Source organism: Notamacropus eugenii, chromosome 6, assembly GCF_028372415.1.
Source record: "Notamacropus eugenii isolate mMacEug1 chromosome 6, mMacEug1.pri_v2, whole genome shotgun sequence".
Taxonomy (NCBI): domain Eukaryota; kingdom Metazoa; phylum Chordata; class Mammalia; order Diprotodontia; family Macropodidae; genus Notamacropus; species Notamacropus eugenii.
The window spans coordinates 246964723-247036811 of NC_092877.1; the positions used below are offsets into that span (position 1 = coordinate 246964723).

General features: G+C 34.3%; 1 protein-coding gene and 1 pseudogene across 3 annotated transcripts; both read left to right on the forward strand.

Annotated features, from left to right (window-relative positions):
• Nucleotides 1-21948: 21948 nt before the first annotated feature.
• On the forward strand, nucleotides 21949-31673 carry SLITRK6 (SLIT and NTRK like family member 6). 3 transcript variants are annotated; one of them, XM_072622137.1, is made up of 2 exons: nucleotides 21949-22407; nucleotides 25166-31673. In XM_072622137.1, the coding sequence occupies exons 1-2, from the start codon at nucleotides 22402-22404 to the stop codon at nucleotides 27713-27715; spliced, it is 2556 nt and encodes an 851-aa protein (XP_072478238.1). In that variant the 5' UTR covers nucleotides 21949-22401; the 3' UTR covers nucleotides 27716-31673. The 3 variants fall into 3 exon arrangements, with proteins under 3 accessions (XP_072478238.1, XP_072478239.1, XP_072478237.1); XM_072622138.1 differs by having other exon boundaries at nucleotides 21949-22386; XM_072622136.1 differs by having other exon boundaries at nucleotides 21950-22531.
• Nucleotides 31674-65860: 34187 nt separating this feature from the next.
• LOC140511302 (programmed cell death protein 5 pseudogene) lies at nucleotides 65861-66240 on the forward strand (annotated as a pseudogene).
• The last annotated feature ends 5849 nt before the right edge of the window (nucleotides 66241-72089 follow it).

The following is a 72089-nucleotide window of genomic DNA, read 5'->3' on the forward strand; positions in this document are numbered from 1 at the left end:
ACTGCTTTTTTGAACATTGCAAATCTGACAATCCTTAGTCTCAATTTAAAAATGGCAAAACGGGATTCATTATGTTTATTCTAAAGTCCTATCCTCTTCCTAAATTCACTATTACTATTGAAGGCACCAACATCTACACAGTCACTCAATCTCAAAATATTAAGGGTGTCGTTTACATTCCTACATCACATTCACCCATTATATGTAATCCATTGCCAAGTCTTGTGTTTCCCTCATAACATTTCTTATATGTTTTGTCTTTTCTGCATACAGTCAAGTACAGACCCTCATCACACCTTTTTTCCTGGATTATTGCATAAGTCCTCTAATCAATCTGTCTATTTCAAATTTCTGTTTCCACCAAAATTCATCAATACTCACTCTCAATATGACTTCCTTAAGGTAAGCATCCACCCATGCCATACCACCTACTCTATTAAATTCAGTGATTTCCTGTTGCCTCTGGGATCAAATAGAAACACTTGTATTCAGTATTTATATTCCTGTATAAGCTGGTCCTTTTCTTGTTTCTCAGTTTTATTACTTTCTAATCCCATCTAGACAACTGATAATACAATTTAATTTACCTTATTACTATGGAATCAAGATAGGTGGGGAGAAAACAAAAACAATCTATGAAGAGGAAGGTCAAATGAAATAATGAAAATACAATATATTTCCAAAAACATTTAAAAGGATAGTTGACTGTGTGTGTGTTTGTCCTTCATTGCTCAAGAAGACCATGCCCCCAGAGAAATCATGAAATGACTTACACTTGACTTTGTTTTGAGTGAGAGAGGGCTGTGTAGGTCACCGGCTTCACTTCTCCTTCAGAGCCACCTTAATCCAGTGACCAGATATTTATCAGAATGACTGGAGATGACCCAGGATGAGGCAGTTGGGGTTAAGTGACTTGCCCAAGGTCACACAGCTAGCAAGTGACAAGTGTCTGAGGTGAGATTTGAACTCAGGTCCTCCTGACTCCTGCACTGGTGCCCTATACTCTGGACCACCTAGCTGACCTGGGTAGTTAACTAAAAAAATGGCAGAAAGGAGAATTGTGAAGGCCAGTTGTCTACTAATTTTAATATCCCTGTTTGAAAAAAATCACATTTAAACACATAAGCACATGTTTAAATCAAACAGCAACTTTTAGAAATATATATCTAATTCAAACAAATAGAGCATTATAAAATGGAATACCACCCTCACCTCTTATGCCTAGTTTGTGCATATAAATAACACTTTCAATTTTGAGATTAAAAATGGTAATAAAATGTGACAGAAAAAAAATATGCTCTGATCTTCTAGCTCCATTAATGGAGAAATGGTATAAAAGACTAGAGAAGTGATATACCTGTTTTTGTACTCTGCCCTAGTTACCACCAAACACACGAAACATTTTTAGGTGTCACTTTTTAGGAATGTAATAAGTAGTTGGGGAGTATCCAGAGGAGTGTAAACAAGACGAGGAATAGCTCAGCATTATTATATGAAGCTCTGATTAAAGATTTAACCTGAATTAGAAAAAAGTCTCAAGTGACAGATGTTTACTATCTTCAAACATTTGAAGGCCTTAGCACACAGGAAATGAATGAGATCGGCCACTTTGGTAGAAGTAAGAGCAATGAAATAAGTTTTAGAGAAGTGAAATTAGATTTGATTTAATCAGGATGATGAGGTTTAAGAATTAGAGCTGTCTTAAAAGGGAGTACGACCCATGTGCATAGTAAGATAACTCTCAAAGATTTTTAATCAAACATTGCTTTGGTCAAATCTCAGGAATTGTGTAGATTATTTTTTGTACAAGTATGGGTTAGAGTACTGAAGTCACCTCTGAGCTTTCTTCCAACCCTGACATTCTTTCTCTGAAATTAGTGACAACAGATTGAATTTAATTCATAATAACTTGCAATCTGTTGGCCTCTGGGGGCCCTTTGAAGTTTAAGCAACCCCTCTATGAAAATGACAAAGTCTTGCACAGGATTGTTGTGAAGAAAGCCTTTTGAATCCTTTAAAGTAATATGTGGGCCATGGTGTAGAGTGCATAAAGACTTACAGTTAAGAAGACTTGGGTCTTACTTCTAATATATATTCACTTGGTAACCTTAGGGAAGTCATGTAAACTCTAAGGCACACACACACATCCCCCCCCCCCCCAGCCACCTGTCCACATCTATTAGTGGTAAACAAAATTGCTAGGCTTCTGTGAGGATTAAAATTCTTCAACCTACAATAAAAGAGACTGAGGCAGAGCTCTGAGCCAGTGGCACTTTATTAAAGTGCCCTCTAACGAAGTAGTCCTTAGATTTTTGTCAATATCTGAGATTCCACCCTTCTTCTGGGACCTTGTAGTTATAAAGTTTGATGCCCAAATATACAAAAGAGGCATAGTAAAACACAAAATTCCACTCTTTGACATGATACATAAGCTAAAATAAGCAAAAATGATGTCAGCAGGGTCATGAGTCCAGTGAGACAAGCAATATCTCCTCTGACCAGGTGGTCACAAGATGGATGGATTTCTCCTTAGGTTAGATAAGATGAGACAGTACAAGCTATACATATGCTCCAAGAATATATCAGGGGGTGACTTTCTGTACCATGCCACCATCCATGCTTAATTTGGTCATGGAGTTTGAAAAAAACCGGATGGAGATATCTTTATCAGCATTCTTGGGGTTGTGCAAGTGAGTTTCATAGCTATTAAGCAAGTAATGAACATAACATTAATGTTTGAGGCTGAATATAGGACCCTTCTAATATAATCTATATCCTTATGTGACTTATACAAAGTATGGATTAATGCATTGCTTATTCTTTTTCTTTTTGAAATGTATTTATTTTTAGTTTTCAATAGACACACATACACAGGATTTTGAGTTCCAAATTTTCTCTCCATCTCTCACCTCCACCACCACTCCCAACACAGTGCTCATTCTGATTACTACTTCCCCCAATCTGCCCTCCCTTCCATCACACACACCACCTTCTCTTGTCAAATCTATTTTCTTGTTAGGCAAGATAGATTTCTGTGCCACATTGCTTGTATATCTTATTACCCAGTTGAATGTAAAAACAATTTGGAACATTCATTTTTAAAACTTTGGGTTCCAACTACTCTCCCTTCCTCACTCCCTACCCATGCTACTGAGAAGTTAGTTATACAAACACTTTCGTATCCTTATAGCTATTATTAGGTAATCGACTAGGTATGTATCACTAAATGAATATATTAAAATAATAACTCTCATTACCCCTTATAAAAGCATTAAGAACTGACTAAAAATGATTAGTGTTTGAGTCTGATTCCTCAAGTAATCATTTCTCTTCCTTCACTAGTAGAGAAGGATCCTCACATGGAGTTCCCTATCCCATTGAAATGACAGACCCAACAGAGAGAGAGAGAGAGAGAGAGAGAGAGAGAGAGAGAGAGAGAGAGAGAGAGAGAGAGAGAGAGAGAGAGAAGAGAGAGAGAGAGAGAGAGAGAAGTAACTGATATGAACTATTATTAATAAAGATAAAAATCAATTTCAAAAACATCCAAGAAACTCAGGAAAAATTTTAGTGAATTAATTATAATTAATCCATTGCTTTCCTCAAATTTAGAAAAGTGACTCAGAGTATAGTGTTCAGTGATTCAATTACAAGATGTTGAGATTATGCCCATAGAGAAAAAAAAATGTCCTTAGCAAAGTCAGTGGATATTAAGAACACCAAAATAATGACTTCCTTTCCCTTTCACCAATGAACAGCAACATCACTGAACGAAATTGAGGCAGGTCTTAAGTATTATTGACAACTAATTAAATTCTGTTTCAAGAATTAAATGAAATTAATTACTCCAGTAGGATTTTAACACAGAATCTGCAGTTCATTTAGTCTACTGCCCTTGCACATACCAACTAAATTAATGCCCCAAAGACATTCTGCAGCAGTGCTTTACTCCCTATCTTCTAATCTCAAACCTCCAGTGACAGAATTCAGTACATTCCAAGGTTGCTCATTTTGCTTTTGGACAATTCTAATTGTTAAGCAGTATTTTCATTACATCAACCTGAAATCTGATTTTCTCCAACTTTCATCCATTGATTCTATGTTTACACTCTGGCAAAATACAAAAACAGCCTACTCTGAGGCAGGTGGTCCTGAAATCACACACAAAAAAAACCCCTGAATTGACTACTAACCTCATACCTTTATAGTGTGTAATCCTAGGCAAGTAACTTAAACTCCATCTTCCTCAGAGTCCTAAACTGTAAAATGAGAATAACAACGGTATTGTTGTGCCAATCAAATGGGGTAATATCTGCAAAGTTCTTGCCATAGTGCATGGCACATCAGAGGGAATTAATTTCTTTTCCCCCTTGCAATCCGTGTTTCACAAAGCAATGATTCAACCTATGAAAGACAGCAATCATGAATCTCCCTCCCCTTTTTTTTTATTATCCTTGGGCTAAGAAACAAAATGTTTTCTGTAATCTTCATATGTCATGGTTTCCTGTTCATTCACAATTATGCTTTATCTAGCCGTGCATTAGTTTATTGATTCTATCTCAAAAGTCAGCATGTAGAAAAGACAAAAACCATATTCCATTTAATCTTTCTGAGCCCCCTTTTGCTTTTTAGGAAAATAAAGGGGTAGACCAATGAATTCTGAAATCCCTTGCCATCTGTCGCAATTGTAATGAGGGATCCTTTAATCTGAATTTATATATTTATGTGAAGACACTAATTAGTAGATAAATGCATACATATGTATACATAAGACATAAGTATATATAAAACACAGACATTAGTATATATGTATATAGACATATTACATATACGCACATATGTATATGCAACATATACACATAAGTTTACATGTATGTATACATATACCATATATATATATACAAATTAATATTAATTCATCTATATCTCTTTATATAAATATATTTGGAGATAGATGAATGGATGGATCTGGGGCAACTCAGTGGCACAGTAGAAAGAGTGCTGAACTTCTCATCAGGAAGACTTACCTTTTTGAGTTCAAATGTAGCTCCTGTTACTTAATAGGATATGACCCTGGGCAAGTCACTTAAGCCGGTATGTTTCAGTTTCCTCATTTGTAGAATGATCTGGAGAAGAAAATAACAAATACCAGTATCTTTGCTAGGAAAACCCCAAATCCGGTCACAAAGAGTCAGACATGACTAAAAACAACTGAACACCATATATATGTGTATATATATATATATATATATATATATATATATATATATATACACACACATATCATTTCTCCTATTTTATTTCCTTCATTTGGCAGCAAAGTCTTTTCCAAATGAGTAATCATATAGTTCATTAGTAACCCTATATCCACAATATAAAAGAGAAAAAGTAGAACATACATAATATATGACTTGTGTGTCAAAAGGAGAGGGATTAAGAAATATTCTTTATTATTTGTTGAAAAGAAGATTGAGATTTTTCAACCTCCAAATCTGCATTCGCTTTAGCATGATAATGGCTCCCTGTTTCTCAAAATTGACTTGTTAGAGTAGCCTCGAAGGTAACATTCCTGCTTTTCCTTTTTTGTTTAAGAAAAGCTATATCGGTGACGTGTTAGAGATGCTCTCTTCTTTTACAGGGACACTAAGGCAGATACAAGAACGTATTAAGCACTTAAATAACATGCATAATGTTATAGGGTAAGTAAAAATAAAAGTAAAAATAGTTAGTTACAGCCCTTAATTAGCTTATATTTTAATAGCCAAAAGCAACACATAAAAGGGTAACTGAAAAGGAGGAATAGGCAAAGGAGAATAAAATACTTATATGAGGGTTACTGTAGCTAAGTCCCAAGAATCAAGTATTGCTGTTTTAGACCCTTTCCCAAAATAAAGATTTGGAGAACTTGCCAATGGCAGAAAATGGAATGAAGAGGCAGTTGAAGCAGGGTGGCATGGGGATGCCTGGTGGGGGGAAAGTTGTTAACTGATTGATATCTTTGTTTCTAAATCTATGTATTGGGATCTTTGAGGGCAGAAATTACTCAGAAGGATACCCACCAAACAATCAGAAAGCATTTAATAAGCCCCTACTGTGTACCAAGTACTGAATAAAAATATAATACGTGAAACACTCTTTACTCTGAAGGAGTTAACCTTCTAGGGGAAGATGGAGTGGGAAGGAGGAAGGCAAAGAAAGAAAAGCAATAATAAAGCTCTTCAAATAGTCAAGGGAACAGGGTCTAAGCCAGAGAAGTTAACTTAGGTGGAAAGAAAAAGAGAATAAATGAAGCCATAGAATTGGACAGGATCATCAAAGAAAAGAGTATAAGAAGAAATAATGGAGATAAGGGGTGGGGCACAGTGGTTATCCTGTAGAGTTCAAGGAGCTAACAGATGTTGAGGAGATAGCAATAGGAATAACTGCTCAGAGAGATGGGAGAATACACAGAGTATAGTGACAGAAAGATATAGGGAAAAAGCATATCAAAAAATAAAATGGTGAGTGAAAAATTTCCTGATTTATTTAACTATTAGCTAATAAGGAGGAAAGCTTGATCTCCAAGGTGATCAATTCTTCAATTTGAATTATATGACTATAGAGATGTTGTGATGTGCATTAGAGAAATGGTATACTAGTAACAATGTCAAATCGCATAGCCTCAAAGTATGGATGCTCACGTTTGTAGTTATACTTTGAATCATAATAAACATATTTCAAGCTGTGTACCAAAAAAGCATTTCAATATAGAATTGAAATTGAATTATTAACAAAATTTACCTATAACAGACTATCATGAGTTTGTCTAATTACAATAAACATGATTTTAACACATATGAAAACAATGTATTTCTAAGTATATATCTACTAATTTTTGTCCAATCTTCATCAGTAATATAATTGTTCAGCTGATTCTCCTATATATACAAAAGGCATGAATTGTCTTTAAAATAACTTGTTTTTTTTATAGTAAAATTATCAGATATAAAATCCTTGAGGAAAGGGAGGAAATAAAATTTTAAAAATTGTATTTTTAGCATTTAAATATAACCTAAGATTAAGAAAGTAGTATTTTGTTAAATTCTCAATAAAGTTTTGCTACCAGCAGAGGGTGATATTGAACTACAAAATGAATATTGTCTCAGTCTACATTCTTTGGACATTGGATTATTTATGCTTTAAAGCAAAGGGTTTTGGTTTTTAATCTTTTTAAAATATTTTTGTCTTTAAAATTGAAATTTTATTATCTAAAATTGTGTGTTCTTTGCAGAAAATGAAATCTGCCACCTCTACTTTTTTTTTAATTTGATGACTTACCCAATGATATGTGTATATATTTATTTTTAATTTCTTATAAGATAATGTAATATAACAAACCTTTTAATTTTATATCTATTTGAATTCATGTTCATGAATAAGGTAAATTCAAATTGTTTACATTATTACATTTGTTATTACTGATCTTAAAATTGAATATTTTGTCATTTTTTTCTGTGTTTTTCCATACTGTTTGTGTTTATGTTCCATTATGTTAAATGGTAGCAATTATTTTTCAACAAGTTATATGACTGAACAAATAGGAGGTTACCTACATTGCACAAAACAAAACAAAACCTTGAAATTAAGAAACATTGAAATTAAACTTGAAGGCATATTCAGTGATCAGTTAAATTATGACTTGATTCACATAAAAACTAGCATAAGTTTCAAGTTTTGGTTTAGGACTTTGGAGGCACTGAAAGAAACTGAATTTAGATAAAAATCATTCCCTATATATGTAAATTTTATTCAGTTCAATCATCACATTAAAAAAAAAAAGTCCCTCATTCTCCTTTGTAGAACTAAGGCAGTTACTTTTAGAAAGTGACTTGAGTTATTATGTTAAAACATTACACCAGAAATACATCTCTATTCCATCCCGATCTAGTACTGTATCTGAAATTCCCACTATTACTCATTCTTTTAAATACCATTCAATACTTTGAAGGAGCTAACAATTTTATTTTTTTTTCAAGCGATGTTAATCACATCTCCTCCAATCCTTAATAGATAATTTTTCGTAAGAGTTGTAGAGTCTAAAACAAACATGAAAATTATTCATTTCAACTTCATAAATTTTGATTGAGACTCTATGGTTGAATCACACGTTCCCAGCCAAGACTGAAAGACCAAGAATGAAGCAACTATCATTTGACTGAAAAAAAAAATTAGTATTTCACCTCAACATTTTCTCAGAGACTTATTTTGATGGACTCAGTGCAGGAAACTGCTGTCTAATATGTCCAATGTCAATATACTTAGAATCTCCAGATATTCAGGTAGGTGTAAAAAAAAAGAAATCTGTGGAAGTGAGAATTGTTTTGCTCTATGATCACCACTATTATTTAGAGAAACCCTAACCTCAGCGTTCTGCCACTTGTTGTTGAGTCGTTTCAGTCATGTCCAACTCTTTGTGACCCCATTGGGGGTTTTCTTGGCAAAGATACTAGGATTGTTTGACATTTCCTTCTCTAGTTCACTTTTTTACAGATGAGAAAACTGAGGCAATTAGGGTTAACTGACTTCTCCAGAATCACACAGCTACTAAACACCTGAGCCAAGATTCAAGGTCATGAAAACCAGTCTTCCTGATTCCAAGCACAGAACTCTATCCACTGTGCCACCCAGCTACCTAAGTGCCCAAAACAGCAGAAATTGTCTCTGACATTAAAACTCCTGCCTTGTTACTCATTTCTCCCTGCATTATTGGATGAAAGAGGATACATCTCTTGTACTCTTCCCTCTCACATCAAATGGATTTGAATTTAAGTCCTTTTACCCAACCATGGCTTTATGTGGAGGTACTACCAGGTCAGGTTTATTTCACAGGAGTGCCTGACAAAAACACCAGCATCTTAGATCTCCATAATTATTAAATTATGTAAACAAGACTGAGTTATTCAGTTAAGCCTGACAACAACCCTCGTACTTCCAATATTAAAGTTTCAGACACCTGAACTCTAGAAAGACCCCCGCATTTCAGTACCCCCATCCTCATTGAGATGATCCCTCTGGGAAGTTAGAAAGAATGTTATTTTCAGTTTCCAAGTCCCTCCCTAACTCAGGACTAATCTTCCAGAGGAGATTGATTATATCTGTGCCCATGCTGTTAGCTGTAGATTTCCGATTGACATAGGGCAAGAAACTGAGAGTGTTACAATGTCTGTCCCACAGGCCAGTAAAAACTACTGATAGTTTCCATTTGAGGTAATCTCACCATCTCACCTGTCTCAACTCAGTAATTTGAAAACAAATATGTAGGTAGATAAAAATCTCTGTTCATTCAATGTCAAGGAGGTCTGAAGAGCTTCTCTTTCAGGGACAGAGTATCACCTGCTTATCAAAGATTCATCAATGGCACGTTGCTGAAGGGAAGACAATCTCATTGGATAGCCTTTTCTCCAACAATTTCCTTTATTTTCCTTGTAACACAACCTGTGAGTAGACAGAGTTGTCCGAATAGGGACCCAGGTAGCTAGCCGAGTAATTTAGTTTGTCTTCTACCTCTCCCTCTCCCTCTAATTTTCCTTCTCTTCTCCAAAGGAATGTAAAATTTGGTGGCCAGAAGGTCCCTAGTTAACTTTGGGTTTACTGACAAGATTTCTTCCTTCCTTCCTTCCTTCCTTCCTTCCTTTCTTCCTTCCTTCCTTCCTTCCTTCCTTCCTTCCTTCCTTCCTTCCTTCCTTCCTTCCTTCCTTTCTTTCTGAAGTACATAGACTGGACCACAATAGGTCCTGCCCAAGCTCCACTTAATGGCTATTTTTGGACTCTCCTGACTTTGAATGAATGTCATTGGCAAATGTTTCTCTTTGAAACATCAAGTCATCCTGACCGTCTTGACCTCCTACCTTTTTTTCTTTTTCTAATAAAAAGAGTCATTGCTTGACTACTTCTTTAAGATGCCTATTCACTGAATGGGCATTACCCCACTCTAAGTGAGTCCCTGAAAAGACCTTAACCTAAAAGGGTCAGGGTCTTCCATTGCACTCTGGGCCATCCCTAGTCATCCTGATGAATACCTGGCCACTGGATCCAGATACCTCCGGAGGAGAAAGTGAGGCTGGTCGTGACTTTGCTCAGCCCTCATTCACGGAAATCGAAGTCACCTGCAAGTCATACCACCATTTCCCTGATGTCATAGTCCTCTTCACAAACAAAGCACAAACACAACAACAACAATTCATTTTAAATCCCCTCCTATGTCCTTATCACTTATCCATCCTATCTATTCAAGGTTTGACCCATCAAATTACTCATAGCTTGTCACAAATTTATTAAAAGTTGTTCAGTTCTTCACTTAGTCACTCAGTCAACAAGAATTTAATAAGGGTTTACATTATACCAATATACCATGATAAGCACTAGAATTATAAAGACAATAACATTTGATCCTCAAAAGAGCCCTACCAGATAAGTATTATTGTTGTCTTCATTTATGAAATATCTAAGTCCAAATGCGAATTCAGATTTTTCTGATTCCAGGGTCACTGTATCATGTACCTGTCACATATGCTCCAGAGCTCTAAATCTGTATCCCGATTAAAGTGATCATGTGGGAGTTCCTCAAGTGGGGTGGTACAGCAGTTCCAAAGATGACTTCTTAGTTTTTTCTTTTAGGAAGGAAAAATTGCATCTCTGATCTTTGTTAGAGATGCCCCTACTTATGATTGCTAGTAGAAAGCAAGTTGTTATTTGCTTCCTCTGTTTTATGATATGCAATTTATGATCTTTGAAAGAACAGTAATTGCTACCTACCTATAGGTACCAGAAGTATTTCCACTACAAAATACTGCTTCTCAAATTCCTAGTTTTCTTCAGTTAAATTCACATTTCTGAACTTTCCTTCTGTCACTTCCTTGAATTAGTTATCTTGTATTTTCTTATAGTTTATTCCTCCCTTAGACTGCAAATTTCTTGAGGGAATAGATTTTTTTTTTTATTTTTTTCTTTGTATCAACAGTATCTAGCTTTATTCCACAGCCTCATCACCAATGCCATGAAAACTGTAGGGACTTAATAAATATGCAATTTTTGAATTGAGTTAAATGTTAATAGAAGACTTTTTAAATACATGGATAATTTCTTAAAAGCTTTCTTGAGAGAAAAATGTTGTTTATAGCTTTTTCTTAAGAAAAATTAATGCCTTGAAAAATGAATTAAATTGTTTATTTGGTTGAGCAAGTTTTTTTTTCCTTTATATCAGAGAACTTTTTAACATGATTTTATTTATAAATTAAAGGACATTTTAAAAAAACTCATATCATGACTTACAGAATACCATGAGAATTGCCAGCACCATGATTTCAGAGGATAATGAAAAAGCATGCCATACATATCATTACAAAAATTAAAGGGACTAGTATGCAGAATGAGAAACATATTCATTGGATATGTCCAAAATTAGATTTTATTTTACATGACCATGATAAAAGCGTTCTTCCATTCTCTTCCTTCCTCCCATATATAGTATGTAAGTGTATATAAGCATATGTGTATATAAGCATATGCATACACATATATACATATGCATGTGCACACATATACATACTCACTTATGTGTGTATGTGTGTGTGTAATTTGTTCATCAGGCAATCCAGTCGTATCTGACTCTTTGTGACCCCATTTGGTATTTTCTTGGCAAAGATATGGGAATGATTTTCAGTTTCATTTTGCAGCTCATTTTACAGAGGAGGAAACTGAGGCAAACAGAGTTAGATTGCTTGCCCAGAGTCACACAGCTAGTAAGTATCTAAGGCCAGATTTGAACTTTGGAAGATGTCGTCCTGACTCTAGGCCAGACACTCTATCTATTGCTTCTCCTAACTGATACACGCACTCACACACACACACTCACCCCTACATATACATAGATGTATGTGTGTGCTAATTATGAAGAAATTTTTAAAATTAAATCAAACTATTTTTTTTTTCAAAAAGTAAGACAGATCAATACATCGACCATGTCAGGAAATAATGGGGGGGAGAGAGGAAGAGGCCAGAACAGACATATGGTATGCTGTAGGAAATAACCTACAAATACCTTCCATCTTTTGTTTTTACTCTGGATCCTCTTAACGCTCATATAAATAATTCTCGTAAAATTTCATTGACATGTTAAAGCAGGAATACTAGTCAGTAGTCACAGATATCTTATTTTTATCAGAGGCTTAAGGAAGGAAATCAGAAAATGACTCACAATTTCAGTGATCTAATATAAACAAATATATTAGACATGTACATGAATAAGTGATTGCATCACGTTAAAAAATTAACTATGTAACAACTTTCATTGTATAGCAGGAACAAATAATAACTGCTGAATATCTCTGTGTAAGATTTAACTAGAGAGATCTTATAAGTGTCAATGTAATTTTCTAGTGGAAAATAATGAATTCAAAAGTGAACACAATTGGATATTTGTCATATTTCTATTTTTAAATTTATTAACTGTTTTGAATTATTGTCAATTCCTTATATAGCTCCTACCAACTTACTTATAAATTCAATTAAGGATAATTGCCATGACACTTCAAAATCTTATAATTATGGTTAAATCAAATATTAACATTTTAAACACTGTTATTAAATTTTGACAATCTTTTCAAATAAAGAAAACAAATGCTTCCTGGGATCCACTAGAGGGTGTTAAATGAACAGGAAAAGGGGGATTCAGCAGTAAGCAGTATAACCAGAATTTCAGAATGCTCTGCAATTTCGTTGCAGGCAACCAGAGTTGGTTTTAGATTATAAACATTTTACCCCATTATCTTTCCCAAAAATCTGTGGTAACTAATATGATACTTGCTACTAAGAAGTGCTCCAATGAAGCCAACTTTTGTTTATGTTGTTTCAGTTCTGATTTCACAAACTGATTCCACTAAATAATTGTTTTGACCTATCACTTGCCTGTTAGAAAATGTTGTTTATTTTTATTTTTATTCATCATTTGACACGTTTATATGCAATCAAGATCTTTTGACACTTTCTTAATTATTCCTAGCCATGATATGTGAAGAGATAGATAATCCATGACTGATTCTGTCACTTCAAATCGGTGCTAAAAGACAGATTATAGACGGTGAATGAAAGAAGATAAGCATTTATATATAGCACCTACTATGTGACAGGCACCGTGCTAAGAGATCTTACAAATATTATCTCATTTGATTCTTATAACAACCTAATAAGATACAATCTATTATTATCCCCAATTTATATCTGAGAAAACTGAGGAAACAGAGGTTAAGTAAATTTTCATGAGTCACATAGCTAGTAACTGTCTGAAGCAGTATTTGCACTCATTTCTTGCTAACTCCAATACCAATGTTCTATAAACTGAATCACCAAATGCCCTTAAAGGGTAGTAGTTCACTATATTTTCCCCTTATCTTGGTGTATTTAATGTGAAATTCATAAGCATTTAATTTTTCTCCAAAAGTACCACTGAAAGTATTTTAAGGTCTAAGATCAAGTTCCACTTCTATGATAATGGGTAACTTTCTTAACCTCTCAGAATTTAAGTCTTTTATTTCTAAAAGAGGGTAATAGTATTCACACTATCAGTGTTGCAGGAATTTTCAGAAGAAAATGACTTATAAACCTTAAGTAGTAGAGAAGTTTAATTTTTTATGATGGTATTTATTTTATGGATATAAAGGAAAAACAAATGTACTGACTGAATAAATCCTAATCTTTTCATATTCTATGAGAGCCCTTTGTGTTTATTTTCCTCCATTACTACTTATCTTGTATGTGGGCTATGTTCCCTTATTTGTCCACGTGTTGTGCTCCTCCATTAAATTGTTATCTTCTTGAATGTTCATGTTGTGTTATTTGCATTCTTGTTTAACCTACCTGACATGTAGTAGAACAATTCTTATTGAATTGTATTGAAAGACCTAAGAATTCAAAACAATCTTAATCATAAAGGATCAGTTTTTAGACATGATTTAGTCAATTTTGTATCCTCAAGATAAATGTAAAATCAAAGCATATACATACTTTAAATTAAAAAAAGACAATCTAGATTATAAGAAGAATAATACTGTTTTGTTTTCATATCACCCACATTTCCAAACACAGACTTATTTAAGTTCTTTCCAGAGAGCTTTTGTTTGTAACAAAGAATAATTGAGAAGGAAATCAGCAAAGTTAACCAAAAATATTTTTAAACGATTTTAAATGTATTGTACCATACCCCTAGTTTTGCATCTCTGCAAAGGTAAGTTAACTCTGGAAAGGTATTTTAACTTATACATTCTTTAAAGTTAATCTTGCTGATAATAATTTTGCAAGATGCAATTTTAGGTTTTGGTAGTGGTGATGGTTTCCATTTACTTTGTTATAGTCATTGTGTCTGTTGTTTTTCTTGGTTCAAATTCTACTTCATTTTGCATCAGTTCATAAAGTTTTTTCATGCTTCTCTGTAGTTGTGTTTATTATTTCTTTTTTCACAATGGCCTTTAATTACCAATAATTACCCAACATGCTTATCCATTTCCCAGTTAATGGACATTGACTTTACTTCCACTTCTTTGCTACTATAAATTGTTCTCCCTGAAAACATTCTTAAATTTATAGATGAAGCATATTATTTCCATACATATATCTGTCTACGTCTCATGTATTAAAAGTCAATCCATTATGCCAACTCCAGTAAAAGTAGCTGTTTATAAAGACAAAAATTCAGTTGAACAATAGAATCAGCAAAGCTCAGTTATGCACAAATGTAGAGATATATTTCTATTCCAGGTCAATTCCTATGTATATAAGTGAAGTATACATTTATTAAAGTTTATTAAAGATAGTTGGATTCTGAAGTAATACATTATTACAGGAATCTAAATGAATTATTCATAACCAAAAAGTTCATTCTCAAAGTTTCAGAAGACTTTTAAAAGTTTAATACTAAAATTTCAATATTACTTACTTTATATTTAGATTTCTTCAGCAAGTTTTCTCTTAACAAAAATGCCAACGATATTCACTGAAATGTGTCACTAAGAATATTTCAACTTATGGTTACCATTAGTACACCAGTGCTGACTCTGATATTTCAACAACTGCCTTTTGATATCAGTTCCTTGCCTGATTAATAACTAAGACAAATAATCTTACAATTTAAGTCACAGTTCATAATTTATCAGCCAACCTATTTGCTGCTACGTTTTCTCAGCAAATATATCTATGTGTTTTTAAAAAACACATTTGCTCTCTATGAAAAATAATATTCCTATTCAGTATGAAATACAAAATGAAGGGAAAAGTTTACTTTTGTATTTATGTTTTCTTAATGTTAAAACAAATTTGCATTTCCAGAGTACATGTATATTGGTTACCAGGGTATACATTTTGGCAGAGGGAAGTCAGCCTGGTATAAAAATCTGTTGGTATGTGTTTGTTTTTTATGCATGCATGCATGTTTGTATATATTCAGGTAGGTAGGTACTATGTGTATGTTTGTATACCAATAGATATGTGTATATAAGTAACCCAAATAGATTATATTACATTTGAAATTATGATTTGACTCAACAGTAATGCCTAATGTCAGACTGTCTGAATTCAAAATAATCAAGTTTGTCAATTGTTCATTTTGTTTTTCATTTTGTTTTTTTCCAGGATAAGGTCAACCTTTTGGAAAAATCTTGAAAAGTGACCCAGTTTTTACCTCTTCATACATATTTTTGGAAGCAGATACCCATAGCATTATTGTGTGTTTATGTGTATATGAATGAATGAGCAGGTAACATATTTGTCATTCTTTAAGTACTGAGAATCACAACTCTTTCTTCCAATGCAAATCTTAACATGTCTGTCTTAGTGTGTAAATGCTAGAGAACTGCCTAAGACAGATGCGGGTTAAGTAAGTTAGAAAGTTACACATCTAGAAATTGTTACAGGTAGAATTTGAACCCAGAACTTAATAGGAAGACTATTATACCTACTACATTAAATCACTTGAATCTAACAAATATTTTATCTTATACATAAGAGGTGCATAAAATAAGGTAATTTTTTAAAGGCAAAAATAGTTATCAGTTTCTAATCTAATTTCCAGATTTGTGGCAATTCACTTTATTTTATCTCCCATATTCTACTCTGCAATTTAAGGCAGCAGAAACATTTTTTTTTTAATTAAAGGTTGTGCAAGATTTGTGGAAAGCCAAAATGAATCAGAGGATATTTTAAGTAATTTACAATGTTGCATCAGAGAAGAAAAGTTTTGAGTCTGAACTAAGTTTCTGTCAGAGAAGTTTCTTTATCATCATCTTGCTAGTATGAACAAATTGGCAAGTTTGAGTGCCTGGTGAATGCAAATCATAAAAGAGGAGCTAAGATGTCACCAGTATTCTGGAGTAGGCCATTTCATGATTGCCCTTAAACCTTCATCTTCAAATCAACTAAAATATTCAGGAAAATGTTAGGTTAAATTGTGATAAACCTTTTTAAGGGTTCAGGGGGAAAATGAACTTACTTAGTGATCCATTCATCTGAGAGTTTAAAAATGATTATATACAATTTAAGAATTCCTCAAAGATGTAATGACTTTTTCTAATATTTTAGTAAGACATTTTCTTTGATAATGTTATGTAAAATATCTGTCTATTGAATGATGTGTTTTGCTAAATTATGATAAAGCCATTCATTCCTCTCGTGTTAAAAGATAGGGTTCTTTCAATACAATTGTATAAATCATTATCATCATACTAAGCTTTCATACTGATTGGGCATTCATTATATGAGAGGCACATTAATATTTATAGAGTGTTGTGAATGTAGATCCCTTTGAACTGAACTGAACTTAACTGGGCTGAAATTTCAACATTTAAATATTAAGTGAGGAAAAGCAGTGATAATTGGAGGATTTTGACATTAAAAAAAAATGACATGAAAATAATCACCATCATTTTATTACCAACAGAACTCAATGGTAAGTCTATTAAAATAAAATTATTTCAAACAAACTTTTCCCAATAGTATCTGAAAATATGGTTTTCAAATCAAAAAGACAATTTTTTTAAAAAAAAAGTTTGTCATATTTTTGTGAAATTCACTGTTCAAAGGAATACCACATGATTGAGATCACATCCATTGAAGTATCTTAGCAATAAAATCCAGTTTTTTTTATAGGGACAAGTAAAGGACTTACCAACAAATGAAAGATCAGTGTTTTCTAATCTCTTAATGTGCTTAAATTGAAAGGTTTCATATACTTGTCCCTTCAAGATTTCTATTTCAGAAGTATTAGAGTAAGTTTCAGTGTGACCTACTCAAGATTTTCATAGCACTGCAGAGCACATATATTTCCCATTGCTTTATTCCTAGGTTTAACTGTTTGAATTTTTTTCTTTCAAAAATAACTTTAGTTATCACTTAATATTTTAATACATTCTTGAAGGAAGTATAATTGGAGGAAAATGAAATTGAAAATCTATGTATAAACAGCAATTTACCTTACAGAGAATAAATAGCCTTCTCTCAGTGTAGATCCCCACACTCTGCTTTAAAATAGTCTGACACCTTTTCTCAGCTTCACTCCAGGAAAAGGTACACTGACACAGAACTGGGGCCTTTTGTGCATAGCTTGCCTTACACAAAAGTGAGAAATGAGTACAGCTTCATCTACAAGTTTACTGCCTTCCATTCAATGTTAAATATTTACCTTTCTGTCCACCCTCAAATCAAACACACACACACACACACACACACACACACACACACACACACACACACACACACACACACACACACACACACACACATACTCCAGGAATCCAGATTTCGAATGAAAGTACTTTTGTATATATCCTGATTCTACCCCTTACTGCCTGTGTGGCGTTGGGCATATCACTTCCTGAACATGAGTAAAAAGGAGGACATTAAAGTATCCTAAAAGGTTTTTACTTTCTCCAAATATATGAAATATCTGTAATATGATGGTCTATGAACTCATTACTTTTATGCTAACTAAATTCTTACATCTCAGATCCCTACCTATCACCACTCAGTATATTTTCAAAACTTTAATACTACAATACTATAATGCTATAAAACCTTTATTCAGTCTACATTATGGATAGCTTCAAGAATAGATCATGGAAAAAAGCATTGATCTCTCACCCTGATATATGCAAAAACCAATCTGTTTCTAGGTTTCAAAAAAGGCATACTTTAAAAGAACGTCTCTCAGCAACAAGTATTCAAAAAATAGCCCTATGACTTCTATTTGTTTAAATTGAAACCATCTCAAAGTATACCTTTTTCTTCCTGCAAAAGGCTTCATAATAAGTCGTGAAAGGTATGATGCTGCTTCATTTACAATTTCATCAATCAATTAATCACACTTATTTATACACATTTCTTGTTTTATTTTTTGGAATGTCTTCCATTGTCTCAAACCATCCTATATGCAAAAAAAAAAAAAAAGGATGTGCATTTTGTAACCTCTAAATTAGGTGGGGTTTATATTCTGTAAACAGAAATAAGCTCAATGAGCAAGAATATTTTCACCTGTGCATGGCTGTGCTTGATGCTATACAAAGGTAACAATCTCCATCTTTGACTTCTAAGAATTTATATACTAAAACATACATATTTACATAACATGCCTATGGAGTAAAGCATAGTAACACACCATTAATAGACTTGGTTTACACGCCAACTATGTGAGAGAACTTTTCATTTTCCATCCAACTTGTGAAATATTGTGTAGACATGAATTCAAGACTAGATCAGTTTGACAAGGGAATCAACACTACTCTGTTTTTTACTGCAGTTGGTACACGGAGATTGCTGAAACTGAGTAAGTTTAGGCATGATGACTGTTCTATTTACTTTGAAGAAAATGTGCAAGAAATGGTATGCCATGTAATCTTTACAACTGAATCATGGAACACTGAAATAAACTAAAAGCCCAATGCTTTTTATACAGACTGAGATTGAAGACTGATAACTTTTCTCATAATTGATTTCTGACATGTCAATTATGTGATCAGTAGTGAAATATGGTTTTTCAGAATAAGGTGATTTTTTTTAAAGTTATCATTATATTGAATGAATGCTTAAAATTCTCCATTACAGAAAGCTGTCAAGATATTGACAGCGTATTGGTATTGGCGTCAGGGGATGTTGGGTTGAATTCTACATAGATCTGTTACTTAATACCTATATAATCTTGGGCAAGTAGCTTATCATCTAAAGGCTTCCACATCTTCATTTTTAAAATGAGAGGATTCAACCATGTGATCTTTATGGTCATTCTCTGCTCTGTCTGTGATACTGTTATTTTTATAGGGCTTTAATTTATGCCAAAATTATTTAGATTTTCTTAATGAGCTGTGCCAGCATTCATTTCCTTTGTCAAATGCTTTTCTTTCCAAACCCTCCCACCAAAAAAGGCTGGTTCTCATATTCTTTCCCCTCTTTTTTCAAATGGTGTAGTTACAAAAGAATTCTAAGCATGGAAATGATATTTTTTAGTTTGTAGCCAACATTGACATTCTGCAAAACTATGGAAAAAATAATTTTAGAGAAGTGTCAATGCATTTATGTCAAAGGTAAGAAGTCAAGACACTTCTGTTGATTTTGACAGTGAAGAAGTGATTGTTTATATATTCTCAAGAGGCCTTTAATTCTCCTTGGAATTCTGAGGGGGTAAATTCCTCTTCCTGCTGTCCTTCTTCCATTTCTCTAGGTTATAGTACTATTCTCTTTATTTAAATTTTTCACTCATGCATCAAATCAAAATATGATGGAATAACAAGGATTAGTTAACAAGGGGAATGGGGAATTATGGTAGTTCTTTTTTTCTTTCTTCTCCTCACACCTATTTGCTAGAAATAGTAAAAGGGGCAATTTAATCACCAGTTTAGCATTTGCTTTGACCACTTTTTAGTGTAATATATTATATCAATAGTGATTCCTGTTCCATTTCTCCTCTACATTAAAATCATCATCAGTCATTTGTGAATGCTATGGCATACTGATAAGGTGATAAGCAAAAAAAAAATAAATCACTGAGAGAAAATAAAATGAAAATGATACAGCAAATTCTACATAATGGCATAATTAGTTTCACCATGATGGAAATAACATAAAAAATTCAAACATTTTCTTCATTTGTCATCCTGTTGCAAAGTGAGAATTCTATATGCTGTATAAAATGAAAGTAATGCCCACTTTAAAACAAATTTTACCTAAAGAAAATGGCATTTAATGTGTTCAAGCACTTATTTTAAAAGATTGTGTTTTAGTGTAGGAACTGAATTTCTATACATAGATTATTTCAGTGCAGTCCAAGAATGTAACTTGATCATTTTGGATATGCAAAAATTTTTGTTCTTTATGCCAAGGTAAAAAGCAATAACTTTTATTCTTTTGCAGTCCTTTTGGGAAATAAGGGATGTTCACAGTTGTGAGTTTTATTAGTGAAGCTTTTCTAACTTTTTAACAGTTTAAGAAACTGATAAGCTGATTTTTTTTTTAAAGGAAAATACATGTTAGAGAAAGTTTTAGTAAGAAAGTTTAAAAAACATGGAACACAAAACTGGACTGCATTTAAAGAGACTATGTCAGATTCATACACTATCTACTCGGCTTATCATTTCCTGTCATTATTTTAATATATATATATATATGTACATATATATATATCACTTTGAGTTAGACAAAATAGCACAAAGGTTAACTATTTACTTATAATAATTTGTCATAATATTTTAAAGATATAAATCCTCAATAGTAAGCACATATTACATATTAAGTAAGATTGACATCATTATAAATGATTCTTAGATTTACATTAAAGCAATAACATCACTTTTTCAATTAGTTATCCTTTTAAGATACCAGAAGTGGATTCCAATTTCCATTATTATTATACTTTGGCTTTAGGAAAAGGAATGATGAGGCATAGAGCATATTTTCTATAACACAGGTTTTAAGCTTTAAAAAAGTGAGTTAATTAAATATGAATATTTCAGAGAAGAAGTAAGATTTTTCATGTCTTCTAGTGTCACCCTCACTATTAATTGATAAACTATCAGGATCTTAACTATATCCCTGCAAAAATGGAGGAAATCAGATACTTGGCTTGTAAGGTCCCTTTTAGGTCTAGATCTATGATCCAGTAATCTTATGAATACAATTATTTAATTATACATAATTCCCAAAAAGGATGTTTTTAGCAATATGTCAGAACTCAAAGACCTGGATTAATGATAGGTGCATTACTCCACAAATATTAGGCTGTTTTTGGAAAGCAACCAAATTAAAATATAACTCTTTTTACCCTGGATTAAGAAGATTAGCTTTTTGCTAGTTACCTCAGTTAACATATGTCAACAATGAGATATTTTTCCTAAAAAATCAAATTGCTGACAACTGTATAATCGTATTTTTGCCATTGAACCTATGGTAATCAGCTTTAAGGTTCATAAAGATGATCTGCCAATGCTCAGCAGTGTTTGTTAAATTTCAACCTAACAGGCAATTTTGAGAGATGAAAGCTTAAATTTTATTCCTTAAAACAAAAAAAAAAAACACTAGGTTAAATCATAGAGAAAAATGTTTGTTATTATTGTTGCTCCAGAACACACACACACACACACACACACACACACACACAAAGACACACACACCACATTAGAAAATAGTGACAGATTTGAAAATTTAAAATATAGTAAAATGTCCTTGCTGTCTGTTTCATTAGCAAAATCATTCATTAAAATGTTTATTGAATGTATGCAGTTCTTTCTATACATTCACTCAACCTATACTTAGTATGCAAGTAGTACAAAAGAGAGTGGGAAGGGAGGGAAGGAGGTGAGAGCATTTTCAGAAAGAGGAGGAGTTGAGCAGACCCAAGGTGGAGCTGTCTCTTGTATTAAATGACATTGGCAGATTAAAGCTCTCTGATGGGGAAGGGCTTAAAGGCTGAGTCAAAAGCCAAGAAGTCTCTTTATTTACGCCTACCTCCCAGCCCTTGGCAATCTGACTAATAACAAACTGAGCTAACAAGAAAGACTAGAAAGAGAGGAAAGAGAACCTAGCTGCAGCTTAGATCTAAAGCCTAAGAAAGCAAGAGTGATCAATTCAAGCTCTGTTTAACATCTTGTTTATTTACTGCTTTCGGAAGCTTGCAAATGGTTAACTATATGCAGAAAAAGTCAGCATAGCTGTGAAGTATGCTGTGAATTTTAATTGAGGAAAAAGGGCAAGTGCTTCAGGATGGTCTAGCATGCAATCTGCCTGAAGATTTCCAGTAAAATGATCTACATTTTCTCTCTTGACCTGGAGTTATAAATTTCCAATGCTGCAGCTATGCCTGGACTTGCAGAAAAGTGACATGTAAGAAGAAATCAGATGGTGGTGGGTTTTGTTTATCTGTTTGATGTGTTTTACATTTTTAACAAAGAACCTGAATTATTCCAAACTGCTTTTCCAAGTGTGCATTTTATTGCTGACAGTGTCAGGAGGAGTGTCTGCTGTACAGGTAAGAGTAATGTTTTAAGTAGCTTCCAACTAGTTATGCATCATTCTCAATTTCCTTAATTAAACGATTTGCTGCATTAGTGCTATTTGTGTGTAACTTTGCTTTAAATGATGTCGAATTTTCCAGTCTCAGTCCCTGCCTTTCCTAATACAGTACCAGATGCCTGTGTTCTGAGAGGAGACATTTAGTAAAAAAGCTGGCTGTGCAGAATAGTTGGGATAGTGGTAGATTATAGGGTACAGTTGATGTTGTGAGCTGAATGCATGCTTTTTACTGGTAAATATTTCTAAATATCCTTGATTTCAATATGAGCAATAATTAACATGCTTGTTTGTTGTTTATACTCCTGCTTGGAAACATTCTTTTTCTTTTTTTCTTTTTTAACAACGGATATAAGCAGAAAGGTATTTAAGATGAGATTCAGTATTAGGATTTTTATCAGTTACAATCTATGTACTGTATAGTTCCTCACATTTGACTGTTTCTGAAAACATGAAAAAAGAAATGCATGAGTTTACCAAATCTTTCTGTCTCTCTCTCTCTCTCTTTAAACTAAAATTTTGCAGAAGATAATTTCTATAAGATGTAAAGCAAAATGTGGAATGAACATCTGGAAATTATCTCCTGTTTTCCTAAAGTACTTAGTCTCACGGAATGGTTCATTATATTTCCTGCTGTTGCATATAAAATGGTGTGTGGGTATGTGGGGAGGGGGGTTGTTCATTGTTTGTTATTTTGAGTGAATCACAACTTGTAGACTGAACTGCATGTTACTTGGTACAAAAACTGAAAGTAATTGAATATTTTCCTTATGGTCCTGGTCACCAACATTTCAGAGTTCAAAACAACTCTTAATAATATGTTGGATTGCCTATAAATAGAGAAAGAAAAAAAATGGTTTTTTTCTCCTTTATGAGCTATAGATAAGAATTTCTAGTACTTTTAGAAATAGATAATTTGTACTACCATCAAATTTCAACCATTAAGTTTTTGTATTCTAAGTCTGTGTTTTTTGGGTGGAAGTTATTTCCTGTGATTTTTTATTACATAGTTCTACTTCTCATACGAATATGTCATTGTTTAAATAGAAAAAAATAAGTAAAACAACACAGTAAATTAGTGATTATAATAACATCCACTCTGTGTATCTGTGTGTACGTGTGTTATATTTTCCATTTAGCTTACAGGTAGTATTGTGAGCAACATTTCAGGAAATGGAATAACGTGATGTCAAAACAGTGCTTAACACTGCCAAATGATTACAGCTTATAGTGATTCATATATAGATTATATATATGAATATATATATATATTCCCTCTGTAGATATATGCCATCTATCTATATGCCATCTACAGATATAAGAAAAAATTCTGCTTAAACACTTGAATCTTCTTTAATGAAATAGCATGTGGTGTTGTTATCCTGAGTTAATTTTCATAGTTAGCTCACCACATCACTCGTATTATATTCTCAAATGTTCCTATTAGAATAGAGTTAGTTTCACAGTTCATTGCAAAAAGTCTTTAAGCTCTTAATAAGGAAGCACATTAACTAGTTAACTATGTGATAACATTCAGTACCCTCTAGCCTGTTTCAAAACTATGCTTGGGGAGGTCAACTGGCATTTGCTAGTAGGTTATTTGAGAAGTACCTTATGTTTTATGTGCCTTTAGTACAATAATGTACAGCATGGGTTATACTTTTAAGTTTTGCATTTCTTCTTGAAGGTTTGGTAATAATAGATTGTAAATAAATCCATGGTTTCATTATAAAGCATCAAGAAACTGCCTCCTCTATTTGAAATTTGATCATCTTAATTTAAAGTATACCTTATGTAAAACCTCAATGTGAGCTCTGTAGCACATGTGCCCGGTAATGATATGCTCTCTCAAAGTACCTTGCACCATGAAAAACTAAATGTAAAGTAGCTTATCAGTCATCTGTCTATGATTTGGCCAGTCAGTGATAGCATTTCTGTAAGTTTTGGCTTTACTGATTTCTTGTCTTAGTGACTTAGAAATGCTTTCCCCCAAGTCTCTGCAGACCTAAACAGAAGTCTGGAGTACTCTTGACACTGTATTCAGTCGTTCTATTGGAACAATAAATTTTAATGACTAGATCAAAAATTCAGGATTAGGAATTAAAGAATTCTACTTGCAAACTTCACTTTCCTGTATGTTTTCTGCATTTCTTTCTGGACTGGCTGAGACCTAAATTTTTTGTGTTTATAATTCATCATGCTTCACATAGAAAGAAATCAGTATAACCTCAAAACATATATAACTCAAACATAGAAAGTACATGAATCTTTTTATTCAGTTACATATTTTAGTATATTTCAGACCTGTATTTCATGTTGGCTTTAAGAGCACGATGAGGATTTTATGCAAAATATGATATCAGTTTCTTTGAATGTATTATTTACATAAATTTTATAATATGGATGAATGAATAGGTCAGATCTTAACCACTGGTTTCCTAACAAAAAATATGTTCTTTAGCAAATCCTTCAGCTGCCCTTAGAAAGAATATTTTAGCATTCAACTCTGCAAATGACAGTTGAAAATGTATAATAGAAAATGTCCTTCACTACCCAAACTGAATCTCCATTCTATTCAATTTTTATTTTGCAGAATCAGAACTCATTGGACAACAACATGAAGCTTTGGATTCATCTACTCTATTCAGCTTTGATTGCTTCAGTTTCTATAGAGTCTCCGCCTGCATTGTCACCAGTTAGAGGATCTTGTGATTCTCTCTGCTCATGTGAGGAAAAGGATGGTTTACTGCTTATACACTGTGAAGAAAGAGGTATCAAGACTTTATCCCAAATAAATGTGCCACCATCAAGACCCTTCCATCTGCTTTTATTAAATAATGGATTGACTACACTACACACAAATGACTTTTCTGGACTTACCAATGCCATCTTAATACATCTTGGATTTAATAATATTGTAGATATTGAACCTGGTGCATTTAATGGCCTTGGCCTTCTGAAAGAACTTCATATTAATCATAATTCTTTAGAAATTCTGAAAGAGGATACTTTCCGTGGCTTAGAGAATCTGGAATTCCTTCAAGCAGATAACAATTTCATCACAGTGATTGAACCAAGTGCCTTTAGTAAGCTTCATCGACTAAAAGTCTTAATTCTAAATGATAATGCTATTGAGTTTCTTCCCCCAAACATATTTCGCTTTGTCCCATTGACCCATCTGGACCTCCGTGGCAATCAATTACAAACATTGCCATATGTTGGGCTTTTGGAGCACATTGGCAGGATATTGGACCTTCAGCTAGAAGACAATAAATGGGTTTGCAATTGTGACTTATTGCAATTAAAAACATGGTTGGAAAATATGCCTCCCCAGTCTATCATTGGTGATGTTGTCTGCAATAGCCCTTCATTTGTCAAAGGAAGTATTCTAAGTAGACTAAAAAAGGAATCTATCTGTCCCACTCCTCCAGTACATGAAGAGTATGAGGATCCTTCAGGATCATTACACCTAGTAGTGACCTCTTCTATAAATGATGGTCATATATCAACTAAGACTACATCTATTTCAAAAAATCCCACTAAGGTACCAGGTATAGTGCCTCATGCTACAAAGCCATCCACTCCACTTCCAGGACCTTATTGTCCAGTTCCTTGTAATTGCAAAGTCCTTTCCCCGTCAGGACTTCTAATTCATTGCCAGGAGCGAAATATTGAAAGTTTATCTGATTTAAAGCCTCCTCCCCAAAATCCTAAAAAACTCATTTTAGCAGGTAATATTATTCAAACCCTAATGAAATCAGACCTGGTAGAATATTCCACTTTGGAAATGCTTCATTTGGGAAACAACCGGATTGAGGTTCTTGAGGAAGGGTCATTCATGAACCTTACCAGATTGCAAAAACTCTATCTAAATGGTAACCATCTGACCAAACTAAACCCTGGCTTATTCCTTGGGCTCCAGAATCTTGAGTACCTATACCTTGAATATAATGCTGTCAAGGATATATTACCTGGAACTTTTAATACGATGCCAAAACTTAAGGTCCTCTATTTGAATAATAATCTACTCCAAGCTTTACCACCTCACATTTTTTCAGGAGTTCCCTTAACCAGGATAAACCTCAAAACAAACCAGTTTACACATTTACCTGTGAGCAATGTCCTGGATGAACTGGATTTGTTGATTCAGATTGAGCTCGAAGATAATCCCTGGGATTGCTCATGTGATTTAGTTGGGTTACAACAGTGGATACAAAAGCTAGGCAAAGATGTAGTCACTGATGATATTCTCTGTACATCCCCAGGACATCTAGATAAAAGAGAATTAAAGTCATTGAATAGTGAACTTTTGTGCCCAGGCCTAATTAATAACCCATCCCAGCCAACCCATTCTAGTTTTATAATTGTCACCACTCCTACAACCACAACCAATACTGCAGATACCATTTTAAGATCACTTACAGATGCTGTTCCACTTTCTGTTTTAATCTTGGGTCTGCTCATTGTGTTTATAACCATTGTGTTCTGTGCTGCAGGAATAGTAGTTCTTGTTCTCCACCGTAGGAGAAGATGCAAAAAGAAACAGGCTGATGAGCAAATGAGGGACAGTAGCCCTGTGCACCTGCAGTACAGCATGTATGGTCATAAGATGACACATCATACAACTGAACGGCCTAGTGCATCGATGTATGAGCAGCATATGGTGAGCCCAATGGTTCATGTCTACCGAAGCCCATCTTTCAGCCCCAAACATCTAGAACAAGAGGAGGAGAAAAATGACAAAGATGGAAATGACTCAAAGCATCTCCAGAGAAGTCTTCTAGAAAGGGAAAACAATTCACCCCTCACAGGTTCAAATGTGAAATACAAAGCCACAGATCAATCAGCAGAATTTCTATCCTTCCAGGATGCCAGCTCCTTATATAGGAACATTCTGGAGAAAGAACGGGAACTTCAACAACTGGGGATCACAGAGTACCTGAGGAAAAATATTGCCCAGCTCCAGCCTGAGATAGAGGTGCATTATCCTGGAACACATGAGGAGCTAAAATTAATGGAGACATTAATGTACTCCAGACCAAGGAAGGTGTTAGTGGAACAGACGAAAAATGAGTATTTTGAGCTCAAAGCTAACTTACATGCTGAACCTGACTACTTAGAAGTCCTGGAACAGCAAACATAAGACTACACTTTGGGGGTTTGGGCAGGAATGCTGTGATTCTGTCTAAAGTCAGAACATTGTAAATAAAAGTGCCTTAAAATAGTGTATCATAAATCAGAACATAAGCACAGCAGTAGTCCTGGGATGGAGGGGTATGGGCAGAAAAAGAAAGTGAAACTCAGGGATTACTGGGAGAAGCCATTGCATTGTTTTCAGTCCCCAAATGAAATCAAAACTTGTATGTAATTAATCATTCAAGGGATATGATTATAATTCTCTGATTTTTTGAAAGGTTTTATGGACAATCCTCTTACATACATCATTTGGGAATTAAGCATGTTATGTTGAAATCTCATTCCCAGTGATTTAATAAGAATTGGAATATATCACCTTAAGATATACCTGTACATGCAATTTTAAATTTAAAAAGTATATTGATTAGATGTTTAGTACATGCACTACAGGGTTATCTACAATTGCACTTAGTTTTCTCATAATAAATGGAGAACTGGAATTTGATTAATCTAAGTAGTGACAGTATAAAAGGAGAATGTTAGCTACATATAACTCCAGTGACATGAAATTATAAATTTGTGGGATTTGTTTATCCAGTGCCATCATGAAGGATCTCAATCCTAAAAGATGACCAGAAACAAGGCAGAAACAGAAACACTAAAAATTCAGGGGAAAGGAACAAAATCTCTTATTTTTCTTCAAATAGGTGTTCTGTACAAGTTTGGACAATCTCATTTTCAATGCTGCTGTAATCTGTTGTATGATCACTTGTTCAATTTCAATCCTTAATCTTGGATAAATTTGAAGCTACTGAGAATCCACTGTAAATATCATTTAGTGCAAGTAAGTTTGGTTTCTTTCCCAGCAGTGGCTTCTGTGGTGGATTTGATTGTTTGTGAGAAAACTAATTTCACTCTGTGCATCAATTTAAAGTTGTAAAACAAAATGAAACAAAACAAAAATTGTGTGGGTGGAGATCATTGTTCTTATTTTATACGTAAAGATGTAAGTCAACGTTTGCCACAAATGAGTAGCAAAAGGCACTTCTGATGGTAAGTTGTACAAAGGACTTAGAGTGTGGAGCACTGCAGCTTTATTTTAAAAGAAAATATAGCTAGATTTCTATAAACTATTTATTCTGTACAGTTTTGTATATATATTTTTGGTTCACAAAAATAATTATTCATGGGTGCCTTTCAAGGAAATTGCTCACTACAAATAAAACAAATTTTAAAAAAAGGTCTTAAAATTTGCTTTTTTAAAATTCATTCTGATCTGTAACTCAATCAAGTCAGGAGTCCAAAAAGATGCTTCTGTCTGTTGTCATGTGCACAGAAGCATCTTGTTCACAGTGTGCAAAAAGGCTATTCAATTTCTGGGCATGATTGACACTGTGCCAAACGAAAATCTGACCAGAATTTCCCCCCTTCAACAAATCCTTCTTACATATAATACACATTTCGGTCGTCTCTATTTTCTCTCTTCTGGTTGTCAACTCAGTCATGCAATAGCATTTTGTACAGTAAAACAAGTATCAGTGTTAACTGCTAACAGAGATAGGCAAGGCTCTTTTCTTGGAAGCAGCCAATTTCTGTTTTCTAATAAGCATACAGGTCAATGCATAGTGGATTAAAGGGACAGGTTTGTTGAAATGCATCAGTTGTTGAATTGCTTCCTAATGTTTTCCTTATTACTGTATATGCTGTAAAATGCTTGGCTCTCAAGACTCAAGGGATCACATTAGAAAAACAATTTAGCTGTTTCTCAGAGTTTAGCTGAAAAGTGATCATGATGATAACAGTCAGCAGAGACCTGAATAAGACTCAAAGTGGGATGGCTAATTAGGAATCTATCATAAAATCACTTCCCCACATTGCTTTAATGAATTATAGCATGTTGATAGAGGACATAATCTAGTCAAGTTTTGGAAATTTGTGTTTTAAAACTATCATTACTCATTATATTTGTAGCTATTAGGAAGTAGAACGGTATACCTCCTTTAATTAGTTATTTGTTTGTTTGTTTTACATTCACTATTGTCCAAAGATTAGGCCAGAACAAATGTAGTAGGAAACCCTTCTGTTTTCAATTTTTTTTTTTTTAATTTTTGTAAGAGGAATGCTTTCAAGGTGAAAATCTGTATGGTATATATAATGATGACTATATTTAACAACAAAGACAAGTAAACCCAGCAGGCAATAGTCAACACCCTGCAATAAGGTAACCCCCTAAATCACCCTCTCCCCCCAGTTCCTTCTTCGATATGTTATAGATTTCAAACAGTAGGACAATGCATATGCAGAACTCAGCCTGCTGCGTGTTTATTCATCAGCTGAGAGTCTGCCAATACTTGCTGATTCAAAACAGGTACACAAAGGTACTTAGGAAGATTAATAAAATTTCCTTGCCTGGAGGACCCTTGGAATATATCCATGATGGCAGATAGAGGCATGTCCTCCAGAACATTTTTTGTTGTTGTTCTTGAGAGTTAGTGGGATTGGAGAAAGAGGGTGTTTGATGTTTTTAATCACACTACTCTGTTTTTTAGCAACAGTAGCACTATGTTCTCCAGCTTATTGACAGTCAAAATTAAATGGCTTTTTACACACATTTATTCTCCTTAAGTATATGTCAAACACCAAAGTCTGTTGAACTGGATGGACCATGTATGACTAAGATTTAACACAATGTAAAAATGCTTGACAATTTCTAGTCAAATGTTTCACCTCCAGTATTTTAGCTTTGTTTAAAGTAGTTTTTCTATGTTCACAGTATTAGTTAGGAAAAACAGCACTGGGATGTATTGGAAGTTAGGTTTAATAATACAAGGCATTATTTGTCTGATGGAGGAAAACTAAGCATTTAGCTTCTTCTCCCTCTCCCCTTTACCTATTTTCTTCCTCTCCCTCTTGATCCAAAGGAGATTTTTGTCATATTATTCCTAATCATGTATTATAGCAGTTATTTCTACTTATGACTGATACACTGAAGAAGTAGTTATCAATCCTGACCCAGGGCAACATAAATTGAAGTTTTGACTAATTCCAATATATTACTAGCTTTAAATGGAATTTACAGTTGGTATTTTGTATCCCTGAGACTAGACTGAGATCTGGTTCATGGCAATAATACTCTGTATATGTGTTGGATTATTTATGTTTGTGTAGCAAGACAACTAAATAAAATGAAAACTATGTCCTCTCCACTAGGATAGAATTAGTGAATATAGCCCTGTGTGTGGCATGTGTGTGCACATATATGTACATATACGTATATACACACATGTGTGTTATATACACCTAAATGTGATAATTTTTAAAATAATCAGTATAAAGCAGCAATAGTTATGGTGACTCAAAGTGAGATTTAGCTCTTCCATTGATTCACATCCTACCCACCCCATTTTTTCCCTTTTATTTTGTTTTTTAAGCTTGAAAAATCTAGATAACAAATGGTTACCAAAGGTCAGCCCAGTTTTCCTGTGGAGACTACAGAATACAGCACATGGAAAGATGAAATCCTTATCTTTTGCTACTCTTTATCTGATAGGGGGAGGAGGGGAGAGACAGAACCTACATAATGCTGTAGAATGCTTTGAATCTGACATTTTCTTAAGAGAATGAGCCTGCTTCTAAGTTAGTCTTTGTAGCAAATTTATTCAAATGAAGCTTTAGATATACAGACATACAGACATACATACCCATATACCTAAGTAAATACTTATGTAACCTACTTGAAGAGTACATCAATAATTTAAATATATAAACATGCATACATACAATATTAAAGTCTCATTGTAATTAATTTTGTGTTCATCTCATGGTAAGTAATATCTTCCAGGCATGTATATGTTTGACTTATGAGATTATTTAGCAATACAAAAAAGAAAAATTTCTCCTAAAATTTGAATTTCTGGTGAAAAATAGCAGATATGAAATAAAATGATTTTTTTCTAAATTAATACAGAGGCTCTCTGCAGGAAAAAAAAACTATTATTATAATTCATAAAAATACTTTTCACTTAAGAAGAGTAAACTAAATTTTGAATTTCTCATTAATTAGAAATGCTTTTGGCAGTGAACTTGTGGATTTCTGTCTGTTTGTTTTCCCTACAGAGTTCATTTCCATGAAGACAAGAATGGTTACAGCTCTCTCTGGTTGAGAAGTTGGGAGTATCATGACAAGGGCAAGCCTGAATTATAGGAGAAGAGGCAAGTACAACACTTTCTCAGGACCATTGTCCATACATGTAGGCATCCACATTGAAAATGACCTCATGAAAGAAGAATGGACAAGTTGAGAGGGTGGGGGTGGGACTGGGTGGCGCAATAGTAATCCTTTCTGCAGTCTCAGTTCAGTACATCCTATAAGATAGAAATGTCCTTGAACATTTCCTGAGAGTTTTGAACATAGATTTTATCCTTTCTTGGTGAGAAAAGTAATAAATGTTAGATTTTTCCAGTTCTGATACAGAAATGGAGTATATTTTTAACTTAAATTCAGGAAGTTAATTACTACATAGAATGAAAATAGTTTACATTTCCTTTTCATTCTCATTTGTAAATAGTCAACTTGGCCTTTTTTTCCCTCATCTTTGAAACACACTAGAGAAAGTTTATGATGTCCAAGTTGACAGAATCCAGATAATAATAAAATAAATGGAATAAGAGAAAATAGCAGATGCTAAGTTTCATCTCCTAGATGATTTTGAAAGAATAGTGAGAGACAAATATACCTCTGTTCAAAAATTAATTTCCACATGATTAGTCAGTGAAGAAAAATAGCAATTCACTTTTTAATTAAAGTACTTAGGTTGCTCTCTTATATGCTTGCTTTTAAATGTGTAGAATTTTTAATATATTGTTTTATTTCAGAGTTTTTTAAAGAATTGAAACTGAAAAGGGGAGGAGGTACACACAGACCAAGAAATAATTGATTTCAAATTTGTTAAGTTCTGCAACTGCTTGCATTACTTTTTGAAAGTAGCTTGTGAAAACATGTTAATGTTTAGAAAATGAGGTGCTAATTATTGCATATTACTTGTTTGATATCTCAAATGCCAATTTATTGCCTTGAGGAATTTATTGATTATTTCAAAGTGAATTAACCTTGAGCTTAATCCTATAGAATAATCATTCATGGTGGCCTAAACAATCAAACCAAGTATTACTTCTTATTGCCTACTTTGTGCCTGACATTGTTCAGGGAAATATAATAGCACTGTGGGATCTATAATGACATATGAGATAGTGTTTCCACCTTCATGGAATTCACAATCTTATAAGGAAGGCAAGATGAATAATCCTTAGAATTTAAATAAGAGCGTGAAGCTGCATATGGGACTAGTGCCCAACATTTTATAAAGAATGATGAAATATTACATGAATTTCAAGATTAGACCTAATATTTAGCCATTTAAGAAAAAATACTCTGAAGATAGTCTTCTTATGTTTAAACTTTCAGAATACTAAGAAGCCGATTTGTATACTTGCTTACTGGTTCTCTTAAAGAAATGCGAAGGAAACATATGAATAGATTTCAACTGGATCAGGGTACAATAAAAATTCTTGTATACAACCAAATGTACATTCTATTCCCACTGAAGAAATCTACATGCTATGTACACCATGCCACTATTCTTGTTTATCTACCCATATTCAAATGAAGTCTTCACAGCAGGATTAAATGAATGCTTCCTTGAATGACTAAGTCAATTCAGTACAATTCAGATTTGTCTTGTATTTTCATTAACCTATTTTATAAAAAAGTCTGAGATAATAGGCAGCTCACAGTTACAACTGTACAAAGAATAATTCCCAAAATGTAAGACTGAAGTTTATAAAAATATAAAGCATGGGAAAGTAGCTAGGTGTAGTAGTAGATAGAGTGCCAGGTTTAGAATTAGGAAGACTCATCTTCCTAGGTTCAAATCTGATCTCAGATATTTACTAGCTATGTGACCCTGGGCAAGTTACTTATCCCTATATGCCTCAGTTTCCTCATCTGTAAAAATATCTTGAGAAAGACATGTCAAATCACTTCACTATCTGTCACTTCATTTATCTATCAACAAAGCCCCAAATGGTGTCAAAAAGAGTTGAATTTGACTACCACCAATTTGTTTTTACTTTGAGAATAGAAAGAAATTCGATACTAATTTGTAAATACTAAATTTCTCAAATATGGTTTATTAAGAATTCATTGTTTTTATCCACTATACTACAATCAAATTCTCCATTAAAAAAAAAAGCCAAACACTTAAACATGTGAAAAGAGTGGAAAATGGAATCTAGTGTTCTAGGTTTGTGGTTTTGTGTAGATTGTAATGAATTATCTGATCTCAGTGTTTATCAGTGTTACAAATTGATAGATTATGATGGGAAAACACTTTAATTCATCCCTTTTATTGCAATTCAAAAAGCTTAGTTATAATACCTCAAGTTTAATTTAAAATGGTCTCATTATATTTTCATTTTTGCTTCCTAAGTAATAAATATACAGCGATAAGAAAATATTAATAATGTAAATAAATTTCTAAAATGGAAAAATGAATATGTTCAGTATTTTAATAAACTTTCCTTTGTTTCCTCTTTTGTAACAATCCATTTAACTCTTCCCATTTAATTCTTAATTGCTCTAAAGATTGCATCATTTTTGTATATTACACATTCTTCTCTTGGCATACAAGTCATAGCAAGTTTAGCTATGGATAATAAGGGATGCTCAAAAAATAAATCCATGCTGTCACAGAACATTCTCAAATCTCTGTGGATTACCAGGACTGGGTAGGAATTCTTCCTAACTAAAAGACAACTCTAAGGTAAAAAGTCAAGTGCTATCACTCAAAGCAAAATCTTTACTTTGGTATAAGTGTTATTGCTTTGTTGTTTACACTGGATAGTTAGATAAATAAAAAAAAAATAATAATCTGTGCTTCAGTTTAACCTGTACAAATAGAGCTGTGGCATCTCAAATTTTATGTGCATTTTTCTGTGAAAAAAAAATACAATCAAGGTTCTATAGAAAATTTATGTGTATTGTCTAGTTCCTACATATGTCTTTGTTTCATTGTCGTTGGCATGAAACATGAGCTACCGAAATCAGAATAGTTTGAATTCCTTAAAATGTATTTATATATAGATAGATTTATATATAATTTTGCATATATGTATATCTTTCTATACATATATGACTTCATATTTTAGAAATGTGACGTAGCAAGAGATAATGTGAATAAAATAATTATTTGAGTTTAATCAATATAGATGGCCAACACAAGTAATTTATATAAATAAAACTATTTTTAACAGAAAGTTTGATTTTTTTTTCTAATTTTTCCCCTGTAGAATTCTCCTGATTCTTCCTTCAGTTGCACACTTTACTTTTTATGTGTGTATATGTAATTGCAATTGGGATTCCATCTTATGCATGTTTTAATATTTTCATTATTTTTTTTTTGCAATTTGTCATAAATGACATTAAGCTTAAATTCTACAAACAGACAACTTGGTGAACTCCAGCTTGGTTTCTTCTCCACCATGGATGCCTTCAGATCTTAACCTAGTAACTTTAATTCTTCAAATGAGTTTCATTGTCTTTTTTTTAAACTTAACTCTACCTTTATTGTCTTTTGGTTATGTTTTTTCTTTTGATTTAAAATCTTCCCCACTTTCTGACCCCCTGCAAACAATAAATATCCTCCTTTGAGAAAAGGACTAGTTACTTTTAACATGGTCCTTAGCTGCTACTAATGAGATGAAATGATCAGGATTCGATATTATCTTTTAATTGGTACTGTTTACAATTCATAGATTTTGTTCTGTAATTACCTAAGTTATGTTTTTTTGTCTCTGAACTTGTTTCAGAAATTCAGCTGACCAGTAATGAGTTATGTTTAGAAATTCAATTCTGCTACTAATCACTATTCTATTCTTGCCTCAAGGAAATCTATTATCCTTGAGGGATGGGAGTGGACACCGGGGATTCTGGTCTAATATCTTTACACCACCAAGCTCTCTTGGTGTCAAACTCTTTTGACCAATCATAACTTGTTTCCCACAAAGTCCTGTTCTTTGTTCTGTACTCCCCAAAATTGTTAAAGAAATCTATGCCCCTTCTTCAGAGTCTTGGTTTTGCTGAGGAAGCTGAGATCCTATCTATTGGTAAGTTTGTGCTTGACTAATAAATCAATCATGCTCAGAGCTATGTGTCTCAATTTACTTTAACTCTTACATTCTACAGCATTATGTAGGTTCTGTCCCTCCCCTCCTCCCCCTATCAGATAAAGAGTAGCAAAAGATAAGGATTTCATCTTTCCATGTGCTGTATTCTGTAGCTGAACATTTCCTGAGAGTTTTGAACATAGATTTTATCCTTTCTTGGTGATCTAAGGCAGAGGCTATTAAGTCCCTTGAATCTTAAGTAGAAGAGTATGTCAGTATAACAAAATAAAGTGCGGAATTTAAGAGTGTTATTTAACGGCAAAGAGATCTCTCCGCTTTGTCCTTCAATGAAATGACAAAAAAGTTTTTTCCTGGCCCAACCCAGCCATGAGAGGAAGTTAATAGTCATGAAAACACAGACACCAAAGCATCTTGCCATCAGAACAACACATCACCCTACTTTTTACAGGTTACTCATCTCTATATGCTAGACTCTCAGTATGTAAACTATTGCTTATTTTCATAATTATATTGCCTAATACTGAAATTAATCTTTTCAAGATGTGATTAAATCAGGGCAGCTAGGTGGTATGGTGGACAGAGAACCAACCCTGGAGTGTGGAGGACTTGAGTTCAAATATGGCTTCAGACACTTACTAACTGCACAGCCCTTGGCAAGTCTCTTAATCCCAATTGTCTCCACCATTCCACTCCCTAAAAAGATATCATTAAATCATAAACATTTTAATCTATTTTTTTAAGAATTATATGACTATAGACTATAGATTAGATTAAAAAGAAATCGCTATGGCCCTGTAAATGACATTTCTACCCATTATAGGAATCTTCCTTCTACAATAAAATTGCCTCCCAGAGAAAATTATGAAATTTTTAAAATAGTTTTCATTTTATAAAAACTTGCTTATATTGACCCAAAATTAATTTTTAGGTAATCTGTATTCATTGGTCCCAGTTATTCCCTCTGATACTATAGAGATTGTCTACTTATTCTTATACCAATTCAAATATAAACTATCAATCATTTATTAAGCACTTTCTATGTGATAAGTACTAGGTTAATAGCAGAGCATATGAAGAAAAAACAAAAGGCATTCCCTGATCTCAAGAAGCTCATAGTCTAATGGGGAGATAAAAACAAACAAAATAAAAACAAAATACAAAAACAAAACATATGTATACAAAAGAATTAATTGCAGATGAATAACAGAAGTATAAACATGAAGCAGAATGTAGAAAAGTTTCTTGTAGAAGGTGAGATTTTAGATGGGACTTGAAGGAACCCAAGAAGGGAAGAGTTGATAAAGAGGGACTAGAATTCCATTAAACCAAGAAGGAGGGGGAGGACTGGGATTGGGTTACTTAGACATGATCTAAGGGCATTTTGGGGTCCAGGTCACACCACCCCATCAATCCCATGAGTCAGAAATTAAATAACATTGATAAACATTTCTTAAAGATGTTTATTCCCGACGTTAGTACTTCTTGTTGATACTGTTGTTGATATTGTTGTTAACTAATTTTGTAACCGAAAAATGTCCCACCAAACATGTGAGCCACAAGTATAAGACATTTGTTTGGAAGCTGACATTTTTTGAAGAATCTGCCTTTGCCTGGATTTCTACTTCTCTATCTCAAGTGTTGTTTATGGTCAGCTGACCAGGTTCACATTTCAGAGCACTGATAGGACCCACTGGCTATATCAAAAAATATGCTATACTGCCAACAAATTACAAGGAAAAGTGTGAGGTAGAACAAGGAGGCTTTCATTCTTGTCATTCTCCATTTTAGTTTTTCCATATTAAGAAAATAGATTTGGTTGCACAACTCTGCCTTTGGTAATTAGATGGAATGAATTCTGCTTTGTGTAAATGATGAATGACACATCAGTGTATCCTTGTGCTTTCTTTTAAAAATGCCTTTGCAGTGTATTTGACTATTTGATGGCATTTGGACTTTGAAAAATATATCTGCAAAAATCCCTAAGCCTTAGAAGAATTAGTCAACATTGAGAACTATAAAAAATGTACACTATAGTTAAAAAAAAACAAAACAGTTAAAGCTTTCTTCTTCTTCTTTTTTTTTTTTTTTAATGTTATCATGTTATCATACTGCCCAGTGGACCCAAGTGGTTGTGGAGGACAAAGTGAGGCTGGTGACTTTGGAAAGCCCTCACTCACTCAAATCCAATTCAACTACAAGTCATGTCGTCACATTCCTGTTATCAAGGTCCTCTTTGAGAACAAAGGACAAATCACAACCTATAAGTAGTCTAAGCTGCCTCAGTGGGGAACCAACTGGCCAACTACAGCTGGTCAACTCAGATCCTGTTCCCCTATCCTCTTCCCTTGTCTCCCACATGGGGTATCATTCCTTTATTGTGGTTGTTCTGCTCAAAGGAAGGCAAATTTCGATGACTGAAAAATTTTGGGGTTTACTGGCTCGATTTCTTTCTTAAGACCATGACTTAAGCCCAGTGCACTCAGACTCTCGTCGACTGGACATTAGGTCCCTGCCTAAGCACCACTTAATGGTTAGTTTTTAGGGGCCCCTGCCTCAGAGTGAATATAAATAGTAATTGCTTCTCTTTTGGTCAGCAACCCTGAGGATCTTCCCCTCCAAGTTTGATTTTTTTAAGGGGCTATCCCTTGACTCACTTCTTAAAGAAGCCTATTCATTGAATGGCCATTGCCTCACTCAAAGTGAGAACTCAGAAAGACCTGAGCTTAAAAAGGCCAAGGTATCCCCCCACACCCTGGGCCATCTCCAGTTGTCCTGATCTGTAGCTGACCACTGGATCCAGATGGCTCTAGAGGACAAAGTGAGACTGATGACTTTGCACATCCCTCCCTCCCTCAAATCCAATGCTATAGTAAGGCATATCATCATTTTTCTGATGTCATCAAGAACAGAAGGAAAATCACAAATGAAAAGTAAAACATATTATACTAAACTCCCCTTCCTAAAAATGCTCTTTTGGAGCAAGTATATCCCTTGAAAAACTTGTTTGTGAGTATGTGTGTGTGTGTGTGTGTGTGTGTGTGTCTTCTGTCAGTTTTGTGGGAAAAAAAGAGTTCCTCTTGGGAAGAGAGACGTTCTCCTTTTAACTCATGCTTTGTAGGGCTGCTGTCAGTGTGCCCAATGTCAAAAAGGAAAGTCCATGACTTGACACCAGGTTTATGAATAAAAAAAGGCATATGGGGCAGAGACATAGGGAAGATGAGGAACAATACCTTAAGGAATTTAACTGCCATGAATAGTATGTCATAACAATGGGGGCCAAATTAAAATTTTATTAATAATTAATAGCGAAGTATAACAAGTATTGAAAAGTAATGGTGAAGAGTTGAACAGGGGGAAAGCAAGAAAGACAGATATATAAGTCAGATACATACTCAATAAGAGAGAAAAAAACATAAAGGTGGCACTGCCTTGGGAGGCACAGGGGAGGCTTGGTCCCATAGGAACTGGATACTCACAGAGAGGGGCGATGTACTCTCCCAGGATCTTTGAGAGTGGGATACTTAAACCCTGATCTTGCAGCTATCTGGATCTGGCCAATTTGCATATCAAGGTTCTGGACTTATTGGGGACTTTGATGTACACAAGTGAAGAAGTAGGCTTGAGAGAAGACAAATTTATAATAGGCAAGATATTTTTGGACATGGCTGTATTAACCTTAAAATGTCAGTATTTTTCTATGGTATAATCTTACAGCAATGTTTTCCATGCATAAATGCTATGAATTATAGCCACATTGAAGAGGAAACTGTCATGGTGATCGCAGGGACACTAGATCTTACCTCACAATGGTGCGTGTGTGTGTGCGCATGTGTGTGCGCATGTGTGTGTGTGTGTGTGTGTGTGTGTGTGTGTGTGTGTGTGTGTAGTGTTTTAAAGGAGCTATATTATGGATGAACTTTTGTAGAATTAGACACTTTAAATATGTTTTTGCTCATCTAAATGCACAAGTGAGAGGCTGGAGGGTATTGTACAAAGAGTTGGCTCCAATCAGGAGGGCAGTCCTGGGTTCAAATTTTTCCTCTGATACATAGTGGTTGTATGACTCTGGACAGGTTACTTCACCTCTCATTATCCAAGCAACTACTTTCCTATGATGCTAAGGGGAGTGACCTTACTAAGAGTACAATATGCAAATGAAATCACAGGTCCAGACTCTCCTCCCACTCATCATTCCAAAAAAATGTAATAAAATCAAAGAATACAATAAATGAAATTATCAAAATAGTAACTAAAACAACTAATACATAAATGGCAATGTAAGTTCAATAGCACTCTTGATATTTGTAGGTAAATTTATTAGTAATAATTAAAAAAAACAGAGTATAAGTAAATTTAATGAAAGCAAAAAGAGAAACATCTCAAGATGAAAAAGAAGAAACAAAATCAAATTGTACATATATACATATTTGTATAAAACATTATAGATTTTACAAAAGAATATTTACTCAAAGACAGAATCACAAATAAGCAAAATTGTTCCTCAATATATGGGAGACACAATATCCTTATACACTTAAACTCTTCCCAATGGACATCTCAATTTCTGGAAAGGGGAAGGGATTAGGTTTATATATTAGCTCAGTTTCTATAGAACACAGTTCTATTCCTGAGTCCAAATCATCCCCTCTGTTGAGTCACTGTTTTCTCAGGAAATGTGGACTTTCTTGCTTCTGTACCATGCTGCCTGTAATTCTAACTCCAACATCACCCTGACTTGAAATTCTGACCTGTGGGGATCATCTCTGGCATTTGAAAAGAAACATAAGCAATATAGGAAAAAAACCAAACACTCCAACATCCATTTCTCAGAGCTGTAGGAAAAGAGGAGAGATGGAAAATCAGGAAAGTAGACATTCCTTCCCTTCTCATCACTTTAATTCATAACATCAACTGTAAGCACGGGGAAGAATTAATGAAAAGAGCCACAGTCAAAAGTTCAGGAAAACTAACCAAATCATTAATCAATTTTGGTTATTTATGATGTAATTCACATACATATACCTCCACATGAGAAGGGGGCAGGGGATAGTTCCTGAATTGTCAATAGTTAATTATTACAAAGATATGGATTGTAAAAATAGAAGCCATATGAGTTAGTAAAAGAAGGGGAGAGAAATTCACAATCTCTAGGAGATTTTACAAAGAAGCCTAGTTCTGCTTTTTTCCTGAGAGGATGGTAGAGGTCAAGATAGGTTGTGAAATATTGGGGAAAGAGATAGAGATGATTCTCTGCAAGAAAAAGAGGCAGCTAGGCCGATCATGGTTCAGCCAGAGGCCTGACTAGTTTTGAAAATCCTTTTCTCCTCTATATTGTCTTGTGAAGGGGAAAGATTGAGGGTAGGGGTTGAAAGCAGACTAATCCTCAGCAGCAGAGAGTGATGATTGGAAATAAGGCCTGGTTGTGGGTTTGTCTGTCACTCAAAAATCCATCCTCTAACTTACTCCCACCTACCTTTCCATATGAATGTCATATTTGTTTTACTCTATGTTACAGTCAAATTAGTGTACTGACTTCCTTAACATGTCATATACTATCTAATATAATATCTTATACTATATTATACTTATATACTCTGTTATATACTATCTCCATGGCCTTTGCACATTCTGCCCTCTGCCTCATATCTGGAACACATTCCTTCCTTAATTTTGCTTCTTAGAATGTCTGGCTTCCTTGAAAACTGTGCTCATATAACATATTGTAAGTGATGCCTTTCCTAGCTCATTATATGTCTTCAATAGAATACAAGTTCTTTGAAGGAAAAGACACTTTTCATGTTTGTCGCTGTATGCCTGTTACATGGCACTTTAGCTGTTAATAAATATTTGTTGAATTTCTTGCAAATTTGTCATATTTATTCATTTTTACATATTTTCATTAGTTTTCTTTGGCCTCTCATGGGTGACTGTAACTTTTGAAATCTGTAAAAGGTATGACCACAGCTATTATAATAATAACCTTACTTATCATTTGTTCCTTATAACAGTAATTAAGAGGCCCATTCTGCTAGGCAAGGCAGACAATTTAACAAGAATAAAACGAGTGTTGTGAAATAGGGAGCTAATCAAAATACATTTATTAAGTATGTACTATGTGCTATGAACTGTAATCTCGTGATATAAACATGAAAAGATAGTCTCTGTCTTCAAGAAGTTTATAATCTAATGAGATAGTAAGTACATGAAAGGAACCTGAAAAAAATTTAAGGGGAGAAAAGATACCCTTAGTAGCAGAATGATGGAGACATCCAAAGGAGGAAAGCTGGGAGGGAAGAGAAGGCTGGCCTGGGAATCCTATTAAGTGAAAGTTCTTGCAAGAGCTCTCCCCACCACCCTCCAATTGGAGGGACCAATCAGATTTGGTATAGCTGAGAATGTGTGCTTACTATTTCCATAATCCTCAGTAGTTACCTGTGTAAGTGATGTAATGGCAAATGACCTTAGAAAAATGGCATATATCTGATCCCAATTAAAGGAGTTAAAGAAATGCAGCAAAAGGAAGCATCAGGTCAACCTGATGAAAATATTCATAGAATTCTCAATGTGACTTTGTAATAATCTCCATTATGATTGTGACTAAAAGAGAAATGGGATAACAAATAGTGTCTGAGTAGTAAATAATACACTAATGAATATAGTGGAAAAATGAAGGAAAGGTTTAGATGAATTGTTTCCTTTGGCGTATTCTCTCATGTTCAGTCACAGAACAGGAAGCCAAGAAATTCAGATGAACTACCCAGATTTTTTGTTTGTTTTTTTTGTTTGTTTGTTTGTTTTCTTTTTTGAGGTCTTCTGTCACAGTCATTGTAAGAGAACTGACTGAAAGAATGTACCTGTTCTCCTACTTAGCCTCATACGCCACCTATGTGAGCACAACATTTAGGTCAATAGTTTCAAACTCTAGTAGAAATCACTATATCCTACACAGGAACCCTTGCAGATCACATATTGACTTAGAAAACCATATATTAGCACTTTTATGTTTTATTGTATATTCATTTATTTAAATTTTTCCCTGTTACATATTAATCTAGCTCAGGTCACACTCAGGATGGTTGTGGGGTGCTGGCCAAATGTTTGGCACCTGGGACCTAAGTGGACAAAAATACTAGAGTGCCAGTTGTACCAGAGGAGAAAAGGCCCTTATCAATTCATTTGAAAAAATCTTCTGGCTTGTCTTCTTGCCTCAGTTATACCTGCTCCAGGCCATCCTCCAGGAGACGCTACAAAGATACAGTCAACAGTATTGGCAACATAGTGATCATGAGGAATGAAAGAGGATGAGGAGCAAAGGGGGATTTGTAGTTTGTGACTGGAATGAGAGTAGTATGCACAGAAATATGAGTTAAGAAGAAGGGAGGGTTTTTTGGGGGACAATAATATTTTATTCTAAAGATGCCAAATTTAAAATTTGTATGGCACATACTGTTTGAGATGTCAATTAGTCAGTTGGAGATACAAAACTGAGGATCAAAAGAAAATTTAGGGCTAGAAAAATCATATTGAGAATGACATGCATACAGCTAACAATCAAATCCATGATTATTGGGGAAATGAAGAGAAATGATACAGAAAGAGAATAGAAATGTGCCCAGCATTTGGGAGACAACCAGAGTTAGTGGGTAGGACCTATAAGAAAAGGGAGCAAAGGAGGCTTAGAAGTCTGGAAAGTAGGAGAATCAGGGGAGAACAGTTTTATGTAAATCTAAAGTGCAGAGAATATCAAGGAGAAGAGAGTGGCAAAAATGCCAAGATGCATGAGGATTAAGAAAAGGCTGTTAAATTTAGAAAATAAAAGATCATTCAACAGTCATAGGGGAGTTCAGAAAATGGGTGAATTTTGGGGAGATTTAATGTGTTCTGTTTTTGGACATGTTGAGTTTCAGAAACCTAGGGACATTCAATTCAAAATGCTGAGTAAGAAGAAGTCAGTAATGGGAGACATAAAAACATGAGGAACACTCATCTTGTATATAAAGATCTGGTAGTTTAAATAGACATGATAATTGAACAGAGAGGAGATGATGACATAACCATGTGAGAATATAGGGAGAGAAAAGTGAAAAGAGTGAAGAAAAGTGATAACCTTTCAGTCCTTTGACTACATGGAGATTGTTATCTTGTCCAACATCATATAAAGCTTGTACATAGCATTATACTGAATGCTCTCTGGATCATTTTCAAGCATATCACTTCTACTGTCTGGGAATGTTGACTGATCAAAACATCATACTAATTTTATGAAGGTGTATTTAGATATTGCAAATATTTAAATGAGCTCCCAAACTGCTCCACTTTCATCTTATAGAGGTTGTTATTTTATGGAGAGGGGATTGTGTTGATTATATCTGGACCTGTGATTTCACTAGAGAAATAATAATTAATAATAACAACAATAAACATTTATATATAGTTTTGAGGCTTGCAAAAATATTTAAATATATCGTGTCATTTGAGCCTCACGATGACTCTTTGTTGAAGATGCCATTATTCCATTTTACAGATAAGGAAACTTCAGCTGAGAGTTTTAAGTAGCTTACCCAGAATGCCATAGTTAATACATGTCTGAGGCAGGATTTGAACATATATACATACACATATGTATGTATGTGTGTACGAATATATGTATATATATACACATAATACACACGTTAGTCATTTTTACTTGGAGATTTCTAAGCAAATATAGTGAAGTGATTTACCATTTTCTTCTCTAGTTTATTTTACAGTTAAGGAAGGTGAGGTAAACAGGATTAAGTGATTTTCCCAGGGTCACATAGCTAGTAAGTATCTGAAGCCAGGTAACTCAGAAGGATGAGCCTTTCTGACTCCAAGCCTGGGACTCTACCCACTGCACCCCCAAGCTGACTCATAAGTACATAAATATGCATGTGTATATGGGTTTCCCTACTGTGTACATGTGTAAATGACTATGTATTGTATATACATTTGCATTCTTGCGTGCATTTATATTGAGTTGCTATCTAAAATTTTATTGTTGTAAACTATAGGGAATCATTAGTCTGAAGATTTCTTTCTCTGATGTAGGTCAATTACTTGTTGCCAACTTAAAGTTTTAAACACAAAGAGATTATGATTTACTCATGGTTACACAGCTAATATGTGTCTCTAAAAGAATGGGAATTCAGTTCTTCTCAACTCTATCCACATATCATAGTGCTATTAAATTTACCTGAAATAACACTAAAATCTTTGAATATATTTGTACAAAACAAATATGTTCATTCCTGCTTTATTTGGCTCTAGAACAGCATATAGACTTTTTTTTAAATTTGCTTTGAAATGCTCAGTTTTCAGGTAGTAAAATGGAACACAAATTAACAGTTGGTCATGTTTATGCTTGTCCATGTAAAGAGTGTTGCTGGGATTTTCACCCTACGCAATGATTTCCTCTATTTTTCAACTCCAATATGAAGGATAACAGGATTGAATTTCAGTTTGTTTCCCACTAAATCTCCTTCAACATAGATTTAGGACCAATTATTAAGAGAAACAGTAGATCCAGTTCAATCTACAGCAATTCAGCAAAGACCAGGACCAATAACTTTTTTTTCTTTTTCCGGTACTGCTTAATTTGTGATCTCTTACTGTACTCATCGCTTTACTCAGTGAATAGAAAATTGACTCTTGTCAGTCAGACAAGCTACACACACACACACACACACACACACACACACACACACACACACACACCATGACAAAGCTGTCTGGGCCTGCTTTGTTATTTCATACATGTAGTTAAGTCCCATCTACTTCGTTTCCATATCTCAGTGTATGAATAAATAGTGTCAAAAAGGGAAAAATCTTAGAGAAATAGATCGTTGTTACATAAAGATAATCCAACATTCTTTGAAATTCATAGGGCTACAAATATTTCGCTCCAGGCCTCCATTAAAGGTGTGGCAGGTGAGGTATCACTATAAAATGTGCTTCTCAGAGGAGCATTACAGCATTGTTAAGAAAAATTAGAGTTGGATTATCTTCATTGCTTACTTCTTTTTTTGCCAACCTCTCAAAAAACGCAAAATTTGTGCCCTTCTTCCACCCAGTAATAGGTAGAGATCATCTCTCCTGTCTGCTTACTGACACACTCCACCAAGCTAAAAAAGCATCTGATCCTATCGCTTCCTACTACCAAAAATACTTTGCATGAACCACCCTGATCACCTCATCAAGAAAACATTCATTATGAACCCTCTGAAACAGGTACTTACTACCAAAAGAATGGAATAAGGAGATGAAATATATTATTGTGGAGACAAAATAGTCCTGGATTAGAATTCAGGCTGTGAAATTTGTTGCCTGTGTGTGCTTTCGATAATCCACTTGATCTTGGTTTTTCATCTTTAAATGTGACATGGGATTAGAAAAACTCTAAGTAAACCCAAATGTCATGTTTCTGTGTCCCTAAATTATAGACATAACTCCTCATTCTTTATAATCTTATATAGTATTCAGTGATTCTTCCTTGATGATCTCATTCGTTTCCATGCCTTAAATTGTCTTTTCAACACAGTTAACTCCCAGATCCATACAATTCTACCCTTGTCATTACTTCACTGAGCTAAAGTCTCATGTCTTCAACTGACTATTTAACATTTCAAACTGTATGTCCTCTAGGCATTGTTAACTCAATATATCTATAGTATTTATGTCATTTTCTTTCTTCCTGAGCTCACCCTATTTTGTAAAGGGCATTACTTCCTTCCAGTTACCCATATCTACAGTCTTAGAAATCATCCTTAATACCTCACTATCACTCATTTTCCAGATTTCTACTTAATTTTTATGTCATAAAGGTAAATTCGATAAAATGGATTAAACACTCACCCCTTTAATGCTCTCTACTCACACAAGCAACCCCGAAGTTCAAATCCTATTTATCTCTTACCTGGATTATTTTAATAGTCTCCTAAATGATCTCTCTATATCAACTCTCTACTATATATAGCTTATTCTCTACATAGCTATCAAACTGATATTCCTAAAGCACATTTCTCATTATAACATTCTCTCACTGAGCAAACTCTAGTGCTTGTAGGGCCAATGCAATATTCTCAGTGCCTACTACAGTCATGAATATCCCCTTGCAATTCTGAATGGCAAAATACAACAGATTCTCCACATGGAAGACAGAGCCAAAACATGTATCCAGACTCCAGAAAGCCAAATCCATTACCGCAACAAAAATCTATATACAATAACAATGCATAGAACAACACCAACCCCAAGCCTTCCCCTGGTAGGCTTCCTACAAACCAGCCCCATTAAACAAATTACAAGCAGAGTCTCTTAAACAAAATCAAAAACAAAGACTTTCACTACAATTACCCAGGTGCCTGCATCCTTCCTAACTCTGACTGCTCTGGAGACTAACTTCCTCTAATGTTTACTCTAGCTCTTCCTCTCCCTTTTCCATCCATTCAGCAAACTCCTCCCACCACAGGCACCAAGTGACTCAGACTTATGTGACCTAAGCAGGTCACCTGGGCCTATTAATGAATGAGAACGATCTCCCCATTTTAAATTACCATTACAGTGCCTCTCTCTACTGTGTCTAGGATCAGACATAAATTCTGACCTTACTGTTAGTTCCCACATTATCTTGTCAGACTTCTAACACATTTCTTACCTTCCCACACATTCTGTCTCTAAATCAAATGTTCTAATACTATGGAAATGACAGATAGGTAGCTCAGTGAATAGAGTGCTGTGCCTGGAGTCAGGAACACATCTTCCTTAGTTCAGTGCTGACCTCAGATACTTGCATGGTGACCTTACACAAATCACTGTTTGTCTTATGTTTCTTATCTATAAAATGAGGTGGAGAAGAAAATGTCAAACTGCTCCAGTATCTTTACCAAAAAAACACCAAATGGGGTCACAGAGTTGGACGTGACTGAAAAAGACCTAATAAATGTTGCATAAACTATAGGTTTAAGAGCAGGCAAGAGAAAAGTAAGTTCAAGGAAAGTTTGTAAGAATTAAGGCCATTTTCTTGAGGAGAGAATAAAGTGTTGATATGCACTCAAGTCAAAGGATTACTGAAACTAACCAAAAACTGGACAAAAAATATCATGTCAAATGATCACATATCGAATGAAATGGAAAGAAATTTATAATAAAATAATCTCAAATTTGGTCAGAACTTCAGAACCTCCCTATGCTATATCTATTTGAGAATTTAATCTAGATTAATCCCAGTTTTGACTGGACTTTCATATTGACATATAATGTGAAATATCATGTCACATAACTTACATTTGTCCTCTTGGCTTTACAACTGAGATAGAAACCAGTGGGAATAGATTTGGTATGGAATTAAGGAACATTTTCAGGGAATCTACTAACATGTGAGTATTTTTCCAATATGAAAATGTCCTCTATAGATTGTAGTGGCAGGATTGATTGAAATGATGGAGGAAACAAAGGTTCAGACCTTCCAAGCACATTGATTTATTAAATAATGCATATATGTATGTATACATACAAGCACATTGCATAGCAACCTGAGACTAGGTCTTCTTGAGTTTGGCACTGGACTCCAAATATATAGAGACAGATTTTTATACATTAAAAAGCAATAATAAACTGGGATAAACAATTATGTAATCTCATTTCTATTTGGAGAAAAGATTAGGGATTTTCCAAGTTAGCAGGAAAAAAAGCAAATGTTCAATTTTCTGAAATTAGGAAAAGAGGTTTCCCACTCCTGCATATGTTTGTATTCAATCATAGAAGAAAGGAAAGAGGAATTGACCAATCAGTACAGGGCCAGTTTTCAGAAGAGACATAGGGGTTGCTTGAAACATATAATTATGAGAAAACTCCTTGCATCAGTCTTTAAATCTTACAGGGTTTTTGATCAGCATGATCTAAGTCCTTAGTTAAGAGTCTCTAAACAACAGACAGAAGTGTTCCAACTTCCCAACCATGCTCCTAGGGCCAGTTTCAAAGAATGCAATATTTTTTAAATCACAATTCCCATAATTGAATAAAGTTTTCTCACATGACAGGTATTAAACTAATCCATTAATTGAATAGAAAATGAAGTGAGCAACATCCAAAACTGATTCACAAGATGTGGTTAGCATGGTTCCTTTAATTCCCCAAATTATCTCAAGATACAAAATATGTATATAGTAATACATTACTTTAGTGTAATTTTTCATAAAAAAATGAAAAAGACTATCACATTAACCATAATTCATGTAATTACTGTCTTTCAGAATCTTTGTGACAGTCTGTCTTGAAGGATCAGTATATGGGAATTCAAAGAAGCCTTCCTAAATGATTTAAAAAGCAATAGATTTCCTTAATTCATCAGTTCTTCTTAAATTAGTGTATTCTCTCACCTGTCACCAAGTGTTTCTTTTAAAGAAAATTTTACGGCTTTGTGTGTATGTTGGATTTATAATCACAAATCTTTTTTTTTTAATCAAAGTATCTCTTTTGAAGATGTCCTAAAGTTGTTTTAAAATGGAAACAAGGTTAAACATGACACTGCTAACACATTGGGGAAGAAGAGAGGACTAGGGCATTGCTTGATATGGGGTTCCTAGTGTTGCAAGTAATATTAATAGAGGAAAGATTGTTCTCTATCATTTCTTATCTCATAGAGAAATAGAACATTGCTATTTACTCCTTTGTGTTTTACTAAACTCAAAATCGTGTGCCCAGTTTTCTGTGTAAGGAAATGTAATTAGTTTATACTTTATTGTCCCATCAAGAGTTTTAAAGAAATTTCTTAAATAAAATTGATAGTCTTATAGGAGACTGACAACTGGCTAACTGAAGAATCAGTCATATCCTTGATGGTCTTTAAAAAGTAAACTAATAGGTGAACTCTGGAATCTATTGAGACCAGATCACTTCTGCATTTGAGAGACTCAGCTCTGACAGCTGAAATAGGACTCAGTTATGGAGGAAGAGTTCAGTCCTTTAGAAAGAATTTCCCTTCTCCTTTTTCCTTACACTATCACTCTGGGAGAGAGTTCTGTCTTCTCTGTAACCCCATCAATAATAACACCTGGCAGGGAAGCCACTCAAATGTTAATTTTGAGATTGACTTCTCTCAACTTCTCTCCTCACAACCAACAGAGAGAAGGCAGATTCAGGGAGTCTAACTGAAGAATTGAATTGGGCTATTAAGAGTAGGCCTAAGCTGTTGAGCAGAATAGCTTATTTCAGCACGGATATTATACTTTGGAGAAAAATATAACATTATTATGAGAAAAGCTTTTGGGGCAAAAGATATGACTTTTCTTGACCTGATATGTGCCCTACATATCTACCTCTATATTACTGTATAACATATGTGTGCCAATTCTTCCTGTTGATATGTGGAAGATAGTATTTGTGGGAGAATGAGACCCAGATTTAAGAGAAAGGAGGGGATATTTTATTAATACAGTTTACACTATGCCATTTTAATAAATATCTTCTCTTTGAATTAATTGTGTCAACTGACTGATTATTGAAGGCAGAAGTATAAATAGTCTTATGAATTATAGATTTAGTGAAGCATACAGACAAAATAGCTTGAACTTGGTGTAATGATCCCCTGGGGGACTCCACCTGCTTGTGCTGAGTTAAGAGTAAGACTCAGAGGAGATGGTACACCTTTGTTCAAAAATTTGAATATACTTTTGATTCGACTCCTTCTTATTCCTCTCTCCCTTCAATTAAAAAGTCTATCAGTTCTACCTCTACAATCTCTCTGGAAACTCTTCTTTTCTCTTTTGCTCCACTGAATATTGAAGTAATACACACTACTGGTAATCCATACAATTTATGAAATAAGGGATTGCATTGTATCTATTAAAACAGATTCCTCACTGTCATGTTTGAACCTCTCATTGTCTTTCCACTTCCATAGTCACTCTGCACCAATTCATCCTTTATAGCATTGCTAATTTCAACATGTGTAGAACAAACAAAGTTTCTACTCTACTTGAAACACACTGATGCATCTAGATCTTTGGCCTCTGAATAGTGTTCAAATGCTGCAGACTTTTACTCTAAGATTTTTGAAACTTTTCAACCCAATACATCTAATAAAGTTATATAACTACATAGCTAAGTTATATAACTCTTCCACTGTGTTCTCTGAAATGCTTGTTCAACTGGCAATACAACTGTTTTCACCTTAAATCTGTTCTTTTCTCAATCCTTTCACCTTCTGACTTCTGATACCTGGCTCCCTCTTAATGCTATGCCACTTTCCTGGCTATCTTTTCCTGCACCAGTTGTCCATTCTCTCATTCTCCCAAATCACTGGTTGAAGAGGGACAGTTGGAATATTTCTTGATCCCTCAATGGCTACTTTCAAACTGACCTTCTGCTCTCACTCAGTAAGCTCTCCTTCTTTGAAGTTCATTCACTTTTTACATGGACCAGTCTCTAGGACACTCTCATTCTTTCCTCAATGGGTGCAGTGCCTGACTCACAGTCTTCCCCCCCATACCCCAAGCCCATTTACATATTAGGGAACTTCAACATACATAATGATATTTTCTCAAACACTCTAACCTATGTTCTTCAACTTATTAATTTTACACAAAGTATTCCTCTACCTCTGCTTCACCTTCTCCCTCAACAAGCTAAGCTACCTACAGAAATAATCATGTTTTTTGTTCTTGCTATCATGCATAAACATACTACTTCTATGTTCATGAACTTTGAAATTCTCTTGTCTGGTCACAATCTGCTATCATTCAACTTCACTTCCTCTTGTACTCCTAATAGTGTTCTTTTTTGCCATGACCTTTAGATTACTCATCCTCTGTTCTTTTCCAAGTTACTTTTTCAATTTCTTTATCCCTGGATTGGCTACACTATTTCTATCTTGAACCCTGGGTGAACTGGTTCAATTCTACAACATCCTATTCTCTTGTCTACTGTTCTTCCTAATTCTGTCACGAATATTGCCCTGTCAAGAGCAAGCCTTGGACTATTCCCACTATCTACTGCCTATGTTCCTACTGACAAGCTTCTGAATAAAGACGAGAAAAAAATCGTGAAGCTTTTAAGAATAAATACATTTATGCTACATGATCTCAACTAGATTATCACTATAGTTAGCTAACCCTATTCTACTTACTTAATTAACTCACTATTCCACTTACCACAGCATCATTCCCTAACCTTTTCATCTATCCTCAAATCTCCCATTGTTTCACTTCTCTCCACCCTCTTAGCTAAGAACTTTGCCTCATATTTGATTTCACTCGAAAAAAAAAATGAGACCTTTTGCTGACAATTGACTTTTGTGCCTTTTTTCATCTCACATCACTCACAAGCCTTCTGTCATTATATCCTCTTTCACCACTGAATAGGTGTCTCTGCTCCTTGCTAAAACAAGCCATTTCACATCTATTTGTAATCCCATTTCATCCAGTCTTCTTCAGCAGATTATCCCCTCTATCATCCCTAGTTTCTCACTTCTCTTCAATCTCACCTGTCTATTTGTACATTTCCTACTTCCTATGAAAACATACTTATTTTTCATCTATCTCATCTTACTTGATCTATCAATCTCAGCTATGATTCCAAATTTCTCTTCCTCTTTGTGCCTAAACTTATTAAGAAGGTCATCAATAATTATTGTTTCCACAAGTCTCTTCCTCTTACACTTTTTGACTCTAGCTTTAAAATCTCATTATTTAGCTAATTGTACTCTCTAATGTTACCAGTGATCTCTTAAGTGCTGAATCTAGTGGCCCTTTCTCCATTCTCATCCTTTTTAACTTATCTGCATCCTTTGACACTGATGATTACCTTCTTACCATGATATTATTTTCTCCATAGCATGCCTCACTCTTTGTCCTCCTCCTCCTTCCTATTTGGTCACTCCTTCTCAGTCTCGCTTATTGAATCTTTGTCCAGATTATATTTACCAGTGGTTGGATGGTTCCCAGGCTTCTATCCTGGGCGTTTTATTCTTCTCACACCATGTTATTTTACTTGGTGTTTCTATAAGCTCACAGGGATTCAATTATCTCTACAAAGAGCTATTGTATCTACTTTTCCAGGTCTCATCTCTCTTCTGACTTCCTTTCTCACATCTCCTATTGCCTACTCTCTATTATCATCTCAAACTGGATATCTATAGACATCTTTAATTCAACATATATCAAACTAATTTCATTATTTTCCTCACTTACCTAATGCTAATGAGAATGTCACCATCCTCCTAGTAACTCAGGTTCATAATCTTGATGTCTTCCTTAGTAACACACTCTCACCTCCATATCCAACCAGTTTTCAAGTTCTATCACTTCTGTCTTGGTACCTTTTACCTTTTTCTGTCATCTTTTCTCTCTGTGAAATACTACATGCTCTCACTTCAATAGACTATTTGATGATCTTCATGGCTTTAGTGTCTCCAATTCATCTTTCACTAAGCTGTCAAATTAATTCTACTAAATATCACACCTGACACTTCATTTTTCTCCAACTGACATTGACAGTAGTCTCCAGGGGCTAGCAATCACCTATAGGATCAAAATGAAATCTTAAGATGGTGGAGTAGAAAGATACACATACACTAGCTCTTCCCCCATAGCCCATAAAATACCTGTAAAAAATTACTCTCAATAAATTCTAGAGCAGTAGAAGCCACAGAATGACAGAGTGAAAGAGATTTCCAGCCCAGGGTGACCTGAAATGCCAAAGGGAAAGGTCAGTCACATGGGATGTGGAGTGAAGTTCAGCCCGGCCTTGACCACTCAGCACCTGGGAGAGTGGAACAGCAGCAGGTCTCTGGGGAGGGGTCCCCAGTAGCAATAGCAGAGGTTCCCTGATCCCTTAACCCACAGGGGCCAAATAGAACTTCAGAGGTCAGTGAGAGGGCTTTTTTGAAGGGCAAGAGGGGAGCAGGGTCCCCTCCTGGCCTTAGCCCCAGGTGGTGGTGGTGGTGGTAGCAGCAGCAGCTACAGTGTCCAATTGTGGAGCTCTCAGCCTAAAGGCCCTGGGGGAATTAAGCAGTTGATCTGAACCTCAACCCTGAGTGGCAGCCCCACCTCTGCCTAAAGTCCCTGGGGGAACTGAACACCTGATCTGAATCTCAGCCACCATGCCAGACCAGGGAGCAAACTATTCTCCCTTGATTGTAGCACCTTGGAGATACTGAGATCTTACAGGTCCCCAAAGTATACCCTCCTCTTGACAAAAGACACAAAAGTCAAGTAACTCCCCGGGAAAATGCCCAAAAAAGGGGAAAAAAAATAAGACTATAGAAGGTTAATTTCTTGGTGAAGAGGTATTTCCTTCCATCCTTTCAGATGAGAAAGAACAGTGCTTACCATCAGAGGCCTCCAAAATAAGTATGCAATTGTTTCAGGCCATGGAAGAGCTCAAAACGAGTTTTGAAAATCAGGTGAGAGAGGTGGAGGAACAATTGGGAAGAAAAATGAGAGCAATGCAAGAAACACATGAAAATCAAGTCAACAGCTGGCAAAAGGAGATCCAAAAAATAGCACCTTTAAAAATATGCTAACTCAATCAACAAAAAATGTCCAAAAAGTCAATGAGGAGAAGAATGCTTTAAAAAGCAGAATTACCCAAATGGAAAAGAAGGTTCAAAAGCTCACTGAAGAAAACAGTTCTTTAAAAATGAAAATGGAGGAGATGGTACCTCAGTGGGGATGGGCCAGGAGGGGAGGAAGGAAGAGAAGTTGGAACTCAAAGTTTTAGGAATAAATGTTGAGAATTGTTTTTGCATACAACTGGGAAATGAAAAATACAGTTAATGTGGTATAGAAATTTATCTTGACCTACAATACAAGAGAGAAGATATAGATAAGGGAAGGGTGGGGTGTTAGAAGGGAGAGTAGATTGGGGTAAGAGGTGGCCAGACTGTTCATTGTTGTGGGGTGCGGGAGGGGAGAGATAGTGAGAAAATTTGGAACTCAAAATTTTGTGGAAATGAATGGTGACAACTAAAAATATATAAATAAACATTAAAAAAAAAAAAAAACCAAAATCTTCCATTTTACTTTTAAGTCAAAGTGTAGTTGTGCATTCAGAAATGAAAATTCTCACCCTGAACCAAGTATGGGACTTGGAATACAAAGTTTCCAATTTTGTCTTCAGTTATCAATATTTTTATTCTTATTATCTTGAGTTTTATATTAAAGGATAAAGAGAATTTTATATAGCATTTCCAAAATTGAGATTAGGCTGGATGAAGGCATAAATGCTCTAATTTTTAATGTTTAGCACCACATTAGTCTGGAAGAAGCAGAGAGTTAATAATAGAAGTGAGGGTTAGATTTGAACAAGTCTTATAAGGGACTGATTATGAATGAGTATAAATGCCAAAATAAATCATTTGAATTAATTTATTCAGATTTTATGTGAAATCCTGTACTTTCATTGCATTGGAGTGGGCACAGTCACATTCAGTCAGGAAGGCCTTAATACAAATTTTGCTTCTGATAAACCATGCTTCCATGACTCTGTACAAGTCACTTCACTTTACATTTTCCTAGGCAATTGTCTATGACTGTAAATCACAGAGAAATTGCCAACCTATATTGATAGGGGGAATGACTTCATGGGATGTTGAATACAACTGTTAAATCACCCAAAACTTTTACATTTGTCTATCTGTCTGTGTTTATCCTTCGTTTTTGAAGAAGAAACTTTTACATTAAATTTTGAGTAAAAAGTTCTAGTTTTGTGGAATGCTTTAGGTATTTACTATTACACATGATTTTGCTCTGTAACTTCATAGGATTATATTTAGATAACCTCTAAAATATTAAGATTTGACTATATCTATTTCAAAGGGAGAGAAAAATTCAGAATTTCATTTTATTTTATTTTTTTGGTCATGTAAGGCAAAACCTAAACTTAAATACAACACTGAAGATTTATAGTGGTGTTACTAGTTAAGACACGATTGTTACTCACCTCAGCTTTTTTTTACAGAAACATGGAAGAATTTTAAAAAGGATACATCTAAATTAATCATTAAGATTTCTTTCCTAGAGCTCCCAGAAAAAATATTTTTATAATTATTGGCACTTTTCTAGTAATAAAAATATCAGAATAGAGCAAAAATAAGCTTCCTTGACAACAGCAGAGTATGAAAAATCATCAGCATTGCTAAGTTAGTACTGATAACATACATTTATGTGATGTTTTACAAAGTAATGCTTTTACCATAATTCCTTTGTGAGGTCCACAGTGATAGTTCTCATTTACACTGATAAGAAAACTGAGAATTGAGATTATGAGACTTGACCGCATTTGAATAGATACTAAAGAGTTATATTTTGTTTAAATTTTTAGAGACATAAGATCATTTTTTATTGCTACCATTTAAATTAAGAAAATATCCATTACATTCTCGATGTTCTTCATTGTGAAGTACCAAGGCAGAAGGGCATATACTGTTTGTCTTTCCCTTAGTTCCCTTTGTTTTCTGCAATCCATTATTTAATTTAGAGAAAGAAAATTGTAAGGGAAAATAATTATGGCTGACCTTTTTCTAACTATATTATGTACTCACACATTTTTGCCTCTGGCTTTAGCAAAATAACTCTGTAACAGCCACATAATTTTGTAATCAGCACTAAATTTAAAGAGCACATTAAGTGACATGAGAAAAGATTTTCATCACAGTACTTAGTAGAATTAAAGGTATGTTCATGTGTATATGTATGTATGTATATACACAGAAATGTGTATACATATATATATATATATATATATATATATATATATATAATGTGCATCTGTATCTATCTGTCTCTGTTTGTGTATCTCTTTCTCTCTATCTATGTGTGTGTTTGTGTGTGTGTGTGTGTGTGTGTGTGTAAAATCTCACCTGTCCCTGATTCCTTGAAAATATTTAAATTTTTCCCTTTAATAAGACTATTAGTGAATTCATTAATTATAATTTAATCTGAAATCTGAACGTTTTTACCTATAATAAGATTTGTTTTCTTAGGTAATGTATGAGATTATGGCTTTTTTTAATCAAGGTTGTTCAGCTTTCATGACCTTGATGGAAGTATGGCATTAGAAATTTATCTGTTCTTTGGGTTTCATGGCCTAAGAGGAATACATAATATTTCAATATGTAAATTATCAATTTTTCTGTCACTCTGATAAAGCCTATATGGAGCCTTGTTGTTCAGGTTTTTCTGAGTCCTGAACCTTTGCTTGAATATAATAGTAATAGCAATATATAATTAATATAAACACAACAATAATCAAACATTATACATACTAATAAAACCTAGGATTTTACCTTCATAATTTCTGTCTTTTGGTAAATACATAGTTATCCGCACTTACCCACCACATGAACTCAGAAAGGAAATATTTTTCTCATAACAATATATGTACATGCATGTCTATATACATATATGTGTATATATTTCTATTTGATTATAAAAATTCACTCGTTTGTTTTACCTGAATCGTTCCATTCATTTAGAAAAAAAGTGTTCAGTTCTTATAATGTGAAAACTTCTGTGTCCAGTTACTGAGAAACTACAAAGAAAAATATCTATAGTGATAAAATGTTGCCAATATTAACAAAATCATAATAAACAATTTAACTTTAAGGCAATAGATGGATAATGTATTTTAATGAATCTATCTTCTGTTTTGGTTCTCTCTTGTAATTACCTCTTTTTAATAATTATATTTCCTCTTGACAACCATTTTTTTTCTCTAATAAATATTAACTAAGGGCAATGGACCTGCTAGAGGAAAAATAGTTTATATGATATATAAAGATATCAGATATTTAATTATATTATTTTGCTTTGAATTTCAGGGACACTCTACTGGAAATCAAAGTGATCTCTTAAAAACTAGAAAGAGAAAATAGATAATTTCAGGTGAGGTAGGAGAAAAAACACAATTCAAGCTCACAGAATGGAACAGAGGTGGTGAAAAAGGCTGAACATCTGAAGAGATTATATAAGAAATAAAAACATTTCCTCTTTTCTCTTCTCTTCCTTCTTTTATCTTTTCTCCTTTCTGTCTTTCTTTTGCTTTAGGCAGAAATCTCTTAGAAAAAATTTTCATTAATTCAACTTTTTTGTTTTTTGGTTATTTCAGTCATATACAACTTTATGCTAAAACAAATCATTTCTAGCTTAGAGGAGAAATGATCCAAATTAGCCTAGTTACTCTATTCAGTTGCTATGCCCTCATACATCTCTCCATTCCTAATTGAAGCAAAAGTTATAATAATTCCAAATAAAGCTGATGTCACAAAATGTCAAGATAGTTTTGGATTGACATTCAGTTCCAACAAAGAGAACAACAGTAATTTAATATTCACCTTAGGCTACTTAATTCTGTACTTGACCACTTATTTCAAGGATTAAGTCTTTCTCCAGTGAGTTATATTTTAATTACTTTTTGAATGGAAAGACCCACCACTGCCATAAGGTGGGTTTTAAGCCTGATACCTTCAGGGGATAATGAAGGCAATTATCATAATCAGACAAAAGGTAATTTTGGTTCTAAAGCTGGTGACACCTTTAATCCATTTTTTCCCCAAAGCCTCAGTTTTTGTTCTTAACCTTGAATGTGCTTAATTTAATTTAAAATGTTAAGAAATAGGCTTTTCTACCTAGTCTAAATTATTATTTATAGCTTTTACTTTATCAAAATAGTTTTCTTTTCTCTTGATGCTAACAATTAAACTCATCTTTGTACAACTAGACTGTTACCTCAAATATTAGAGTTGTTTACTGACAGTCAATGACAAAAGTCTAAAGGTACTAATTTTAATCCATTATAGTTAACAATAACAATGACAACATGAACCTAAAAATGAATTTTTCAATAGTTGTTCAATGATCCTGGTCATCAATACAAATTATTTTCTAGTGCCTCAATGATCTTTATTTGCATATATTGCAAATTACCCACTTATTTTTGGTATATCTTTTGTCATTTTATGTGTATTAAAGCAAAGAGAACTTAAAGCATGTTAACTAAATATCTTGTGGAAAAATTATGAGAAGATCTGACTCAAACAGGAGAAACATGTGGGTGAGTTGAAATCTACATTAATGGAGAGAATATTCAAATCCACAGCAAAATAGGATAAACAGTTATTAATAGTAGGCATTCCGATAAGGGCTGGGGACTTAAATAAGAAAAACAAAAACACTCTTAGCCTTCAAGGAACTTACAATCTAATGGGGGAAGAGATACCAAAAGAAATGCTAAAATTAGAGGTTGGATAGAATGAAGGCAACTAGTTGGAACAGTGATTAGAATCCTGGGCCTGAATTCAGGGAGATTCATGTTCCTGAATTCAAATTGACCTCAGACACTTACTAGATATGCAATTCTGGGAAAGTCATTTAACTCTGTTAGCCTCAGTTTTCTCATCTATAAAATGAACTGGAGAAGGAAATGGCAAATCACTCCAGTATCTTTGCCTAGAGAAATACCAAAATGAGGTCACAAAGAGTCAGACATAAATGACTAATGACTGAATCATCCATAATGATGCGATGATATGGTGATGATGGTGGTGGTGTTGGTGTTGGTGGTGGTAGCGGTAAAATGGAAACCAAGTAGAGCAGTTAATGGTAAAAGAAGAGATGGTTGAGATTTGGACCACCTTATACAATGGGCTGGAAAGGATTTTTTCCCCTCATCCCTCATAGAATGATTGATTTGCATGAGTATCTTAGTGTAAGTGTTATGTCAAAATATCTTGGAGATACTGTTTTCCAGAGCTAAGGTCTATCAAGTAGGCTATGCCCTGAGCTTGGCATAGCAATAATCCTTTGGAATGGTATCACTCTCTGACAAAGTGTGTTACTTGGACAAGTACCAGGTGTTCACCGAGGGATTTAATTCCCCGTATTTCCCAGGGCCATTCATCACATGTTCACAATCCCTTTCTTTGTCACTGAAAAGTACCGTACTCCTATTCGGGGTTCTGTACCTGATAGGGTGACCACAGCCTCTAAGACCTGAGACAATGACTGTTCTCATGGGACCCAACAATGTCTCTCTTTTCCCAAGAAATGCCAACCATGAGAACTATCTCAAGATCTAAGAATGATTGTGTTGTGGGTCAACCCCTTCAATATGTATAAGTGGTCCCATTAGCAGCCTTAAGCCCTCCTTTTTAGGAAGGAGGGATTTATTATGCATACATCATTTTCCTCACTCTAGAAATAAACTTTTGTTTGTGTTCTGGTTTTCCTGTCTTTATTTACCTGTTCTATTTAACCTCTATTTAACCTGTTCTATTTATTTTCCTCTGGCCAGTTGTAGTCCAGTTGACAGCTATAGTAGTACATTCATAGGTAGGTGCATGAGGAGGCACTGGCGTTGAATTATGAACTTACTATCTGCTTTGCAGATTAGATACTTTCACTGATGTTTTTTGAGTTATAATTACAGGTTCAAAGCTATTTTCTATTAGAAGTCAATTCATCCAGAAATGAGAATCTGCAGGCTTTCACATTTTATCCTGTCTTCTGAATATTCTCAAAGTCATAAAAGTCAATGTTTAATTATTCATAATAATTAATTAAATAATAGTTAATTATTCATAATAATGAATTACTTAGACAGTTTGTAGCTTAAATCCACTTAAGCTCTCAACCTAATTTTAGCCAGTAGTTTCAATATTCTTCAGAATAAATCATAATTCAGCTGAAAATAAAAACCTAAACTTACTGGTATGAATTTTATTTACTTTATTGTACTCCATTTGTCTTTTGGTGAGGATCCTAATTAGTAGTTCAAAAGTAAAGGAATAAGAATTGTCAAAAAGTTAGGAAACACTCTTTTCCAGAGCTAAAGCTCAGTAAGCAATCTGTGCCCTGGGCTTGGCATAAAAACAATGCTTTGCCCTCACCATCTAGTTGATCTCAGGTACAGCAAAACCTTAGAATTGGGACTTATAATTTCCCTATTTCCCAGGAGATCCTTGCCTGAGAGTTGCAGTTACAGCTGACATGCTTCAGCAAAGAGATCAATGACATCTGACATTCTGAATAATCCAGGTACCTGTAACTAACTGCTAAGTGAAGTGAACCAGGTGCTGCACTCCTCTTCCTGCTACTCTAACTCTTGTGTTATATCCTGCTGAACAATTGAAGATTGATCTACTACAACAACTACTACTACTACTACTACTACTACTACTACTACTACTACTACTACTACTACTACTACTACTACTGCTACTGCTACTGCTACTATTGCTGCTGCAGCTGCTGCTACTGATGTTGCTACCACTGTTGCTGCTGCTGCTACTACTACTATTAAATGAGATAATTTATACACCTTAAAGTGCTATATAAATGCTACCTACTATCACTACTACTTTCACTGCTGGTACTGATTTTGCTATGAATGCTTCTTATCTTGCTATTGCATCACCTCTTGCTGCTACTCCTCTTCCTTTCTCCTGTTTGTAATACTATTACTACTAATAACAACTTTGTTTTATCATCTACCCTTGACCTCTGTGTCTCCTTGTTCAATCACTTTTCATTTCTCTCTAAAATGCAACCCCGTTTTACTACCACCATTTTGTCTTTTGCACTTCTGTAAGATTGAAATAAAATGGAGAAAGCCACAATAATTTGTATAGTGCATCTTCTATAACTTGTCTTGCAAAACCCCAAGTGGTGATCATGGCTAAATGCCATCCTTTCAGTTTTTTTAGGATAGACTTATTGTTTACATTGGGGCATTTATTATGTGTTCCTTCTTTTCCCCAACACTATCCTTAAGTAAATAAGCAATCATTTCACACTTACTGTTTATTTGCCCCACAGTCAGAAGAATACGAGTATCTCATCTTGGTAGACTCCAATACCTTAATAAAATCATTGATTGTGCCACCTTTCATCAATGTGTTACCTCGGGAAGAGTATAGCTTTAGAATCAGAAGACCAGCGTTCAAATTGTGTGACCTTGCCTAAGTCACTTGAAATCTCAAGGTCCCAGTTTCCTCATCTATAAAATGAAAATGTTGGACTGGATTGTCTCTGAGACTTCTTTCAACTTTATGTCTTTGTTCCTTTGGGAGCATGTTCCTTTAATTATCCTAGCACTCTAACTTGTAAATTGTTCTTATCCACTGGCACCTTTCCTACTACTTGCAAGCATGACCAGATCTCTACCATCATTAAAAACAAACAGAATCTATCCCTAACTCTTCCAGTTCCCAGAAGCCATCATCTTATATCCATTTTTTTTTTACAAAAGAATTTCTGAGGAGCGGGGCAGGGAAGTAGCTTCACTACTTTCCTCCATTTTTCATCTCACCTTCAATTTTCAACTTCTTGATACAGTGGTTTCCTAAATTGTCATTTAATCAAAATTACTCTCTTTAGGGTTGCCGGTGTTCTATTAATTGCCAAATTAAATGATCTTTTCTCATTTTTTTGACCCCTCTCAACAATTTCACACTGTTGACCACCAACTCCAAATACCTCTTTCTGCCTATGTTTTCAAAACTTTTCTCTTTATGATTCTTCCATTGTTTTTGCCAGTCTTCATTCTCTATTGCAGAATAATTATCTTTATTTACAATGATTTATTGGCAAATCTGAATAAACAATTTCATCAAGACAGTTGAGCAACTTGTACATGTCCTGTTCCATTTTGTGTATTTCCACTAGAAAGAAGAACATACTAGTAATGGAATAAATTCTGTTATAATGTAAGTTGTCTTCTTTTTCCAGTATTTTCTCCTCTTTGCAATATTCACAAAGAGCCCTAGCTACCTCTCTCATAGCCCTGTCCAACACTTACCACCAATGAAAGTTTTTCTTTAAATTCTTTAGTCAGCAGTCATTAAAAATTACATACATAAGCAATTTAGCTTATCTTTGGGGAAGTTTAGTTTCCAAGTTTTAAAAACTCTATCTCAGGACTTTTGGCATTGGTTGTATATTTAACTCTAGAAGTGATTTAGGATATGTGTTTAATATGTGAAAGTCCTGAGATTCATGAATTCTTACCTTAAAACCAATCATGGATGACAAAAGGAACTTATTTTTCTTTTCCTTTTTCCATTAAGAGATTGAATTCTTCTGGTAAAGGTTTCTTTTGGTTCTTTCCATCATATTCTGCTTTACAGAGGTTTCTTTTAGTAACCTTAAGTATAAAAATCATGTGCTTGTTTTCATTAAAACTTTTTTCTTTACATACTTTTGCATGAGTTTTTATATTCCTCATCATTTGACTACATAATTGTAGGCAGCAGCAACACTTTAATTAATAAATCTAATTGTGAATACTGAAGTTATAGAGTATTTGTTCAATTATCCATAGATGGCACAAATTTTGGAATTTTACTAAGCACTTGTCAACATCTTTATAATCTTATTAAAACATAGAATTGCTATATTAGACATTAAGTATTTTATTGCTCATATAAACCATATTATTACTCTTTAAGAGGACTGAGATTTTAGACTATAAAACATTAAATTAATTTGTATTATAATAACTACTTACATTTTTTAATAAGTGGGATCATAGAATTTGAAGAGATTATCTTCTCAAGCTTTCATAACATTCCTCAAGAAAAAAATAGTGCTTGTAATTTGTCATGATTCTATAACATTTCCAAATTGTAATACTCAAAAAAATACTCCTTACATTAATGTTGCACCAAGGGTCTTCGAAAATACTTTTAAAGGGAGTCCTGCATAGTTACAAAAAATGAATATATCAACAAAGTAAGTTTCAATAGGTTTTCAAACCTAGTTTAAAAAATACTCCTTAGCCTTTGGACTCCTTAGCCAAAGGAAAGGGCATCACACAATTCCTAGGGGAAAATATAAATAAAGGTTAAAAAATTCCAGTGTTAGGAGAAAGAGACAGACAGATGGAGAAAGGAAAACAGAGAAAGACAGAGACAAGGACAAAGTTAGTCAGAGAGAGAGACAGAGAGAGAAAAAGACAGTGAAGGACAGACATACAGACAAAGATAGAGTAAATCTAATTGAAATCTAGCTAGTCAAATCAAAACTCACCCAATTATAGAAATAAGAAAGAAACACATATTTCTAAATACTGTATTAAACACTTTCAAAATAATATGCCTTTTGATTCTCAAAAAATATCATGTGAGATTGATGATATTTTTTAATATTTGAAGAAAATGGCTTCAGGTTTAATGTTCTTCAGGCCAAAAATACAGGATGATTTCTGGCTTTGACAGAGCTATTTGTAACCTGTTCACCTTAATATCCACCTGGGCTACCAATCACCTTTAAACAAATTTATAACCCTGAGGCAGCCGAAAGTTGGGGTTTTAATTTTTCCTCTAGAGAGTCTGGCTTGTTTTCCTTCTCTGCAATTGAAATATAAGCTTCTGTAGAGATGGAATTGGTGGATGACTTGTGTTTGCATCTGTAGGGACTGGCACAGGGTTTTGTGTAACTTCTTTGATTGGATACCTCATAGGGAGTTATTTAATTGATTATTGGAAGCCCAAATGAACAAATAGGAAGCTACAAGATCAGGTATGGACTTTTTCCCAGGAAAGGGGATGATAGGCAGGGAAAGTAGACATGCCCAGTGTTCAAAGAAGAAGCAGACTGCAATGTGTGACAGAAAGGTCCATAAGCTTGTAGCTTGTCTCTCTCTCTCTCTCTCTCTCTCTCTCTCTCTCTCTCTCTCTCTCTCTCTCCTCTCTCTCTCTCTCTCTCTCTCTCTCTTTCTCTCTGTCTCTCTCTCTGTCTCTCTCTCTCTCTTTCTCTCTCTCTCTCTCTCTCTCTCTCTCTCTCTCTCTCTCTCTCTCTCTCTCTCTCTCTCTCTCTCTCTCTCTCTCTCTCTCTCTTCATCTACCTGGCTTTAAATAATCCTAAGAAACAAAACTTGAAAAACAACTACCAAGTATTAACAAGTATTAGAACGGTGCTATTTTAATCTAACCTATAAAGACTGGTGTTATTGAGGTGGGAGAGGGAAAATAAAATTCCTATCTGTCTTAGCCCTGCAGAATCTAATTCTGTTATACATTATTAAGTAATTGAAAGGACAAACATTTTAATGTTGTACATCACAGTAATCAAGTTTAACATGTAATCCCTTGAACACATTTTAGCTGATTTCCCCATTAAGAAACTGTATTACTAGGACTGATATGTGGATAAATAAAACAAATAAAATCAAGTAAAATTCCATTTTCAATACATTATAGAATGAGCTCATATTAATCATCCATTAGAGTTTACCTGATAATTTAAAATTATGAAATGAGAGATGAGGTAAAAGTTTTTTTAGGAAATAATGGGCATGGTCCATATTTGGTGCCTTTTGGTTAAAAAAATTGTAAAAATTCAGGAAAAAAATAGATAAAAAGATATGACTCTAAGCTTGCTACACTAAAAGGGAGCATATTTGAAGTCACATGGGAGACTCAGAGGAAGGACATGTTTTATAACATGAAATCAATTATCCAGAAAAGAAAATGAGGAAAAAAAATAGATACTGATAGGTTATAAGTTGCATAGAGTACTGGACATTAAGCATGAAAGACCTGAGTTTGAATATGGCCCTGAAAACTTGCTACCTGTATTACCTTGGACAAGACATTCAGTCTGTGTCTATTTCAGTTTCCTCAGTTTTAAAGGGGAATTACTAACAAAATCAATCTCACAGGGTTGTTGTGAAGATTAAATTATATATCATCTGTAAAGTACTTTGCAAATCTCAAAGTGCTATATAAATCCTACATTACTACTATTACTACTAATACTACTACATTTAAAAAGACTGAAATATAGCTTAGCAGGGAAATTTCAAATGGATAGTATACTAAAACTAGAGAGGAATGTGACAGAAATGTGTAAGAAAGTCTGTAGAATGTGAAGTGGTGAAGCTTATGTGGAGTCAGGGTCCTCCATCCTTGGTACTATCTAGTCAGCTCATTTTCCATCCCACCATTCCCACCATGGCAGATGAAGACCTGGAAGCCCTGTGGAGGCAGAGGCTGGCTGAACTGTGGGTGAAGCATAAGGATTCTTCTGTTGACCAGCATAGCAGGAGGCAAAACACAAGGAAGCAGCGATGAGAAATGATATTCTAGCTCAAGTTCTGGATCAGTCAGCATGGGTCAGGTTAAGTAATTTAGCACTTGTAAAGTCAGAAAGGGCCACAGTAGTATAATATTACCTTATACAGATGGCAAGATGTGGACAGCTGAGTGGAAAAGTATCAGAGAAAGGACTGATAGAAATTCTTGAAAAAGTAAGCCAGCAAACAAAAAAGAAAATAACAGTTCAATTCAATAGAAGAAAAGTAATGGATTCTGATAAAGATGATGCATATTGAAATTTCATGTTTAAGACTCAAAAATTTCTTGAAAAATTTCTAGGAAAAGATACTTGGCAGAAGTGAAGATTTAAGTAAATGGTAACTTTGCTTTCTACATACATTTTGAGAAAGAGGAGAAAATAAGTAGGACCTACTTATGCAAAATTTTTAAAAAAGAGAATGTTTGCAGAAAAGCTAACGATAAAAAAAATTTATATGAGACACTGATGTAGTGCCTTATAAGTAAAATTCTTTACTTACCTTATCTCACCTGGGCCTCACTACTACTTCAAACACAAACTTGTGAGGTACATACTACAGGGGATTTTTATCCCAGTTTTATTGAAAAAAAAATGGTCCAGAACACTTGATTGTTTTTACAAACTAAAAGATATCAGAGGTAGGATATCAATGTCAGTCTTCATAACTCCCAATCAAGTATTTTACCAGTTATTCAAAACTGATTTTCCTAGAATTTTTCTTTTGAAATTCTGCTTACTGTTTTGATCTATGTTCTCCCTACATATTTCAGACCATGGTGTGATATAAACTGAGGAAAAATGAAAAAAAAAACTTTAAAAATTATGTTTAGGAAAGAAAACAGGGGAAAAGATAAAAATAAATGCTTAAACATGTTGGTGAAATATTAATATCTGGTTAATAATGAAATGTACTGCTAAATTTTATTTGTTAAACTTTATATGCCATATTGTCATCTACATATGCTGTCTGTTTTGTTCATTCTTACCTCATTTATAAATTTGATGAATGTATCATTTATGTCCACGTTCATACCACTGATAAAAATTACCTGATTAGAGGAACTGGAGTTGGTGAACATGTAAAAGAGAAAAAAAAAATAGTTGTGGGAACACTTCCTTTCTTCAAATTTGTAATTTTGCAATGTAGCATAGTAGATAGAAAACTGGACTTGAAGAGAAGACAAATGGGTTAAATACTTGCCTCAATACAAATTAACCATGCTCCTGGCAAGTCACTTTTACTTTAAATATTCTTTGGAACCCTAGGATTACAAATTTCAGAGAAATTTCCAACTTACATTTGTAGAGGGAGTTCCTTGTATTAATGACAGACAGGTCCTATTACTATGAAATTGTAAAGGATTGTTGGAGTGGTTAGGTAGAAAGAACATTGATGTTGTTATGTTCATCCTTCGTTTTCTAAGAGAATCATGACATCATAGAAATGATGACATGATTTGCCTTTCTTTTAATGGATAGAGGGCTGTGCAAGGTCACCAGCCTCAATTTCTCCTGCTGAGTCATATGGATCCAGTGACCAGATAGGATGACTGGAGATGGCCCAGGATACAATGGGAGACCTTGGCCTTTTAGGCTAAGGCCTTTTCAGGTACTCACTTAAAGTGAGACAATGCCCATTCAGTGAATAGGCCTCTTTAAAAGGTAGTTTTGAGGATGGCTCCTTTAGTAGAAAAGAGAAAATAAATAGATAAATCATTCTGGGAGGGGGAGGAGCCTCAGGGTTGTTGTTTCTAAGAGAGATTGTTACTATTGACATTCACTGTAAGACAGGAGGGTCCAAAACCACCCATTGAATGAAGGCTAGGCAGGGACCCTTCACCGTTCAATCCATGAGCTTCAGAGTGTTTGGGGTCCAAGGCTTTAGGGGAAATAAGAAAGCAAAGGGAAGGGAAGGGAAGGGAAGGGAAGGGAAGGGAAGGGAAGGGAAGGGAAGGGAAGGGAAGGGAAGGGAAGGGAAGGAGTTAATCAGCTAGCTGGGTCCCAATTTAGGCAGTTCAGTCTACTCATAGGTTGTGTTCATCCTTCATTTTTGAAGAAGACCATGACATAAAGATGATGACATGACTGGCACTTAACTTTGATTTGAATGAGGGAGGGCTGTGCAAGGTCACCAGTCTCACTTTCTCCTCCTGAGCCATCTGGATCCAGTGACCAAATATTCATCAGGATGCCTGGAGACGGCCCAGGTTACAATCCTGGGGAGTTGTTTATGTATTTTTCCGCTCTTGAACCCATTCCCAGTGAAAGTAGGTTTCTAAAACTCACAGCCATCTACTTCCTCTGTATCAGTTCTTCCTGTCACACCTCATTTGGATAAAATAAGGTCAGTCTTTGTTTTGCTACATACTATTTGTGCAATTTCACAAATTTCTTCATCTCTTTAAGCCTGAGAGTCTTCATTAGTAGATGTCAAATAAAACAAGTTTAATCCGTTGTTCACATAATAGCCCTTTAAATAAATGAAGACGGCTATCAATCCCACCCCTACTCCTTCTCTTTTCCATGTTTACCTTTTCCAGTACTTAACAGATACAGTTTCAAACCTCTTCACCATCCTATTTGTCTTCCTGTAGACATCTTATAAAGTGAAAGTTCGTTTAAGACTACAGTGTCCAAATTAAAGGCAATGCCTCAGATTTAACCATCAGATATCATCTGATTAAAACAGAGCACAGGGGATTAAACCTGCCTTATTCCTGAAAGATGTGCTTCTCTTAAAATAGTGCAAGACTGAATTAGCTTTTTGGTTTCCACATTGCATTCCTGAGCATACATTGAGCTGGGTCCAGTAAACACCCTCAGATGTTTTGGGTTTTTTTTCCTCTCATATAAGCATTTTGCTCCCATACTGCACTTGTGAGGTTTATATAAGACCTTACATTGATTCTTATTGCATTTTTTCTACTAGAGTCAGAGGAATTCTCTAGTCTTTAAAGGCATTTTTAATCCTGACTCCATTATTTAATGTTATCTACTCCTCCCACCTTGTTGCCATCTGCAAATGTGATGAACATGTCATCTTTGTCTTTAACTGAGTCATCTATAAAAATGTTAAATTGTGTAAGGTCAAAGAAGAATCATATAAGCTTCAGTTATTATTATTTCTTTTTAGACAGTAGTAAATCAAGGAAGAATTATTTATGGCAAGAATTAAAAATATAAAGGTTAGGCTTCTTTGGAGAATCTATGGGTCTTAAACTCATACTGTTAACCACAGTTCAGATTTGCTAAATGAGACTGCTTCTGTGTGCTGGTGATAGGGCTCTGATAATAGAACACCATGTAGGTGAGGTGAAACATCTGTTATTCTTCATCAATAGTTAAATGACTCATGCTTTTTAATTAATCACCTTTATTAGAAACTAATTATTAACTTAGATGGCAACTCTGTAATGGTAACTAGATGAACATGAAAAGTAGTGACACCTTGCCAAGAGAGTATCACCCAGCAGTAAGCAATGACTGCCAGAGCCCAGAAAACTGTCATGAAATACTATTCCATGTTGCATTACATCCCCAAAGGGTTCCTGGGCTCTTGCTCTGGGAGTGATTCTCCTCAAGGAGACAGTATACAGTTTTTACAGGGCATGGATTTTTTTTTTTTCCTTTCACTGTGACACTTTCATTTGTAAAGAACTGCTACATGTGTAATCCTTTAAAATGCTTTCAGAATCCTAGAAAATGTCTGTTCTAAAAAGAGACACATGGAAAGTTTGTCCTTGCTATTCACATTGGCATAGATGTCAGCTTTCAGAAACTTTTATTTAATATGCTATACATATGTGTATATATACGCATGTGTACATACATACATATATATATATATATATACATGTACATGCTTTTTTTCTTGGACAGTGGAGGAGAAGAAATCAATGAACTAATTCAACTGTACACTAATAAACACAGACACAGAGAAGAGAGACAGAGAGAGAGAAATACAGACACACACAGAGAAACTAAAAATAAAACATAGACAAAACCCTTTACAAAACTATAAGCAATCTTGGACATAACGGTAAGGAGAAATATATTCCATGAAAGAAAAAAAATGATAAAGGCAAAATTTTCTTGTGCTCCAGGACTTTAAGGTATGTTAAAACACATAATTCTGTTTTGTTGTTTTGATTTTCCTCCAGTATTAAACAGTTATAGAGACAGGTTAGCAAAACAAGATACAGATTTTGAACTAATATTTCAAGCTATTAGAATTCCAGAAAAAAACATTATCCATTTTTTTTGTTCACTCAGTGATATTTCCTTTAATTGTATTGCTGTAGGTTAGACATATTATTTCATTCTGCTTTGTAAAGCATGGAAGAAAGTGTCAAGCACTACAACTCCCATATTTATATACTTGTATGTGATATTGATATATCTATATGTGTATGTTTGTGTGTATATATACATTTGGTTTTGAGCTAAAGAAAATTTCACTTCCTTATTTACCAGCATAATCAAAATTTAAGAAAAGAAAATGTTTATAATAGTTGTATATTGAATATATTTGCATGTTATAAATTTCTAGAACCATACTGGTGGGAGGACTTTGAAGGCGTAAAACTGTCTTTGTCTAAATAACCAAATATAGCAACATCACCATCTACAAAAGGAAATTTGGAGAACCATCTGATTGGGAGAAACACTTATTTTATGATTTCAAGTGCTTTGCTTTGGAATTTTAAAATCTGTCACATAATCAGTACTAATCTTAATCAACTCATCTTTTCAGTTTTGTTTTTTTTTTTTTTCCTTCAAGCTCAGGAAAGTATCCTGGGGCCTGTAAAACACAGCATGATATCAAAGTGCGTACAAGGGAGGAAAAGTTTTAGCTTTGTCTCTAATTTAAACTCTTTTTTTCTAATTAGGTAACCTTTCTAGACAGTCTCAGTCTTCCTCTTTTTTTTTTTCAAATGGCTATAATAATACCTGCATTGCAAAATTCATAATGTCATTGAAAGTAAGCTGACTGATGTAAAAATAAAAATTTAGAAACCTGAAAAGTGCAAAACAAATTCACTTACTTCAATTCTTCAAAAAGCCTAGTTTCTTTGTCATCTTACTTCTACAACCAACAGAAATAGTAACCCAAAATACATGCTGGATAGTCATCCCTAGGTCCTACAGCTAAAATAGTCTTTTATCTAAATGGCCAAATATTGAAGAACATTTATTTTATTCAAATTTATCCAAATTTGTTCTCAGCAAATGAAAAAACCATATCCATTGCCAAGATAATACTTCCAGTTTTTTAGACTTTGTATGTTCTACTCAGTTTTGAGAGACTAGTGCCTCCTCCATGCCAAAATAAATCTTCTACGTTAGCTTGTAGTGGCAGAATTCTTAAATCATTCTCTCTGGGCAAAGGTTATACAACGTTCTTTGTTTACATCTTTCTGATTTTTTTTTTTGTCTCTTTGACTTCATGGAAAAGAGTCCTTATTAGAGAGATGTATGAAATAATACTTTTCTGTACTTATATTTCCCTTGAGTCTTTACACACATACTAGAATGAGGCTCATTGAGTAATAATTGCACTACTGGAATTCAGTGGATTTGTGTTAGATTGTTTTGTTTTGTTTTTTTTCATTTTGTTTCATTGCTCAAATGACATTGCAATTAGAAGTAAGTGACCTGTAACATCAGAAGATTAAACAAACATTAAATAGTTTTCTATAATACTTCCTCTGCAGTTCTGATGCAATTAATTCTTCAGTAGTTCAGCTATAATATGCCAGCCAAATTTCATTCAGTGTAAACATTTTAATGTTTGAATTTTATGCTTCAGAAATAGGCTGTGCTGGTTAATGGGAAATATATTAGAGAGATTACATTCAATTAACATATTTTATAGCATGTTACATCTATATATACAACTTGATATTTTTAGATATATTCTCAAATAAATAAAACTCCTTTATAACAAACAGACTATTCACAAAAAAGTTATAGCTCTTTAATGGTAACAGTAGTATTGATGGCTGACAGAGAAAACTCTACTAGCGAAATTTGAGGGCCTAGAAAATAATGAGATAAGTATATATTTTAATCCTAGGAATCTTTCATACTGAGGAAAGTCTGGGA

Bases quoted from the DNA above. Each gene is read 5' to 3' on its own strand.
- SLITRK6 (XM_072622136.1), top strand. From the start codon at position 22,430: ATGTGTTTTACATTTTTAACAAAGAACCTGAATTATTCCAAACTGCTT. The intron at 22,532-25,165 runs GTAAGAGTAATG...TTTATTTTGCAG, and splicing joins GAGGAGTGTCTGCTGTACAG to AATCAGAACTCATTGGACAA.